This window comes from Tauraco erythrolophus, chromosome 4, assembly GCF_009769465.1.
Source record: "Tauraco erythrolophus isolate bTauEry1 chromosome 4, bTauEry1.pri, whole genome shotgun sequence".
NCBI classification, from domain to species: domain Eukaryota; kingdom Metazoa; phylum Chordata; class Aves; order Musophagiformes; family Musophagidae; genus Tauraco; species Tauraco erythrolophus.
In genome coordinates this window covers 63,437,019-63,509,107 of record NC_141468.1, presented here as the reverse complement: position 1 = coordinate 63,509,107, position 72,089 = coordinate 63,437,019, and the positions used below count along the sequence as shown (strand labels likewise).

The window sequence follows — 72,089 nt, the reverse complement described above, 5'->3', positions numbered from 1 at the left end:
TCTGCATTGCTAGCTTCTTTTCTAAGTAGCCCAGCTTGTCAGATTTATTTATTTATACTAATTTTAAATGCAGAGCTGCGTGTGGGAACTCTACAATTAAATTCTCCATTCTGTTTGTTTGATTTTCCCTGCAGATGTAGGGGTTCCCAGCTCTTTTGGGAAGTGCTGTGCTGCAAAGGATTTAGCACAACACTGAAGCCAGAGCAGGGCTACAAGTCAGGTTCACTGCACGTGACAGAAGCAGATGAGTAAGCTAAGCTCCATTTCAGCCCTCTTAGGCAAGATTTGTGTCTCTAGTTATTTGTCTTTAGCTCTCATCTTGCGAGCCACGTATAAGCAAATAATCTTCATCCACTCAAATATATCCTTGCAGTTGCTGGAAGCTACTGATTCACTGAAAGTTTGCAGGGACTGATCATTGTCTAAGCAAAGAGAAGAGAAAACAGTGCAAACCTGATCAAAAAGAGATCATGTCCATCTGCCACCAAAGTCTGCGGCAATTTACCAGCAGAAGCAGGTTCAGTGCCAGAGGAGGGGCTGGACACTCTGCTGTCTGTGCCATCCATATAAGCAAGTAGAAAGATTGTTTTTCCCAGCGTACTGTGACATGAAATAAATGAGCTCAGGCAATACCATCTACAAATCCTCTTCTCTGCAGTCGCTTTTATAAGGCTGGATAATTATATAGGAATTACTTCTCAGGCTGATTTTTCTCACATAAGACAAAGACAACAGGCAAGATACAGTACAATAAAGCTGACTTTGAATGAACAGTTATTAAGAGTTTCAGCACTCTTCTTAGCACGCAATGTCCTTACAGGCTGGCTCCGTGGGGAAAAAGGTTACATGGAGACAGCAGAGGACGGTGGAGCCGTGGTGGCTTGCTCTGAATCTCAGCGTATATCATGTTCTCGCAGTGCTGGCCGGTGGCTATACGGACTGACTCAGGGCTTTGTTCTCAGTGCCAACCCTACCCCAGCGCTTTCTTCTGGAAAAAAAGAAGTCATAAAATTTCAATTGGCCCAAGTAAAACAGATAATAAAAGAAATGGAAACAGAGAACAGCTGTTATTGCCAAGTTAATACAATGGCACCTGAAAAATACAAGGAAGAAGTTTGGCTCCATCAGAAAACAAGTGTTGTATTGTAAAATTGTAGTGTTACATCTGTGAGAAGAGCCCAGGCTGCACAGCCTACATGTGAAAGTATCTCCCACTAGTCCTTCCCTTTAGTGGAGGAGTCCATCCTAATTTCTCCCCAACAAAAAGACACCGCTTGATTACTAAAGCTGCCGGATGACGTTAGCTGCTGGGAAATCTGGCGGCTGCAATGAAACAGGAGGGATTTTGGCACCGGATCATGCCCCACAGGAGAGCAATTCCACCCTGCAGCTTGGCCAGAGAGAGTTTTAAAGAGGGATCCTTTCTCAGGACATACTGAAGAGAATGGCCATCCTAGAGGAGGTAAAGGCAAGTGGTAAAATTGTACCAGGTTCAATAAACTATGTTGACAGAGTCATTGATCTCAGCATCAAAATGAAAAGAAGATTAATCTAGCTTTGGTGATGCTAATGCACTGGGGAATCAATTAGTACAAAGGGACTGCAGAAAGCCCTAAAAACTCTCACTATACAGAATTCTTGTCAGAAGGTTCTTTTGGAAAAGTCCAAGACACTCAGGTAACCAGCAGCTTTTAAACAGACAGAGGTACACAGAGAGAGGTCAATCAGAGGAAGAGAAACACTATTTTTTCTCTTTGTTTTGAAGGGCTTTACCCTTGAACGGAGCTGATTAGCAATACCAAACAACATCTGTAAGAGGAAGCGTAGCTAAGCACAGGACAGGCATCGAGGACACTTCAATTGTATACAGGTCATCTTAGCTAGAATATCTTAAACCTGATATAATCTCAGGCATCTTGAATAATTTATCTGAAACATCCACATGAAGTGTTTTGTTGCCCTATGCTTCTTCCATAGTAAAAGGAGAGAAGATGATTCAGCTCATCTCTTCTTCATCTGCAGCCTCAGATGACGGCTGAAGGGAGTCCTGTCAGGGAAGGGACTTAAGCCCTGCAAGGTGCATCAAGACTATTTCTTTGTCTTACATTCTTCACAAAGAACAATGATACCTTTTGGTCCCACTCTTCCTTTGATTTTTCTACTTGATTATGGAGTCTCTGATACAGGTAGAGATCTCCCACTATTACATTAATATTTAGTGTAAGTTAGCCAAGTTATTATGTTCACCAGCAAATGTCCCTGCAATATGGTGGCCACAGTTCCAGAGTTCTTAACTAAGTCATATTTGTTCAGAAGCATCTTGATAATATGGAACTGAGATATGTTTAGCTTCACTCCCTTGTTCATATTCCTTATTAGGTATGTGTTTAGGGGTTTTATATTTTTATTTACACTAGATTCTGACTTCACATGTGTGAATTTCCACTGTATATTTGTTATATAGCTGCAAAAAGAAGGCCTAAGACTTTAAATGATGAGAGGAAACAAATACTGAGTTTTCTGCATGCAGAAGGCCGGAAAAACACCAGCTACTATTTTCATGAAAAATGGTGAAAGAATGTGACGACAATTTCTAGAAACTCATATTTTGTGTAGATTTGGTTTATACTTCTCCTTTTTTTTCCCCCTCAGAACATGCTACTTCTCTAGCAGTCAGTGTTGGGTTTTTTTTCAAAAACTCAAATGAACTCAAAAAGCTTCTTTAGGCTCAAAGCAGAGCACCCGCGCCTGGTGTCCAAACTCACAGAATCTAAATTTTCCCCTTGGCCACTTCCACTGGTAGCCTCACCTGCCACAGGTGGTTTTAATTCCTCCTGGTAACCTGAGTAGCAGCTCCAGCCCTGCACGCTTTGGCCCATAAAGACGGAGCAAAAATGCAGCTTAAAATCAGCCACTGGAGTATGGGAGCAGCCTGGGCTGTGATCTCTGTATTTCTGGGCAGTAAATTCAGAACTGTTAGGTGGTTTTTTCCTCTCTGAGACTAGAGAATCAGCGTATTTTAATACTCATGTTTTGGCTGGCAGTGGGGCAGGAGGTAGAAGCCCCCAGGCAGCATTTCCGCAGAGGAGACAAGCCGTCCTCTCCCTGACACCCTTCAAGGGCAGCGGGAGACCCGTGGGAACTGAAACCTGGTTTCCCCTCCATCGTGTCTGTCCCAGCTCTGCCACTGACTCCCTGAGGCACGGAGCCACTTACAGGACCTAAATTTCAGAAATGCCGGACACCCGCGAGTCTCCGGTGGGAGCTGCCGGTGCTCCTCACACCGGCAGATCGAAGGTGTGAGGTCTGCAGCGGAGGTCTGTCTGCTCCAGCCATACGTGGCCGCAGCCCCATTGCGCGGTCCGGCTGATCAGCCTCACGATCCTTTCTGCTACAAAGGGAAGATTTACGTGAAACACAGGTCCCAAGGCAACCCCCAAAAGTGCCTGTGGAGCATCAACCCAGCCCTCCGTGACAGCGGGACACCCTGACGACGGCTCACGCCGACGCGATCAGCGCCTGCGGGCAAGCCGCAGCGGCGCCGCCGCAGTCCCCGGCCTCGCCTCGCCCCGGGAGCGGCCCGTGGGGCCTCGTGCGTCCCGGGCACCTCCACCACGGGCGGCGTGCGCTTCTTCCCGGGATGCCCAGGGCCGTCCACCGCCCTCCCCGCGGCCGCAGGTGCCCCTCGGCCCGCCGGCCGCGGCGTTTCGCACGGCGCAGCCCGGAGCAGCCGGCGGCCGTCGGCGCAGCGGCACGGTACCTTATTTAACCTTGATGAGGGAAACACCGGCGCTTTCCCCTCTCGGCATTTGTTTTCAGTTGCTAATCCAGGAAACACACGTCCTTTGTATTTACTTAGAAAAGAATGAATAATAACCACGTTTCTTCTCGGCTCCTTCCCCCTCGCCGGTCCCCCTCTGGCTCCCCGTCCCACCTCGCCGTTAAAACGGAACCCCCCGTGTTACAGACACCGCCGGGCTGCTACAGCACTTAGGCAGCGCCCCGTGAGCCGCAGCCATTTACTACGTGCGATTGTTTCTGCAAGACCTAATAATTCTACCATTGTTATTATAACGCTGTGCACTAATACAAATGAGCTTGTAAATAGGGGTCCAACTAAAATAAAACCATTATAATCACAGCCCGGGCTGTAAATCACAGACTTAGCGTGTTCTGCTGTGGTTTGACCGAGAGCCAGGCAATAGTCAAATAATCAAACTGCAGATGTTGGGATAGCAAATCTGCTTAAATTTAAACGGTGGCAAAGGTCCAAACAACGGGGGGGGGGCAGAAAAACGCCCTTTGCACAATGTAGGAATTCCCCCTCCCCCTTCTTTCTTGTTAACTGGGTCTATAAAGTAACCAGACATGTTACCGGATAATAGCACTGTTCCTCGGCAGCTCGCGCACACCAGCGCTGCCTCGCTGGCGCGGGCGCCATGCAAAGAATCTGCAGAGTGACTGATAATTAGCATTAGCTGCCAGGCTTGTGGGGATGTCACCCCCCCGCCAGCCCCACGGACACTGCTGATGGCGAGCTCAAGCCCTCCAGGCCTTCCTAGGGGAGAAGCACAGGGGTACCAAATAATGTCCTGAACAAATAATGTACCCTGAACTTCACCAGAGTTACCTCAAAAGTCCATAATACAGGCTCACAACTTGACCCTTTCTGATTTCTTGGTCTTCTTGCTATGACTAACCTCACTCCCTCCTCTGTCTTACTCTTGGAAGACCCTATTTTCCCATGGTGTAGCCCAGGACACAGCTGCGATTCGGAGTCTTTCTCAGGGGGGTTCATGGTGGGCACTTACCACTCCATGCCAGGCCAAGGACTCGTGTCCCTGCCCCAAAGCATCCTCGGTTGGGCACACAGAGAGTCCTGCCTACAAGTGGCGTGCTAAGGGTCGTTTCGCTGAGCGAAGCAGCGTGCGAGGGGCAGTGGGGAAACTGCACTGCAAATGTGGGGCAGCTGAGAATAGGAGCCACGCGAGGCTGTCACGCTCTGCCAGCTGTTTCCACAGCTGTGGGACATGCGGTGCAGTTGCTTCTCCTCCTAGCCAGAAACCAGGATCTATGTTGGTAGTGGTCAAAGACAGGCGGTATGTTTCCATTTGGAGAATACATGAGCCTTGGCTGTTGCCCCATGACATTTGAAATGATGTTATAAGCTTCTTTAGGAAAAGTATAGGGTCATTTGTTTCTCTGACAGCCCAAGGCAAACGAGTTGGATGGGTCCTGTTGCTCACCACGTTGTCACATGTGGTCACAGGAGGGCTGTTAAATGTGAGAACCTCCTTGATGTAACTTTAACTTACCATGGAGGAATTTTTTATGTTATTTTTTTTAATGTAATATTTAAGCGGCTGCCAGGCAACAAGTCATAAGAACAATCAATCACACAAACAGATGCCATGTAAATACTTCTTTTAAGCAAGTAGCTCAAGAAATCTTTGAGGGGATAAAGCAGTGATCTCTCCAGGGAAAAATAAGCGAAATGAGCTTGCCAGCCTTGGATGAAGGCTGGACAGGATACAAAGCAGTCATCCTCCTGAAGCTGCTGCTTCTCTGCGGCACTGACACAGCAGCTGTGAATATTAATGTTATTTTCCTGAAACCTTGTGACTGAATTCCACTAGCAGGACAATTTGCCCTTCCTGCCTCAAGGAAATATTTGCTGTTAAAATGACTCGAAGGCAACATGAACCAAGCACACTCCAGCTCCAAACTGAAGGCACCCCCAGATGGGATTTTGATTATGAAAACCTCATTTACTGATTCAAAATCTTTTCTTTAGAATTTGAGTAACCAACTTGGAAGAACATCTCTTTCCTCCTTTTTTTTCCATTCTTGGTTCTTTTTAAAGGACAGTGTATCTCCTGGAGGCGGAGAACTTTTTTGGCCGCGTCTCTCTTCTGGAGGGAATACAACCTTAGAAGCAGAAAAATGTGTCACTGAGTACATATTGCAAAATTAAACCTTGGCAATGCACTTGCATATCCATTCTTCTGGATCCAAATTTCCACAGCTTTTCCTGCTCTTTTTGTCAAGGGTACCATTTTTTTAAAGTGCTATTCTTTTAGTCTCAGACTTACAGTAAGCCCATTGCTCAGAGGAAGCCTGCAGAGAAAGCCCGGTTTCCTTTGATGCATTCCTAAGTGTCTTGGTGAGAGGAATCGTTCTGGTGTGTGAATCAAGTCTGCTTCCTCTGCTTGTCAGAAAAACAGTGCTACCTTGTATTGCTGATATATGCCACACTGCACGGGATGCGGTTGATCTCGGCGGCGGCGGCTGCTGCTCCACAGAGATCTGTTTCACAATGTGTGCAGTAACCAGATTAAAATCAATGCTGGAGGTTGTTGCAAACGCTAAGCATTAAATAAACTCCAACATTGTACCGTAATTCCTCATGAATGATTAGATCATCCTGCTGGGAGTGCTACCATTATACATAAGGCAAATGTCACTGGGTGCCTCATAAATTTAGCATACAAGTATTAAACATATTAGCTCTGATTCACTGCTGCCTAGCTTCAGTTTATCCTAGTACGAGGCAGAGGAGTTACATTGGCATAAATGTGCAGTGAAACACTGGTTCTCTTCTCATTTTAAGGGATCAGCCATTTCCACTGGCTTTCGTAAAACCGACGCTAAGTAGATTCACAGTCGCTCTACTCCAGCTATGTTAAGTGACAGGTGTGGTAGATCATGAAGGGGAGCCAGCCCCAGGAAAAATATAGGCTGGTGCTTCTGGCACACAGATTGCATCCCCTAAGAGTGAAGGTAGGTCTAGACTGAAAAAAAAATAGTGTGCTCTGGAGATGGGTTGACAAAATCAAATTATCTGATTTAGGTTAAAAACCCCACAGACGGAAGGCAGGTTAGCTTTTGACCCAGGATAGCTGCTCAAGTGCAAGTCTACCACAGAGCTCATATTGAACAGGAGCTACACACATGATCCAAACCCAGACTGTCTCCAATTCCCTGGCATTTCAACCAGAGAACTCCTGTCACCCTCACTGAAACCTTCCTGGGGAAAAGAAGGGTCAGCATGACACCATTTTGGTATGTTGCAGAGCTACAGTCCCAAATATGATGACTTTCCCTTGATGTTTCAGATTTTCAATGAAAAGAGTAATTTCCCTCAAAAAGAGCTTCCCTCTACCATTTATGAAGGTGGAAATAAATGTCTCCTGCCTCAAAAACGTTGTTGGAAAAACGTTTAAAACCATATCCTATCGACAACAGTACTGATACTAGAGTAGAATGTGGCCTCTGAAGCTCCCTGGTCCTTGACTTTCTCTCTGAAGGATTATTCCCCACAACTCCCCCCCAGTGCATGTTGTCCGAGGTATTTTTAATGAGGTGTTGACTAATTCCCTCGGGAAATTTTTCTGCAGTCTGACAGGTCTCATTGTTAACATTCTACCCAGCCTAAATTCTGCTTTACCAGACTTCATCTCAAACTGTTTCCCTCTTTCCTTGGTGTATTTTGCATCTTTCAAATATTTGTAGGCAGTTATCATATCCCCTTTTTAGATTTCTGTCAGCCAAGTTAAACATAATTAGCTTTTTAAATCTTCCTCCGTAAATCCAGCTCATTTTCTTGAAATCCAGTCCCCTTCTCCTATTTGTGTGTCTTTTTGGTATGAAGAAGCTACATATTTTGTGGTTGTTTTTCACACACACCATCACTGATACCAGTAGAAAGAGGCATCAGAAAATCAGATGGTAGATCAGGGAAGGTTTCTATTCTAGGTTAATTTTCTGCTCTTTGTGATATAAACTTATCTTCACTGCCAGCCAAATCATTTAGATTTTCCTTTGAATATTATACAATTAATATTACAGAATACAAACCCTTGTGCAGTATTTTGAAGGTAATTGCTGTAAGAGATTAATTAGGAATTTTGTGCCCATTTTATGCGTAGACTGTGCAACAGTAGAACACTACTGGAAGATTAATTTACCTGTCAAGAAAATTTGCTAACTGCTGAGAAAAGGACTTTTTTTGTATTTCAGAAACAGTTCAAAAATGTATCCAGGACTGTTTTTTTGTTTGCACAATGAGCAAGTGCTCAATGTCCCAGCACTCACTCCCTGACCTTTGTCTACATGAGCCAAAACTCCATTTTTTCAGATCTGCGTAAATGAAGGGAAGCATTTCCCAGCATACGTACACGTGGAAGTAGACAGAAGCTTAACCAGAGAAATGTTTGACACACCAATTGATTCTGGCCCTAGGCCATATCTATTTACCTCAATCAGGTATATACTAAATCATATAGCCAGATCTTTTGGGGAGAAGGTGGCGGGGGGGTTAAGTGCACACGGTGGACGGCATTGAGTATTCATATTCTCCACCAGTTTTAATTTCTCCTTGAGATCAATAGACTTCAGGGACTTAATAACACTTTCCTTTCAGACATGTTCCAGAGGGACACTTTTGAAATGCGAAAGAAATTGCCCATATGGAGATTTTAAAGATAAACTGACTTCAGGATTTGGGCTGCTCAGTTCTCAAGGTGACCCTGAAAATCTCAGTTCATGTATTAGTAATAAATGACTGAAACAATTTCCTAAGGAATGCAATTGATTCTTCATCCACTGGAACGTTTGTACCAAGGTTGGTTATTTTCTAAATGATAAGTTGTAATTTAAAACAGTTGCAAGTCATGTCTGGTAATCTCTATAACTTCTGTTTAGCAAAAGGAGCAGATTAGAAGCTAATCCTTTGTTTGCCCTTAAGCATATGCTAGCAGCTCCTTCTTTCCTTGTATGTGTACAGATTCGTAGATTTTTACTTTGTCTCTCTCAAATACCATAGCTATGGCAAAAAGTGTAAAGAGGATCAGACTAGTCAAAATGCCTCAGGGAAACTACTAAATGAAGCAGGAAATCCGTGCGCAAGAAAATCCCCTGAAGCAGGGGTAAACCAGGCTCAAGTATAGCCGCCTCCAATTTTAATATTCCTTCCTGAGGGCAGAACGTCTTTGTTCTTCAGGCCTGTTATTTACAAATTCCAAGTCTCCTCTAATACAGCTGCAGAATGAGTGATCAGCGTGGCTGCTTGAAGTTTTTGAAATTTTGGAATTTAGACAAAATGCTTTAATTACAATTTTAAGAGAAGCTGAAAAAATGTCTTGTTTTTTTCCAGCAAGCTTATATTATTTTCACAGCCTTTCCTATGAGAATGTCTGTACCCAAAATCACTTAGATAACAGTTGTGCTATGCAGGTCCCCAGTTCTTTGGTTTAGCTCACAATAAGTTCATAAGGAATTTAAGGGTGGAGAAGTTGAGAGAACGATCGAGGTCCAAGCCGATGCAGTTTAAAAGAGAGGGAGATACTTTTGTTATTGCAATAGCTCAAAGTGCCTGAACAGCAGATTTCCACTCACTGACAGAAGCAAAATCCTAGCTGATTTCCATTTCTCTTCCTGATGATGGTACTTCTTCTGCAAGATCTGCCCAACACCACTCCCACTGTCATCATGAAAGTGGAACAAAAGCCCTGAACGCCACCCTGAGACATCTGGTGTGAGGAATCATGACATCAGCCGGAGCTGTGCTCAGCTAAGGACTGTGGTCCTAAATGTGCATAAAAACTGCATAGCTGTGTACATGTCATTGTACCCCCCACAAGGAGTTCACAAACCTGCCATGTGCTCCACAACAGACAGCAATGATCAGAAACTATATGGGAGGTGCACAGAAGACGCAGCCTACAGTTTTATTTCTTAGTTCATCTTTTTTAATAAACATCACATTCTAACATTACTCATTTTTACAAATAGGAAGAAGCTGGACGAGCGGCCAGGAGCAGATGCTTGACTGAAAGAAAGGCGTCTGGATGCAGGCGAGCTGGCCTCACCATTGCTTAGCCAGTGGAGCAGAGGCTGCTAGCTCAGCAAGTTATTGCAGGTCAGAGGCGTCCCGTTGTGACTCTCCGTTCTTGCTTTGCAGCTCAGCAAACAAGATAGCCTTCATTCAGCCCAACAGGGATTCCCAGCACAGAAATCAATTGCTTGGTCCCCCCCAGCCCCTCCTTCCTTCCTGTACTTGGCTATCTACTTTTAAAGTAAATTGCCTGCTCCATCAGAAGGCGTAAATTAGCCCTATCTTTAGGGGAACCAGTGAGAATGAACCAGGGATGTGATGTCCAGCTAAGATTCAGACTCTGCTGTGCCTGTGTAACCTACAAATCAAATTAGCTTGGAAAAAATGGAGGAAAACACATGGTCCTGGTTCCCCGGCCCTTGATTAGCAACAGGCAGCAGTGGGCCAAGGTCCAGAAAAAAAGCCCCAATGGTGGAAGTGGGATACTAAAAAACCCACAAATTGATCCCCAAAGTAATTCAGCTCAAGGTGTGCATGGAGCAGAAGGATATTCAAGAGGGACAATGCAGCAGGGATCTGGGAGGTTTCCTAGGCATGATGACACTTTTGGATCAAGAAGATCTGAGCTTGCGGTGGAGGCTGCTGCTGATGTGCCCGGCGTGCACCTGCGCTGGGACGGGCTACGTGGCCCATGGGGTGTCAAGAAAAGTCAGGATGGAAAGAGCTGAGGAGAGACTGCCTGCAATATCCATTTTGTTTGAGGTCTGGCTTTGCCTCTTTTCTTTCCTTCAAAGACTGTTTACTTTTCTCTGGCACTTAAATCAAGCGGGTTAAAGGTCAGCTTTATTATTTTTCTTGGGTTTTTTAAGAAGTTTAAGCCATAGCCTAAGGAGATTATCTATGCCATTTGGGAAAGAAAAATCTGCACATGAAATCAGTCATTTTAGATGTAGGTGAGGATGACCTGTCCACTACAGCAGGGAAGATTTTATGGGCTACAAAGTTAAAAAATGACAGAGATCCTGGGTGTACTGGAACAACCTTTTCAGCTTTTCCCTCCATCACTAAGCTTGCTGATGGAATTCCTTCTGAATTTGTAATTATATAAAAGAAGACGAGGGGCTGCCATTATAATATTGGCAAAGTGTTCATTCCTTATGCAATAACTCCTATAACAATCCTACTGGAGATTGGAAAACTTTCTTCAACTGCAAAGGCGTAGGATAGGCTTTTGAGGGGCTATCTGCAGAAAAAGAAAAAAAAATCACAGGGGGTTTTGCCAGTAACTTGAAGAAGAACAGAGCTAGGCTTATGCTGAATGTTTTTGAAAATCTCAGCTTTGATTTGTTAACGACCATTTGTATGATGGACTACTGCAGTCATTTATCTGCAGAAATAAATGCTCAAATAGAAGAAAAGAGGACATAGCCAGGCAAGCTGTGGTTTGAACCCAAGCTTCAGATTTGCTGATGACAGATATATAATAGTCCTTATTTTTTTTCAAGAAAACCACTACTGAAGAGTTTTGCCAGCCTTTTTGAGTTCATGTCAAAAAATAATACTGAAAACTGACCTTTGGGGATTTTCCTGGATAGCATTTCACTGTCAGATAGAAAGCCATACCCTCGAGTCAGCAAGGAACAGGCAGGCCTACCTTTAAACATGTGAAAGTTATTTATAGGAGTAATTTACTGAATCAGGCTTCATATGAGAGATAAGGGGGAAGGTTTCATAAAAAGACTAAACTACAGGAAATCCTGGCAGTTATGTTTGAAATGTCACATGTGCCCCCTCCCCTCCTTCCCTTTAAAACGAGTTTATTAGTTGCATCAAAACTTTTTTATAAAAGTGGTGATGGTTTGCTGGACTTAATGTAGTTACTGCCAATCTGGTGGTAGATACATTAAGGTGGAATACAAAATCCAAGCAAAGCCTCCGAATGCCAATACAGAGCAGATTACTGGAAGTCTTTCTTATCCTAATCACAAGTTGGACTCATAATTTCCTGAATACTGACAAGCACCAGTCAAAGAAGAAACCACCAAGATCTGCAGGGGAGAGCGAGTGCCTACGTCTGTTGTTTCCCCATAGGAACCAGTCATTCTCTAAAACACAAACCTTGCTAGGGTGTCTCAAGTGGGACACTCAGGAGCCACAGTGCCTAAAACCACTAGACATTTCATAAAACCCTAGCCTGAACCTACAATGAATTAGTCCAACACAAGAATAGGTATCTCTAACAAAAACTTGCCTGTTCTGCTGAAAGACAATATCTGTAATCACTGGTAAGAAGACCACATTTGGTTATTTTTTTTAATTCTTCCCCACTCCTCGAAGCAAGCAGAAATGACCTTCCAACAATAGTTTATTTCTTCTGAACAAAGGCTTTCTATTCACATGCATGTGAAAGAGAGTGTGGATATCTCTGTGGTGAAAGATCAATCTCTCTTTTGAACTTAGCAGTGGATAGGCTAACTGTAGCATCTCTGAGGCTTTCACTGCTCTTCAGAAAGCAGCCAACTAAATGTTTGTTTGGAATGTTTACCAGAGTTAGTGAGGAGTATACACACCAGGGCAGAGGACTGAATTAATCTAGAGTCTTCTGATGCTTCCAATACTCTTCCTACAGTGAGCAGTTAGTCCGTATGGCTTCACAGTATTTCTGGGGATTTGCCACTGGACATGCAATGTTCGATGCAGGCTGGGTGGACAAGCCATGACTGGTCACAAGTCAAGTAATTTTTGTTTCATTTCTTAGACTGACTTGAGCATCATTTCTATAACTGCAGGACCTTGCTTCAGCTTTTGACCAGGGCTTCTTCAGAAGAAATGGTTTAAGAGCGGAAAGACATATAAATTAGATGGGGGAATTCCTTTCTCAGCAGTACCAGTTTTGCCAAAAGAAAAGCCAAATAACTTATAGTTGAACGGTACAGTTTTAATTAAGGTTTAGTGAGTGTGTCGACAAAATGGCATTTCTGCTGTTTGAAACAATCAGGTTCTCTCACAACATAGGCCTTTTTCAAAGTGTTTTTAGAGGTGGTCTCTGTGGCAAGGGTGATTTTGCACGTGTTGGGGGATGTGCTTATGTCAGAGGGGAAAATATGCAAATCTTCCTTTCTTTGCATGGCAGAACTTCAACAAAAGCTGTCCCTGACAGCCCCATTCAAGCACATTATAAGGGCTCTGATCCCTCTCTCATGCTACAGTTGTCTTTGTACCAGGGCTCCCTGGAGGGACTCTAAGAGCTCTCTCTCTGCCTCTTGTCAAGCAGGATCTTTTCCTCCACCCTACATTGCACTTCTGCTGCAAATAGTGACAAGGTGCAAACTTGCAACTCTTATGAGCAAATCTAACTGCTTATACTTGCCACAGGAAGAGTAACGAGGGAGGCTCCAATAAATCTGCTCCAATTTTAGAATGGAACACCAGAAGGAAATTGATTAATTCACCTATATCTCCAGTGCAAGAAAGACTGTCCCTCTGCTCTTTCACCAGGATGAAATGTAGCCCTTACTTTGCCTCATTTTCTGTAATCGTCAATGGTTTTGTTTTTTCTAGAGTTACCTACTAAGTTACTGCCAGATAAAGGCCTTAATTGGAACTTTTCAGAAAATAGCATTTTGGCTCTGGTAAAAAGGAACTGTGATGGCCACCAGTTATTTCTTCACAGACCTGGTGACTTTGTTCATGTACTCCCTATCTGGACTCTTCGTCCCTTCTCTATTGATGCCAAGGAGGGCAATTTCCATGCCCATTGGACATGGATTGATCTGCATGCTATTGCCCGCTAATCTGTTGAGATACCCTTGGTTAAGATCACATTAGAAACTTGACCAACAGCACCACTTCACTTCCCTTATTAAATGGCAGGTTTATTAAAACATAACACAAGTTTTGGGCTGTTGGGAGCTTTGCAAGTGTCTTGTTTGCAAGGGGCTGAGCTCCCTGTCTTCTAAGTATTATTACAAATCATCCAATCCTGAGAAATTAAAAACATTTTGATTTCCTTAAAAACACCACTAACGACAAATCCCATTTCAGCTGAAGTATTGCACTATTTCCCCAAAATCTTGGAAGCAGGGACTTACTTATACAATGCCTCAGTGTGCCAATGATTTGAAAGATTCTGCCAGCTAAGGCAAGGCTAAAGAATTTCCAAGTTACTTGCTTGGAGTATCTCCTTTTTGAAATGTTCAGCCCGAGGTCCAGTAAGTCTTATCCTTGTAAGGATCAAGTGACCATGGCTCAGGCTGAGGTTATGGGGAGCAAAAGGTTGCCATTGGTTTCAAAAATTCAGGTGTAGACAGCTCAAACTGGCTTCTCAGAAACACATATTTCTAAAAGCACTTTTGAAAATTCAGAACTCTTCATACAGAGAAATCAAGTGGTGAGCATGTGGGAGCTGAAGCCATCCTCACTGAATCCAACCAGAATTTCACAATGATACAAATTTGGTTTTTAAGGCTGGATGCTTGTCTGGGTTGGGTCAACATCAGCTTGCACTATCTGGGGATCTACTACTTGACCATTACCCATTGCCCCCTTCTACTCTGACACAATTTTTTCCTGGGAGCACAAGAGGATTAACTACCTTGGGGTTTCTAAGGGTTGGAGCTGACTGAACATTCCTAACAGCACTGAGTCGTATGGGAATTTAGCAAACCTCTCTTCTCAGGCAGCAGATCTCTTGTCTCAAGAAATTTTCTGATTAAACTGTCAAGCTCTGGGACGTGCAGCTAAAGAGAACAACAGAGTTTGAAGGAACATTTAAAGAAATATCTTTGATAATTCCCAGTTCAGCCAGAATGATGACACACACTCTGGTCCTAGCAAACTCGCCTGGCAGGCAGCTAGGGCTTTATATGTAAATAAAAACATGTATTTACATATTTCCTAACATCTGTTTTGAATTTGTTTTCCTTTTGGTTCTATTTAAAGTATGTCTTGTCCTATTATCTCCAAGGATGAAATTTGGAGGAGTCTGTTAATAAACTCTATGATTGCAGAGCCACAAGACAAACTCTCCCTCCTCCCTGGCTTTTCAGTCTGTTCCTTTACAGCTGTTCCTTGCTTGTGTTTCTAAGTGCAATAGTATCTCCCCAGCCTATGAAAGGAGCACAGTTTCTAAGTGGATTCCTGCTGGGTAGGGTATAATCTCACCACCGACTTCCAGAGATTTATATTCGGTTGGTCTAACCCATTCGTCCTGGTAGCCCAGCTTCTTAATTGTTCCTCGGCATGGTGTCTCTTTCAGAGAGGGCCCTGCTATTAGCTCGAGGTCCCATCCACAGTTTCTGCATCCAGGAAGAAAAGTTACCTGCTGCAAGGCAGAACAAGACTGTGCCTTGGGCCGGCGATCCAAACAGCCTCCGAAGCAGAGGCCATGCCACAGCCAGTGTCAGGGCTGCAAAAGCACCTCATGAGCAAAGTTCAACCCACCATCCTGACAGGGCATTCCGTAGTCTATGGAGCAAAACTAAACAGGACAGCAAACGAGATCTGGACTACATGAGAGAGCGAGGGACATTATTTGTGTTAAACAAATAGGATAAAGTGAAAGGGGAAAGGGCAAAAAGAAAACACTGAGGCTGGTTGATGCCAAGATTTCCAGATCATCTCTGACAGCGAAGGCTACAGCGCTGGGTGCGCATTGTGAGAAAGCTCAGCGTCAAAAAACCCTGAGTTCGCAACAGCAGTAGAGATGCTTTGCTGAATGAAGAAGGTGATGTCCCGACCTGCAAGTGCACCTGTGGCCAACATCCACAGCTGACTTTCTAATTCTGATGGCAGTCATCTACCTAATCCCTTCACGGTCCTGGGCCTGGTGTGCTTCTCAGCGTGAGCTCTAAGCCCAGCACATGAGTTGGGACGAGGAGCCTTCTGGTGATGCATAAAATTGTACTGCAAAACGCTTTTCCAAGGAACAATTAAGCATCAATGCAAATACATATAATGTCCTTGAAAGTGGAGGGTCCTGTATGGCCAGATGATACACAAATCAAAGGGTTTCTGCACTGATGAAATTCCAGGAAATATGGAGCGGGGGTGAGGGCTAGAGAGAGATAGCCAGAAAAAAAAATGCTCAGATAATCTAGCCAAAAAAGTTGCTTCTGTGGCCAAATTACTCAGTCTTTTATAAGAAAGATGTCTTGGTTTGGCAAGAGGAAAAGGCAGCTCCACCAGACAATAATAGCAAAAAAAAAAAGCGCCCTAGTTGGATACTAAATACCATTAAACCAGGGAAACATGACTTGTCCGCTTCTGTGGTAAACTTTCAGTTGAAACCCTGAAACCAGTAACCCTGGAACAGGTACTGGAGAGCCTGGGCTGACACTAGCAAACACTGGAGTTTCTATTGGCTCAATAAAAGCATTCCTGCAGCTTTGTCCTCCAGAAGCATCTCATTAAAATGAGATGTGAATCGCTGAGAAAACGCTGAACTAAACTGATAAGCTTCTCATATACACCAAATTTACATAAGTATTGGACTTCGTCTTTCATTGGGCTGGTTATGACTTACCCTGTAGCTATAACTGAGGCTCTGGTGTTGCAAAGTTCATTACATATGCTTATGGAGTCACTAGCAAGTTTGTCTGTAAATACATTTGCCTGCAATAACTGGAAATGCCATCTCTTCACCTCAATTTAGCACCTCACTTTCACAGTCCCTGAAGTCTCTGAACGGAGACCAGGCGGAGCTGTGAAAAGAGATACAATCACAAATCAGACACAAACGTGTATGGCTAGAAATGGCACTGCATCGCTTTGCTCTGAATTTTGCTTCTCTTGCCAGCACTGTGGGGTGCCTGTGGGCACCACCTCAAAGGCTGTGACAGCACTGGAAGGGAGCTGCCTCCCGCTGCTTCGGCACAAGTCCTCTCCCTCTGCACCAGTGACTTGGGGCTGGTGAGATTTAAGGAGCAGTGTTGAGATCTCCTGCAAGTTTTTGTGCTGGCCTCTAAGTGCCCCACTGCGATACGGCAGCATCAGACAGTGCCACTCACGTGAGCTGACCCTTGGACTTCAGCAAGGCAATGGCAGAAGTGAGAGTGATCCCTGACATCATCACGTTATGCAGATGCACAGGCTTTGCAGAATCAGAAATTGAGATTGTGGAATTTTGGAGGTAAAGAAAGGGCTATAATGGGCAAGATATTTGTGGCTGTATAAAAAAAAAGCCACACTGCTTTTGTCACTCGGCTGCATAGCACTCAAGGCTCCTGCCTTGCCCAATCCATAAAAATTCAACATTTCCTAAGAAACACTGGAATCCCCATGGAGCAAGCATAAAAGAAGACCTAGGCTGGCTACAGACTTGCTGTGTAACTTCAATTAAGGCATATCACTGTACATTTATCTCCTTTAATAAACAGGAAAATTAGACACCCACCTCCCCATCCCAGAAGTGTGTGCTCTCAGAGCTGTACAAACATGTACGTAATTACTTCTCAGTGTTTGCCGCGTACACGCACCATACCCAGCCATCCAGAACTTTCTTTCTAGAAGTCATTATTTTTAAACCAAAACAAACGGTTTGCCTTCACATTCACTTTTTCCTAGTGTGTTAGGGGAAAAAAAAAAAAAGAATTTTCATAATCGCTATTGCAGAAGAGACTTGCATTACATTTTCCACCACCCAGCACCCACACACAGTTAGACCTTATTCACCTCAGGTACAAGAATGCTCGTGCTGCTTTTGAATATATACCTTACAATTTCTGACTCAATTAGCATACAGCAGCTAATCATCCTCTTTGTAATGTATTAACTGCTGTTTGCCTTTCTGCATCGTTGGCTTTTTCCCTTTATTCCCACTGGTTGTTAAGTGGTGGTGATTAATAAATTTAGCACCTACAGCCATGGCTTCTTGCTTTAAAAAGCTCAAGAGAGAGCAAATGAATTAGAAAAATGAAAGTGTTTTTTGCATGATATCCAAACCTTGGGTCCTAATCCAAACCGCCTGTAATTTAAAAAGCAGAATATACACCACAGGTATCTTGGCTGACTGCATCAAGGGTGAAATTTAATTGTGTCTTGCTCAGAGCTGAAGTTAGGACATTGCCAACTGTTTCCCTTATTTTAACAAGTCTCCAGCACACACAGCACACCTAACACCCAGTTTCCCTTATGATCCACCCGTTTTCCAAGAAAAACAATCTAAAGCCCTCTGATTATCAAGGGGACTCAAAAAAAACCGAAAACTGACTCCCTTTTCCCCCCTCAGCAGCTGATTATGCTGGCTGCTCAAAGCCATCTCCCTGAAACCATCCCACATTTGACCACAGCAGATGGCCACCAGTCTTTTTTGCCCAAACAACCTCTAAATTATACCAATAAGAACATTAATGAAATCTTAATAAACTGTCCTTCTGCCCGTAAGAGAGGGGAAAGGACCGTGATCTGTTGTACCATGCCTGGTCAGCCAGCCTGCTCTGTCCCACCTGCAGCACACCTGGCCCACAAACCTCATTCATCTCCAGCAGAGAAACCCCAGTCAGCTATTCTTCTCTACCAAACATTTCTATAGCTGAAAGCTCGGGGTGTTTTGCAGTGCCAAATGCTTCGTAGCACGGGAGGCTCTGTGGCCACCCACATTATATTCAAATGCACAAACGAGCCAAGAAGCTTTGCATAAACAACTTGGTACAATGTGCTGAGATGCTGCTGTATTTCTGCATGACAAGTTCATTACCAGTTGGCCTCGGCTTATGCTGATGTACAATGAAAAAGAAAAGGGGGAGAGAGACTCTTCACAGTTACATTAATTCCATTTTATTTAATAAAAAAACAGTATCAGATTAAAAATACAAACACTTTGGGTGATTATCCAGCGTTTTCCCCTGTGTGCCTCGTAGAGCTCAAACCAACCAAGGATTGGGAGAAAAAAACAAAAAAACCCAAAAAATAACACCAAACAATTTTGGCCGGAGCTGTAAAATAATGTTGCACCAATTAAATTACACCAAATATATTATTATACCTTTGAAATGGCTTTCAGACCAATAAATAAAAAAAAACCCAAACAAAACCCAAAACAAATTCAAATAAAAAAGTCAACTTTGTATTACAAAAAAATTAAATAAAAATCACAACACTAATAATAACAATGTGCAGTCAAGTTTTTTTTTTCTTCTCTTCTAGGAATGATAACATGCCAGTAAACATGTAACATGCCAGTAACATGCCAGTAAATCCCTACGTAACATTTCCAGTTTGGCAGCAAGCAGTCACTCACTCGTTCACATTTGTACACAAGGAAGCAGACCTGGGCAAAAGCCTCGGGAGATACGAGCCTTCGGGCTGCTCCTCACTTCCCTGCCACGGCCAGCTGAATTCCCTTCCCTTCCTCCTGAAACCTCTATAATAATCCATTCAAGGTTTAGCACCAGATCCGCACGGAAGGTGTCAATCAGCGTAACCCCACTGAAGCGATGTTCCATCATGTCAACGGGACAGCGCTGATTTACACCAGCTGAGGATCTGGCTCTTATGCCCCGGGGCACGAGTTAAAAGCCATGGCTGCAAAGCACATCCTTGTTTCAGAAAGGCCATGGAGACTATGTTGAGTTTTTCTAAAATGGACCACAGCAAACTTGTTAACGCACTGCAAAATGGGGTGTTGATCTGGGATGGGCTGAAAGAGCACATGCAGGGCCTGTGAGAAGATGGGGCGTCTGAATATCATGCAGGGAGGTACATATCTGTAGAGAAATGACCTGCAGTTGCCCTTCCTGAGCAAACGGACAGTGAGTCAAATTTCACTCGACCACCCGAGAGCACGTCTCTCATAGATTTCATGGTATTGATGCCGTTGACTCCAGGGCTGAATTTGGTCCAGTGCTTCACGATAAGGAAAGGTTCTCCACAGAGGCAGATTAACTGATTCAGGAAATTCAAGCTCATTCATCTTTATGCTGGGCAGCCCAGCTGATTTTTAGGAGGAACCGGCAGACTTAAGTACCAAGGAATCTGCAAGTGAAATAGCTCCCTGCCCCAGATGCCAAGGATTCATGGGGTTATCCCCGATTCCCAGGGAATCCCCAGAGGAACTCTATTCTGTTCACACATGATCTCTAGGATTTGGGACACAGTGGGCCAAATTCTGCTTTCAGTTCCAGTTACAGGGTAGGAGTGAGAAAACAGAGCTTGCCCCGTGCTCCTCTGCTCTGGGTACACCTGTAGACGTAACGTTTTGCAGCTGTGGATCATTTGAGATCATAGGCTGAAACCTGCCACTTATCTGCACCAGTGCACCTCCAAGAAAGCCAGGGGCTATGTGCTCATGGAAACGAGACTGAAATGAGCCTTCAGATTCCAGTTTGCCCAGGCCTGTCAAACACACAGTGCCTTTCTGACACAGGCTTACATTCAGGTAATCCAGTAGACCCATGTGGTACCTTTACGGGGAGTTGAAGCCGTCAGTCTGGACAGTTAGATATGATATGTCTGAGAACACAAACAAAATCCTTCTCATTTTTTCTTCAAACTGGTATCATTGCACACGCAGTACCAGCTACACTCTATAAAGAGAGGCTCGCAACTTTATGCTAACTCTGTTATCGAATCTACCATTATCATTTCATCGCTCAATTCTTTCTGCTCCATTACTACCTACCTAGAAACATTTTTATTTGGAGAAAGTCATCTTCCCACTAACTTCCTGACCTCTATCCACTTCCTACATGCTACAACCTTTTCCTTACCTCAAAAACTACCTGTCACCCTCAAATACTACAAGCTAACAGCAAGGTGGCACCATTTGCTGACAGTGACCAAACTCTAGATTGGAGGGTCAGTTAACCCTTGGGACCCTTTGTTAGAGCCATCTTTGTCTGGGCATTCATCTGGCTGGCCATTTTGAAAGAGTTATGAATTGAACACATGGGTTGAAATGCCTTAAAAGGTCATTTAGCTGCTGATAACATCCATCCCTTCCAGTTCCCTTTACCATTTCTGTGACACTGTTTTTGCTGGCATGAGCAGCAGCTGGAAACAATTTTAGGGCCTTCTGCTCACTGAAGAGCAATGGCTGTGGGAGGGGCCAGATCTAAATACCTGCTCCACCACTTGTCCACATACACTATGTGAGGTTATTCTGGGGTGAGTCTCTCAAATTATCTGTCCCAGAATGTGTTCAGAACCTCTCAGGTGACCCGAGTGGAAGGGACCATGGTGATCACCTAACCTGGCCTCCTGCATAATGCAAGCTAAAGAATTCCCATGTGCAATACCTGTATCCAGATGAATAACTTCAGGGGAAAATAAAGGTTCTCTTTCCAAAAGACATCCAAAACTGACTTGAAGAATTCAGCTCATAGAATCATAGAATGGTTTGGAAGAAACCTTAAAGATCATCTAGTTCCCACCCCTCTGCCATGGGCAGGGACACCTTCCACTGGATCAGGTTGCTCAAAGCCTCATCCAACCTGGCCTTGAACACCAGGTTGTGGTGGCTTTATCATCTCTTGATAAAGCTAATCTAATGTGAATTACAAAACTCTCAAAATATGTGTCCCTCACTTCCAGTTTTAATTCTGTCTAGCTTTGACTCTGACCCATTAAATCTTGATGCTTGTGTCTGACAGATCCTGATGTGCTTTCATCATGTATACAAAGACCAAAGATTTTTCTCTGGTCAGGTAGGTAATATTTTGAGGACACAAAATTAGAGAAGTGTGAGATGGCTTTGGGGCTACTTTACTAGGAGTTCAGCTAAGTATGTGTAGTTGGGTCCTTTGAAGCAAAACCTACCATTGTCAGCAAATCAGTGACCTGGCTTACTCCATCATAAAGGTACACAGAAAAACTCCCTTCCCTCCCTTTCTGTCTTCCCTCTGTTAGTTGAGTTTGTTGCAGATCTCTAGAGCTTTCTTGTAGACCTGAGTCACATCATCCATGTCTGTGAGAAGGGAAAAACTGCTGTCCCCCAGACGGTTGCGATAACGTTTTAGATACTGTGGCCGCGGACGATTCTGAAGTCCTTCGAAGTCTTGGATCTGGAGGAAATTTTCAGCAGAGACACAGCTCCGTATCCTCTGTCTGTTTGGCCTGTTCTCTTGCAAATCCAGCAAATCAAAGGAGTCACTGGACAAAATACTGTCGTCACTAATCACGCTGGAAGGGCGACTGTAACTTCGAGGTAATGCATCCCCAGGCAGGACCACTTCTTCCATGGCCTCCAGCGTTGGTGTGTCAGGGCTAATCAAAGCAGATTCAGTGCTGCTGGTAGAATACTTGCTGTTATGTTTCAAGATGCCCTTACGCCTGCAGGAATGGCTGTAAGACCCATTTCTGGATGGCTCTGTGACCCCTGGAGAAGTGTCACTGCTTACTGTCTCATCATTATTGTCCAAGAGTTCAGAAGATTCGCTTCGTTCTGGAGAGGAGTAATAGCCGGACTCCCTCTGCTGAGTCTTCTTTAAGATTCCTTTTTTTGGCATTAGTGAAGACTGCTTAGTGCCATATTTGCCCGCTACCTCTCCCTCCACAACACTTTTAATGGCTACACCAGTCCTGCACAACTCTTGCTCCAGCTTAAAAGCAGAGGGTAACACTGGGCTGACCACTCCTTCAATGAAACCTGCACTGTGAGATCGATGTTCACTGTTGCTTCTTTTCTTCAAGATGCCTTTGGGTCTCTTGGAAGTGGGTTTGGATGCATTTTCAGCTCCTCCTTCCTGGATGGATTGTGCAATGTCATTTTCCTTTTTTGATTTTTTCAGAGACCTTTGTCTCTCTAGTGTGACTTCAGGACCTTTGGGCTTAGAAAGGCACTTCATCTTGGTATCAGTCTCTGGCTGGAGGCCAGTAGATCGGTGATGCCAATCAATGAACCTCGCCAGCAACGGGGACTCGGAGTCCCTCATGGCATCACAGTCACAAACGCTACTCTTGTATCCCCAGTTAACCCACCAGTGGTTGGCAATGTCTTCAATGGTTGCTCGGCGTTCAGGGTTCACCATAAGCATCCATCTGATAAGACCACGAGCATCTATGGACAAAGAATGGAATAGAAAATATTTAGAATATGGGCATTTCTCAGTTTAAAATGGAAGTATGAAGCTAATCAAAATAAGCAAAAATAATGCTTCTTACTACAGAAGAAGTGAAAGGAAGCAGTGCTTTGGCCATCAGTCAATGTTGGAAAATGCACTTGAGAACTACTTACCAGAAAAATATGATTCACCCTGGGAAATGTACTCTGGGTTATCAAATAAATTAATATTTGTATTGTATTAGTCAGTGAATAGTTCCGTATTACTGAAGGAAGTTACCAACGTATCAACTCTAATAATTACAAGATTTAGAGGAAAAAAAAAGGGGAATTGGGATATTTTAAATGATCTACATATTACTGATTTTGCATTTACTTTTTCCATAAACAGTGTCATCTTCTGTATATTTTAAAGGTATATTTTCATAAAGAGAGCAAGAAGGCAGAAAATTTAAAGGGATGGCAAACAAATGATATGAGATAAATACGCATTTAAATATAATATACACATAGATGTTTAAGGCTGGAAGGATTCATTTTAATCAATGATCTGGACTTAGTTGACACTTTTCTGTCAGGTGACTCCATAATGTGTTCTCCTCTAAGTGGAAGTAAAGGCGAACATAGTGGCATTAATTCAGATTTTGGCCTGCCTTCTTGGGTAAGAGAGGACTGATCTGTACCAGTATGTTGTATCGGTTTACAGCTTGTCTGAACAATTCCACTTGCAATAGCTAACAGACCTTCCACTGTCATACATCTAGTTAAAAGAGCCCGTTACAGCTTCCCCAAGGCAATAAAATCTATCTGCTATAAAACTTTCATTTCAAAAGGGCTTTCGGTAAATGCTGTATGCAGATGGGAATTGATAGCAGATGAAGTCAGTAGGAGGATGAGATATTTTTTTTTCCTTTGTCATTCTAATATGACACCAAAACACGCTGGAAGGGGCCCGGCAAACTATCCGTTCTGAAATCCCATCAGCTCAATACATTGCCCTCACTCCTTTTTTATACCTGAGGTCTGTGTTGGCTCACGATATTCTCCACTGCTGATCTGCCTGATGAGATTTTTGTGATCAAAGCCATCAAAGGGCATTGTTCCATAAACCAGAGTGTAAAGCAATACACCAAGGGCCCAGCTGTCAACCTGAAATACAGAGACAACACATGTGAAGCCCAGGAAAGCTGATTCCCACCCTTCTCCGCGCCATTAGCACCACAAAAGCAGCATCACGTCCAGCTGCGCCTACTGATGGGCAAACTGGTATCTAACATCTGACTAAGCACAGGCAGAGCAAATGAAAGCAAACGAAGGCAGCTTAAGATCTTTCAGTATGGGAGAGACCCAAGGGAACCCACAGGTGCAAAACCACTACCATTAAGACTAACCCTCAAGAACTTTTCATCAAAGACATCTCCATACCACCACAGAAAAGCTGACCCTTCTTACCTCTGGGCCTCTGTAAGGTCGTCCATTAACTATTTCAGGGGAAGCATACAGTGGGCTTCCGCAGAAGGTCTGCAGAAACTTGTCTTTGTGATAAAGGTTGGAGAGTCCAAAATCAGCAATCTGCAAATAGAATTGCACAAGGCATCTGTGGCATTAACAATATCTTAATGCAAAAGAAAATCTTTTATCAGGAAAGACTTAGTTATATGTGACCCTGCAGTAGGGCAGTGATCTCGATGCGGATTATATTTTGAGTTCCCTTGCCAACCCATTATTCTATGATTTTTGACTTTTCTTTCTAAAGACCCTCCAGTGAAGGAAAAGCTTAAATCCTCCAGATTAGGAACAAGGATGCTTTGGTTCCATTCATAGACAGGTCACTGACTGACTGCACAATCATCAGTCAGTAATTTTATCCTGGATTAATTGCATATGTTTGCAAAGACAATGACTTACTGGGAGGCACTGGGTCTGCTGTCCACTGACTGCACTTCATCTTGTATAATCATTAATGCCAAAGGAAAGCAAGCAGAAAATACTACCATTCTTATTGTGTACAGGCAAGCCGAAGGCCAAGACCTTTAAATCCAACAGGAGGAGTAAGGCAGGAGTGCCATAGGAAACTAAGCATTACAGAAGAAACTGGTTTTTGAAATCATCTGGAACTTAGTTACGCTTGACGGAGAGGGGAAGTGAGGCACTCGCTAACTCTTCCAGATTCAGGGACTCCGGCTGAGGAGCATGAGCTGTTAAGCACATGAGATGTCTATCACGAGATAATAAACACAAGCGTGGTTCCTAACTGGAAACAATGGGCCCAAATCCAGGTTTCCCAACACAAACAAAACTTCCCTTCAGACTGTTGGGAATTTTGCCCATGTAGGAATTGCAGGATCAGGTCCAAATATTTTGTTTACTTCAATTCTCTGTTCTTGTTGTTTCAAAACAAAGGCTGAGGATAGCAACACTAAATACTCCCATAACCTTTGCATTTCCTTCGTTTCTCTAGCACAAGGCAACACATCTCATTTTTTATCTTGTTTAAAACCCAAATGTTTCTGGTTCTTAGAGATATTTTTATTACTGCCCACTATTGACATAAGGCATACATAAAATACATTAAGCACAGGCATAAAAAAAGTATTATCGACTTATAGCTATAAGAGACAGGCGTTTTCTCTGGGTTTTCTTCACCTTATTCAGGTCTTTTCTAACAGAAAGAAATTAATCCTAGGAATTTTCACAACAGAAAATTCAAGAAAACACAAAGTGAATGGAAAAGAAAAGGATTCACCAGCAGCATCATTCACTCCTGGCTTTCTAAATTGTATATCACCCATGCTGCTAATAACTGTTTAATTGCAATGTCTACTGAACTCTTGGGAAACATAAAATGTTTGTCGCTTCTACCCAAACTCCTACAGCTACACCTAAAAATGTCACAGTTGAGACCAAAAGTTGATGAAGTACGGACAGAAGTTCCCAATTTTCTTTCTCTGCCCCAAAATAGAAGTATATATACACACACTTTATCTATAAATAGATATAGATATGGATATTTTGTGTTAAAAATATAAATTTATTTTTCAAAATATAATTTTCACAAAATTTTTAAAGTCACAGAGAAAGTATGAGATTTCACCCTCTCCTGTTTTGATGTTCTACTTCTGCAGCTGTTCCACTGAAAATATGGTCTTACAATATCCTGCTCAAAGAGCAGCTGATTCCTGTTCATTAATGTTAATTCATCTCGCCATGTCCATTCATCGTTTGAATTCACTCAGTCCCCCCAAACAGCATATTATCAACTCAGAGCACAAAATTCAACCTTTAAATAAATGTGGTTTGTAAAATCTTCATTGTATGGCTGGAATGTCATTGAAAACAGCTGGTGTAAAATTGCAGTCTGCAAACATATTCTCATGGCTCAGATTGCACTTAATTGCCCTAAATTCCACTTTCTTATCAAGTCACCCTGCTTGGCTTGCAGGAAGTTGGTTTTAAGTCTTATGAAGTGTGTCCTGTCAATCAGGGGAAGAATGGTATCATTTCAGTGTTAAAACTTCATGCTGGTCATTGAGTTTTATTTTAGTCCAGGATGCAGCTAAGACAAGGACAAACACTGCACAGTATGATTCCTTAAGAAAATACATTCCCTTAACACCATGGAATGTATAAAATGCATGTGGATGTGCATGAATATATATATAGGGATACACATACCATTGTTCACACTAAGAACTCTCAGACTTGGGCATTCATGTTTTCATTTTGACCATTCAGGAAAAGAGTATTTATGTTACAGTCCACTCCCATACTCACAGACTGATGTTTATCAGCTTTTCCCATTAAAACTGTCATGCCCCCCAAAACAAGATTAATAGAAGCCAACATTACTTCATGTTCTTGGCACTTAAATGGAACTAAGGCATCAAGTCAAAAAAACTTCCTAAATTGGGAGGAGCAGGGAAGTGGACTTTTATTCCCCTTGTTTCAGGAGGTGTATGTTTCATATTTACTGTTAGCTACGATAAACCAGATGTAATTTAATGTTTAAGTGTGAACTATAAATTCCATGAAGTTCACACTCATGGAAATTGTATCCCACTTAAGGAACTGTCTCTTTGTACTGTACATAGAGAAATAATTTGGTCTCTTAAAGCAAATGAAACGTATGTGCAGCGGGTGAGACTTCCAGCAAGGTAAATCCCAATTACATATACTTACTCTGTATATATGAAACCCTCATGGGTTTTTAGTGGTTAGGCTGATTGGTGTCCCCTTACCAGCCCAAGAGAAAGCGCAGTTAGTAGGATTATGTTACTATTATACTTGCATTTTTCTCTCCTTCTATCACTTTGGGGTTGATCATATGGTTTACGTCAACCTCTGCTAAACATCTCTTTTAGGTGCGATTCCCAGCCCAGGAGCCGCCACAGCCCTACTGCAAACAAGGAGGTCCCCTCTGTCGCCTCTTGTGTCAGGCTGCAGGACACAGGTGTCCCTGGGCGTAGGTTGTGGCAGGCGGCAGGGACGCAGTATTTGGATAGACCAGCAAGAGGCACTAATTCTCTGGCTGCCATGCTGGGTAGTGGTTTCTCTTCACTCCCTTGCATGCAGTTTTGGGGATTTAGGGACTAGGGGAGAGCTGCAGTGCTGCACCGGGGACACGTGGCCCTCATCAGACCAAACTGCAGGAGCTACAGGCAAAGGGAGGCAGCGACATCCTCACCCTGCTGCTATTTCTCCTACTTAATTCACACCTAAAATGAACCAAAAACTATCATCCTCAGTTCTTTCAAAACTAACAAGGACAAGACAACATCACCAGATGGCTTTTTTTGAACACCACCAAAGGCAGATGCCTAAATCCGGTGTGAATCTCTTCCCACCAAGAGCTTTCTAACTCACCAACTCAGGGAAGCTCTTTTGGCGCTTCGGGGCTGCCTTAGCCCTGCTGCCTGTCTGACCCTGCCCACCTCCAGCTGTGCTAGGGTTAGGACCAATATGATATCCTCTCGATGGGATGAAAACGCCAGCGAGAGGCTGCTCTGCCACTGTGCAGCGGGGGCAGCAGCTGTACCCACCCCTGGGAAGCCAGGGCAAGCAGAGGGGGCAGCTCCGAGTTACCCAGAGCTGGAGGGTAGAAGGCGGCAACCGTGGGCAGCTGAAAGGAGAACGGAGTAAATGTTAAGGTGAACTGTGCTGTTAGCAGCTGGCACATGGATGCGAGTAAGGAGAGGCTTGTACACGCTACAGAAACCCTCATTTCATCACTGCATCGTTCCTTTGAAGAGTATGGCACCATGAACAAGGTAAGAAAGCAAATAACATTCTTCTACCCCGGGAGGCTGCCGTGCCTTGGTGAGGTCTAGCTCTAGGATTGTGCTCCACTGTTGAGCCCCGCAGACAGGCCAGCCCCCAGCACAGACGTTCTCATCAGGGTTTCTGCGAGATAGCTGGGTGTGCATCTGGGGAGCAAGGCAAGGTACTGTTTGATTAATTGGCTGGCTGAACTCCTTGTACCCCAGAGATCTGCATGCACGTTCAGTCTCATAAGTGTTTAAAACTCATTTTATTCACTTGTGTTTGTGGCCTTTAGGGGTTTTAACTAATAGTTTGCGGGAAATATTACCACCTACACCAAGTCCCTCAAAAACATAATTACACACCACAGATCAGACCACTTTCTTTCCCTCATCACCCTCCACCTCTGGCCTGTGGACCTGCAGAACTCTTCAAAACACATGTAACTTTTTGTCAGCTTTCAGACACTGGTGTTTCCTAGTTGCTGTACTCCAACGCATGACTCCATTTCCAAAGACTTTTACTCACTATCGTTAACTCTTAAAAAAAAAGCTGATTATGTCTCCACACACTGCTTCATGACCTTCATTTAATTAGCTAAAATTTAAGAATAGTTTCCAAGTTAGTATAGTATCATGTAAAATGGCTTGGGGCCCTTTTAGGTCAGATAATAATTCTAATGGATTACTTGTCCTCTTTATTTCCTGTTCTAAAAGTATTGCTTAAGTTGCTATACATGGGTCTATTTTTACAACATCTTATTTTTTCTTCACATTACTATGACATGTTTGTGTATATCATAATGTATAGATCACTGGCTTCTTCAGAAACATGTATTTAATTGCACATTGCACCCAAGAACAAAGGGATTCCTTTCATTTTCTTATTCTTAAAATCAAACTGCCAATTTTGTAAGTGCTTTGTAATCCACTGAATGAAATATAAATACTGGGAAAGTACAGATAAGACTATCACTCCATTTCTAGAAAATGCCTTCCGCTGAGTATTTGAAGCCATTGGTCGATACTGAACCCCAAACTGCATATTTCCTTTTTTCTGCCTGAACAAACCATATGTTTTCTGCCTGAACAAACCAACTCTCAGAATGAGGACCTGATAAATTTACTCCTAATACATAATTTACAGCTCCATATGTGTTTCCTTGCCAACGGTTACTGTTTAGTGAAACAAAGAAAAAGGGGAAGTACGATTTTGTGCAAGTAACATAGAAACCACAGTAACATACTCCAAGCTTCAGCATCAGGGAAATAGTGGCAGTGTGCTTAACATCAAGTATTCAAAGCTCGCCTTAGTCACGAGGTGTAAAAAAAGAGACCGGGGAGAAAATATATAGGCTGCTCAGGGAGGTGGTTGAGTCCCCATCTCTGGATGTGTTTAAGAAAAGGGTGGATGAACTACTTAGGGATATGGTTTAATGGGGGATTAGGGACGGTTGGGCTGGATGATCTCTAAGGTCTTTTCCAACCTAGAAACCTATGAAATCTATGAAATCTATGAAAAAGGAAAACAATACAAAAAGTCACCTCTTGAAGTAACTCGAATTCAAACACCACTGACAGTAAGATGCGCGAAATTCCAACCGCTTCCTAAGTTCGGTCTGTTTTTTAGCTTCATGAGACCCTCTGCAGAAATAGTTACCAGGGGACAGCGAGGGAGCTGGCAGCCACCTACCCACGCCAAGGCAGCCCTTACAGTTTGCAGAGAAGTAACTGAGGAAAGGCTGGAAATATGCAAAATACCTACATGGCAGCTTAAACACAACACGGTTCAGAAAAAGGAAGCCTTCAAGAAGAAGATGTCCAAATGATTGGAAGGGATGTGGGGAGTGTGGGAAGTTGCGGCTACCTGAATTTCTCCCCCAGCAGTGCCACTCGCTATGGCAGCTGAAACGCATCCGTGGTTCTGAAGCCCCAGGGTCACCTCCACAGTCTGGACGCAAACACAAAGCTACCCGTCCCTGCCCCGTCCTCCTGCTCTCCCCATCCTCCTGCTCTCCCCGCCGGACTATCAGACTCCCATAAAGGAGCAAGGGGAGGGAGTGGAGCCTTCTGACAAAGCACAGCTCCCTGGAGCCTTGGGGAAGTGATTGGTTTTGCATATGAGGACCACAGTGTGGAGATCCAGGCAACCCAACCGCAGCTAGCAAATTCCACAAATTCCTCTTTTCTCTCAAGAATTCTCTGATTAGCTGGGAAGATAGTTTGGCGTGTAATGCGGAAAGAAAGGTCATCCTGCCTGCGGAAGCCTGTTTCATATACAATGTCCTAGAAAGGCTACTTTTTGTTCTCAGCACTGCTGAGAACAGCTTGGGCTGCTGCAGCCGGCATCCCTGTAGGAACAGGAGTAGGGAGGTTCGCTCTAACACTGGATGTTAACAGCAAAACGTCCAAGTATTGCATTGGATGGGCCTTCTGTAAAAGACTATTTTTAGAAACCACATATTTATGTGCCTTTAATCCACTAGTTGATCCAAGTTAGCTTCTGTCATCAACGTTACACAGATGGCAGCTACCATATGTTACTTTCCATTTCCATTGCACATCAACTTAAAATGAAGACAATCTCTCCAGCGTGAAGCGCAGAAGGCAGTGTCTGCAGCTCCGTGGCTTTCAGCAGAGACAAAATGAAGAACCAGGATATTTAAATATTTGGCTACGCAGGGAGCTCCTCGATTACTTTGTTAATTAAGCAAGGATGCCCAAGCGTCAGCAGAAACTCTTCAGCGTCCCTCCCTCCGTTTGTTTGCCTGTAGATGAGCGCACGCAGCCACCCTCGCATCCAGCAACCCAGAGAGGAAAAAAGTGGAAAGTGAAACAGGTTCAGCCACCTGGAAACTACACTCACCTCTGTGTTATTTGTCTTTGTGCTACAGCTATTGGGAAAAAAAGAAGAAGAAGGGAAAAAAGGTCGTTCCCATGCTTTCACTGGGGAGAAATGACATCACTGACATCACTATCCAAAGCAGACGTTTGTGTCTGGAGTTTCAAGGCCATTTCCTAATGAAGCACATGTGCTTTACTAGGTTTATTTTGAAACTCTATTTGCTTATTTTCCAGCCATGATCAAAAGGACATTCAGAGTGTTCTGTAGGAGGCACTTGAACCCTGTAGACCAGGAGAGTTTTTTCCTAGCGACAGCAGCAGCCAGTAATAATATCATTCATACAATAAACCTGACTACACAAAATGCTCTGCTCTTTCCTACCAATAAATAGATACTGCTTTGGAAATTGTCACCCTTGGGTGGCAGGACAGGGCCTGCTCCTCCAGATTATGCAAAGCTTCTTTTAGCGTGTATGACTCGTCATCAGTGGTGCTCTTTCCCCAACCTCCAAACCCCTGAACCTCTCACCAGATGCTGTTGCTTAGTAGCTGTTGCCATAACACTGGCTCATCTGATAGCTTGGATAAAAATTTTACAAAACATGCAAACCCATTCTGAGACACTGAGAAAAAGAATCCTACCTTAATATTAAAATTGTCATCAAGAAGGATGTTTTCCAATTTTAGATCCCTGTGGACAACACCGTTCTGAAACAAGGAAGAAAAAAAACATGGGGAAGAACATGAGAAAATATTGGGAAAATTAAAGGTGAGCTGGCAGGGTGGTCTTTGCATCTACGTTTCAGGGCTGATTTCACTGTCATAACACTCATGGCCCAGTGACTAGTGACAGGCGATGTATTAGTCACTTGGTGTGTGGTTAAGGGAAGAATGACTGGAATCTGTCCTCCCACAAAGCCTCTAAAACAGCAGGGGGTGTGGGGAGCTGGGGGGTGTCTTTTCGGAACTTAATTCCAGCCGGGATCCTGTCCCCACTGCGTGAAAGCAATATATTCTTCCCAGGCACCAGAAAACAAATCTGTCAATGACGTTAGTCCTTACAAAAGCCCTCATTCCTCCAGTGTGCAGCCACGTGGATTGGGGCAGTTATAATCCTAAAGGACTGTAAATGTTACAGATGGAAGCGAACAAGCTGGGTTTAGGTCAGAGCCTCTTCAAAGAAATTCGGGAAAAATTAACTGCACAGGGAAGGGCACTGCAGCTTTTCAGTGCTGCGCAGCGAGGACTTTGAAAACCATCGTTGTTTATCAGAATTCAAGTGGAGATTAAAGTGTTTAAGAATTCAAATAAAAAATTATGCCAGCTGCTCATTGCCTTTAGCCTCATGCAAGTTTTGGCTCTATGCAGTTCGTCCATAAGCAGGGACGAAAGGTCCATGACGACAGCCAGTCAGCTACCTTGGGTTTAATTGCTGAAATTGTCATTCTAGAGAGTACCATGATGGATAAAGGCACTAGCAAAAGGTATCTTCCCAGTGCTTCTGCTACATCTGGAAAAGTTACTTTTGCTTATCCAGAGCATGTGCTAAAGCTCACACATGAACACTCATATCTTTTGCTTGGCTTTTTTGTTTCATATATTTTATCTTCTATTCTAAAGTTGTTCACTTGCATGTTCAAATTGCAAATTATGATTTGTTTGAATGTATTAATATTAATGTTGTAGAAGTTCTACAGGATACCTTTTCTAGTTTATGTTGTTAATTATTTTTTTTTAATGTCAGAAGAATTATTTCCAAGGCAACGTAGGACTAAGGTAAGGGAGTGGCTGGCATCTGCCATAATACAGGAAAACAGTCTTTAAAAACAGGCAGTGAACTACTGCAGCACTTTTAATGAAGATCTCCTGTTGTACTGATATAATCACATGCTGTCGTACTTAATAACGAATGCCATTGCCTCAGACATGCTTTGAAATATAGAAGACACTATTCAGCCTTCAAATAGCATTTTTAATATCAAATCCGCTCACCTTGTGGCAGTAATGTACAGCAGAGACTATTTGTCGAAAGAAGTGTCTTGTCTCTCTTTCGCTCAATCGCCGCCTCTCACTGATGTAATCATACAACTCTCCTTTACTTGCATACTCCATGATGATCACAATCTTATCTTTATTTTCAAACACTGCACAGGATAAAAGAAAAAAAATTCCACAGTTGATTCAATACATTTGAAAATGGACTCTTTAAAGGATGAAGACGACTTAGGATGACTGAACACATCCTATATCATCACTGCAGTCTGGAGAGATGCACTGCCAACCCCACTGCAAAAATCAAGCTCCAAAGCTAAATTTTTCCAGAGGAAGATTACAACATTTCAGACCAAGAGAAGGAAGTTGAGGCTATATTTGCTTTCATATGGCTACATGAAAGAAGGTCTTTGCCTCTATAATGTGGGGTCACAGGGTGGCACAGTCAACTTGATCCTAATGAGGTGAGGTGGACACTTGTGCCAGCAACATCTGAATATTAAAACATCTCCAACAGGGATTGCCTCTTACAAGTAGTCCTCTTGAGGCCAGAGGACAAAAGGAAACAGGACCTTCCACATCATGTGGAAAGGGTTAATAGAAGGCATAATAAACCCTGTCTTCAATGACTGGCTGATACAGGATTGCCATTTGGCTTACAATGACTGTCGGTTGGCTTTCACCTACCATCAAAATCCAACAAGTCAATTGATGCAGGCATCCTCTCCCAGCCCAACTTTGTGCAACAGTATGGTGGGCACAGACACCTGAGCTAGCAGTGGCTGCAATGTCTCCAGAGCTGTACGCTCTTGCCAGTACGGCTCTGCACCTTGTCTCATGCACCCATCCCATCCTCGAATTTACTTATCTCCCACCTCCGCTGCATGTTCCATTGCATGCTGTAGATACATCCTTTGCCACTTGCAAAGAGCCGGCAGCAATGCCCAACTCCCACGTAAGCAGTGCAAGGAACATTCATCTAATACACGTCACAACTTGACTGTTCTTTGGGGCTGAGGGTACTGTGTGCCACATGTTGCCAAGGGCTTCACCGGGAGTTGCAGATAACTAAACACTTAATCTAGTAAAGCAGGCTGTGAGTAGTCTCAAATTGCCATAAATGCCCTGGCTGCTAAATGGTTTTTCCCTTCTGACACCGAAAATCCATTGCAACCCACTGGAAACTGACTGCACCTGCCATAAATAACCACTACCCATATAAAAACATGGTGGTTTTCCTTCTCTTTTTATCTGTGGCAACAGCCTGCTGGGGCCAAGTCATGCTGACAGCAAAACATCTGCAAATTAATGAGGTTACAGGGGTTATTACAAACGGATGCTAGTTTTGACCAGCCCTACTGGAATGATGCCTTCCTGTATCTCTTTAGCAAAGCTCAGCCAGTAGACCTTAGTGTTTTTTTTTTAAAAAAAAAAAAACACCAAAAAAACCCAAACACAAAAAAAAACCAACAAAAAACTTCAGCTTTTGCAGTGAAATGCGAAGCTGCCTCTCTCAACACGCAGATGTTTGCTGCTCTTAGGCTTTGTCTCATGTCCTCTCACACCTTGTCACTCAACTCTACAAGCCAAAGCCTCTGCAGTTCCCTCTTACACCCCTGAACTCCAGCCAAACAGCTCTGATAAAAGGGAGAGCAAACAGCCAGATAAAATTGGCCGCGTACTTGTCTACTGGCCTCACTGTACCCCGAAGCAGACGCTCTTGCCAGTGATTACATCCTATGTGCATCCTCATTAGCAATAAACTTTGGAAACTGGAAGAGCCGTCTCTGGATGGATTATACTTACAGTATCCTCTCCAAGAATGACAGACTGATACAGTCTGGGAAAAAACGAACACGCCCTGTGTCATATAGGGAAGCGTTGTGATGTGTTACCAATAAAGCCGTAATGCATACACACGTTTCTCTAAGCTTGGAAACGGCTGTTAGACACAGGGGTGTTCAGGAAGGCAGAAAGAAATAGTTTCAGTAAGCTGAGACAAACCACTAAAAATGCTCTTATTTAAGAGATTTGGTTTAAAAAAAAAAAAAAACAAACCCAAAACAAACAAAAAAACAACACAACAATCCCCCCGCAAAAAACAGCAACAAAACAACAAACAGCTGATTCAATGAGTTGGGGGGGTTGTTATATCATGCACATATAGATGATGTCGCCACATGGCACCACTGATCTCAGTGGACTCTCACGGGAGCGCACACTCCAAGCAGCACCAGCTGAGAACCACCCTGAGCTCATGGGGACATTGCCTCACCAAAGGGCACAGATGAGGTGGAAGGGGCCCTTGGCTCTTCCCAGCCCGCTTCCCCAGCCACTGGTGCCCTACCAGGTGTTCAGTGCTGATGGCAATAACAGCAATAACAGCCCTGCTACAACAAAGCATTCTTCCAGACGGTGTTTTATTAAAGCTTTTCCTTCATCAGTCAGTTGTGAGAGTTTTCTCAAATTGTCCGTGATGTTCTGAAGTTTTGAATTCCAAAATCTAATTTTTCTGGACTAAAATTTGCCATATTAATACAAGTCCTCATCCAGACATATTTTCTTGCATTTCTACAGAAATGAACTGGAAAGCACTTGGTTTGGAGGAATGTGCATTTAAAGGTACTTTCCATTTCCAATTTTCTCTTATGCCCTCTAGGAAGCTGAGATAATACTTTAAAATTGAATTTAGCAAAGTATAAATCACTCTTTTTTAATTTTGAATTTTGGTCACAAAACCACACCAGAATCAATGAGCATAGAAGAGTCCCAGTAACTCATATTAGAGTTTCAGTTTACCAGCACGCTCTGGACCAACTTCTTCACAGGTAGCATTATGAGAAGGACACTACCCTTGGACTTAGATGACACTACAGAGGCCTCCTCAACGTCATTGTAGCTGAACGACTGCAGAATTGAACAGCAATTTATCTCTTCACTAAGGAATAGAGGTGAATGGAGAAACTTCTATTTTCAGGGGAGCAGGAGGTATATTTTTACAACTGCATCACTTCAGTTCAGAGCACCTCCATTGTATCAGCTCAGTCTCATGAGAGGGCACGCTGCTACTTTCCTGTGGAGAGGGAACTGAACAGCAAACAAAAACATCTTAAACAAGAGCTATCACTGAAGGAGTATGGAGTGGAAAGGCAGTAGGATTTATGTCTACACACACACACAATCTTAAAGAGGAATTTAGCGGTCAAAACAATCAGGCATGTGACAAGGTGGTATTCTGGCAAGTCTCAGACCATCAGCCATGTACACTACAACTTTTCACAGCAGCAGTTAGGATGCCAGGCAGGCTTCATACAGACGGTTCTGAATTTCCCTTCTGCGCGCAGTTATGTAGTTTTATAAACATATGCTCCATGAAAGCATTGTAGCCAACAGCGGGGGGAAGGGAGAAGGGCATTAATTAAAGGCTGGATTGACTTACTGCAAATAATAATGAGGTAATAAATATACTGCCCTGTTAACACCTGGGCTGTAACCTGCGGGCTGATGACGGACGGATTGCCTCCATATAGCTTCTGGGACTGCTTGGTTCACTCTTTGTTTTCGTTGCAGATGATTTATTACCTGCCATCCTACTGCATATTCATTCCGAAATTCACCCCCGCCTAGTAGCGTGCCTGAACCCCGGCTGCAGCTACTGCCAACAGAGAAGCATGGCTTCGGCAGGATGCTGCGCTCCAGGAACACTTGCTACTGATGGGATGGCTGTGTCGTACAAGCCTGCTCCTCAACTCCGACCAAGGTCAAGGGAAGGAGGGAGGTCATGTATAAGAAAGGTAGGGCTGCTTTTGTGTCTTTCAAACCATTGATACCCTGCAAACAGAGCTGGCCAAGTAAGATAAGTGGAGAACTGTCAGCATCAACACTCAGACGTGGCAGCAGAAGAGACGGTCTGTCAATCACAAATCAAGATATGGGGGTTGCTTAGATACGAGGCATCAGCGCCACGTATTAGAGGAGACAGCAGCAAGAGAAATGCTTGCTACAAGCTGTGTGTAATTTATTTCTGAGCCACTGTGCTTATTTCCACCACTCTGCAAGCTGAGTTACGTTGAGGGAGCTGCAGCACCAGCCTGTGGTGGGAGGGCTGCTGCACCATCTCAGCCACAGTGGTCACGTGGTGTGGGGTACTGACTGCAAAATGGTAGCACTCCTTTGCAGACAGAGCCTGCAGGATGAAGGACTGTCTTCTGAGATGGCTACGCTTCTACCTGGCCACGGGGGAGGATGGAGGGACAGGACTGTGACAGTACATTAGGAACCAGGGAGCAGGAACGGGATATACCATGAGGTGCGAGGAACAACGTGATTGAATCCCCAGGAGAAAAGCAAGAGTATTGTGTTAATGTACTAAGACATGAGTCACAGCAACGTGGAGAAACAGTATTTTCCAGTGGGCTGTAAGCTTGCTTGGGCTTGCTTTGTCCACCCCAAGAGCCTTAGCAGAGGCGAAGAGCAGTGTCCTGCCCAAGCAGCAAAGGGTGCTCAAGTTGCAGTGGTCAAGGAAAGATTTTTTATAGCATTTCTTTAACCTCCTCCTTAACTCTAACATGTTTATTTGTTTATTTAAAAAAATAATGACAGAAAGAAGGTTCTGTACTTCTAGGCTGATAATTGAAACCAAATCTGCTGGCTTCAGAGCTCATTGAAGAATATAAATGTGAAACTGGGAAAGAACTTCACTTCTCACTACTAAAGACATATCTGAGACAAAGTACATTTTGTAACATCAACAATCTGTCTCTTTCACAGCCTGTTCTACTATAGCAATAATTCTTGGATATAATCTCTCTGCTTATTTATATTTAGAGGCAGTGAAATGATGAATTCGGCTTCTATCTACAGCTTTCCATTTTCCAAATGGCACTGGTTGCGTAGGGAGCTCTTGCTGATCAGCACTCTTCTTTTCAATCCTACTGCTAAATTCTTCCCTTTAGCTACACCAGAGTCACCTCTGCTGAAACTCCATGGGACAAATTTGACACTGGATGAACATACTCACTACCCATCTTAAATGCTCTTGAAGGCAGACTTCACCCTAGAAGTGCTGAAAGCCTGCACAGGCATGGTTTTGCAAACATCAGTCAGAAAGATTTTATAGCACACTGTACACCTCTCCATTAAGACAGTTCATTTTGGACTTATTTACTACCGAATTTAAAAAGCAAACCAAGGCAGAACGCTTTTGCCCTTCCTCCAAGCTTACAGGATGCTAAAGTCAGAGCGAATGCCGTGGGGGTTGGATTTCCGCCCCCCCCTCCCCCCCTTAATGGACTACCTCCTTGTGGGCTGATTCCATTTGGTTTACATGTAACCCTGGGGTAAGGATTTTAGTTTGTTAGTTTAAGAGGGGCGGCCAATCTCTTCGCACTGGAACCATTTGAATTCTCCTCATGCCTTTGCTCTCTATCAGAGCAATCTCCTAAATTAGTTCCAGTATGTTGACATTCCTTCCATCTGGTGTCTTTCCATTCAGCGGTATTTTTATTACTCTCCTAACAGCCGCAGACAGAAGTACCTTTCCACTGCTACAAAATGCTCTTTTATTAAAGGTCAGCCAAATCAAAAGAACAAGCAAGTTTGTTTTTAATTTTGGAGATGCAGACTAGAATAACCTTTTCATTCAGAAAAGTCATGTATGACCCAATTACCTCACTTGTGTAATAAGGCTCGAATTATTCTTCAAAAAGACATGTGAGTACTGAAAAGTGGTTTTTGCCTTAGAAATTCAGCCTGATGCATCCTCTGTGTTCTTGACCACTTTGAAAGCTTTACAGCCCCTTGGCATATTATTTATTTATTAATTATTATTTTACTACTGTTTTTTTAATAGAGCATACAGCAGACACAAAAACATCCATGGTCCAATGTAGAAAACCACTTGTATGCACAGCATAAATTTACGTATATGCTTAATTATAATTGAAGATAGCAAGATATAAAGTATGTGTTTTAAAGCTAAGCTTGTGTTAAATTTGTTTCCTGAATTATGGCCTTATTCAGCAGAATTGCATCTCTTCTTAAATTAAAGGAATGTAGTTAAGATCCTGCAAAAATCATTTTAAATCAGACAGCATGCTAGAATTTACTCCCCAGTGAGGAGATTAAATCAGAACGAGAACCATTATCCTTGCTGAGGTTGTTTCTCAGGGAATGAAACTGAGGATATGCAGATTTTGATGGTCTACTCTAAAAAGAAAGGAAAAATGAGAGTTGCTAATTTGGCCACATTAACATGTTACACTAATTGTCTTTGGTTTCAGCAAAGAATGCAAGAGCTAATTCCTCTTTTTTTTTTTCATTCTGATTACAAACTACTGAGGAACTTCAGACAAGCAAACATTTACATTGCACTGGGAGGACTGTGTAAATGGAAAGATAGAAATAGATGTCATTGTTGCTTGCAATCATTTTGACACCTCAATCGGACCTGCCAGTGATCTCACACATTTGAGTTCATGTCATGTCCAACGAAGTGTTGTTTAGGCAATCACCCTGAATGACAGGAAATTCATAAAGGTGGGGTATGGTAACTAAAGAGTTAAGTTTGTTTATACTTGTTTCATTACTGTCGCCAGACTCTCGAAACATTACTTTTTGTTCTTGGATGTTATCAACTGAAAACAATGGGAATAAAGCACTCAAAGGTCAAAAGTCTACATAATTAGAGGAAACCAATTAGAAATGTGGCTAAATAGTGTCACTGCTGAAGTAATTTTTCATGGCTAAATTAAAAAAAAAAAAAAAAATCATTTCAGCTTTCCAACTTTCATCACTCTTGTTTAAAGCCCGGTTGTCCACCTGCTGTTTTAAGAAACTTTTGACTTTTTCAGGTGTTTTGCACACGGAATGGATGAAGTCATTAGGCACCAAAGTTTGTTTTGATTACAATTGAAAACCAGGAGATAGCAAAGGTTGGGCCAGAGGCTGCACTGCCTTCCCAGCACTGTCAGCCTGAGCCACATAACCGGTCTGCTCATACACAAACCAACCGACAGCGTGAGCTGCCACCTCGGTCCCCGGCTGCCTGCCCCATCCAAGGGTGTGCACCGCAGCCGACAGTGGGGATACTTGCTGGAGCTGGCGCTGCGGGGGCGACGCAGATTGTCAGCAATGGCTCGCGTCCATGCACTTTGCCAGCTGTCGCCCCGGCAGATTTTTGGCAAGGCAGCTGCTTTCGCCACTGACATGGTGACTGGACTGACACAACTCAACGTGTGTCTGAAACACCAAGCATGCCTTTGCTTTTTGTTGCATGAAGTCTGGCACGAAGTGTGAGATTGAATACGTATTTGGCAAGTAAGATGAGTATCGTGAAATCCTATGCCACCACTGTTACGCAGTCAGATCTTCTTCCATTGCCTTTGGGATCTGAAAGTACAAAAGAGCTGAACCAGTTTCCTGATTAACCAGAGGATGCAACCGAGCTCAGGTCGTTGTGGACTGGTAGATGTATGACGCAGAATCTCTGTGCTTTTTCTTAAGAGTACCAAAAATGCAACCTACAAAAAAAGTAAGAAGTCCCTCTTACATGGGAAATCCACTTTTTGTGCCTTGTTGCGGTGAAGGGTCCAGCACTGTTCTAAGCATCCTGGGCCCAATCCAGCAAAGCACTTCAGCACGTACTTTCCTTCAGTTACTCGTTCACATTAATGCCATTGTGTTCCACGGGCACCAAATTGTGATCCTGATATTTATTCATTCTCCAGAGAATATCTTCATTAAACTATTTCTACAAACATGTTAGCCAATAATCTGTTCATTTTTAAGTGCATTTTGCAAACGGGCAGACTTTTCTGTATGGCTATGCTGACCAAGGACAATCCTCCCAGCACAGAAACACTTACGTAGGCACTGCATTTCACACTACAAAGACTCAAGAGCTCACTCCTGAATGTACCAAGCATAACTTCACTCTCATGATTGGTCCAACACATGTTTAAATGTTTGCAGAATCAGGTCTGATGGTCTTTCCCTAGTTTAACTTTTATAAAGTATTGCCAGATGGGATAGATTTTGCACTCAGGCTACCCCTGGAAAAATATGTTAGCTCTCAAAGGCTTTATTATCAAATCCTGGAGTTTTCAAGGCAAAAAAGAAATAAGGCAGGGGAAGGTGGGGTGGGGGGAGACAGACAGATGAATGGACAGAGGCATTATTCTATAAATTAAAATTTATGTGCTGAAATCAGAACACTGCTAGCAAAACCAGCTTCATTTATCCAGTCCTTTTCAAGGAGTTTAAAGTCACTTGAAAGAGCACTTCCCTCGCAGCCGCGCTCGACAGATTGCCAATTACAGCCCTGCTGAGAGGATGGAATTTCCCTGGAGTCACAACTGTACGTCTGCCCTCGCAGTAACGGGCAAGGTACGTGCCTGTTGATTAGGTTACAAAAAAAATCTCAAAACTGAAAAGCTTTGTTTCCACACATCTGAATCTGCTCGGTATCAAAAAAAAAGATAAGCTTGTGTTTACATCAAGTTGACAAATTCAGAGGTTAATTGCTTTTAAGCAGGCAGGTCAAAAGGATACCTAAACAAGGATCCTACTTACGGAAAACACATGTTTGTAAATGCTATACAAAGAGCTTTCAAAGATATTACAGAGACATACAGCATTGTCCATGCTAGGTAGATCTGTGCAACCTGGCACCTACAGAAAGCGCTGTCAGATGTGCACTGGCAGTCTGAAAACCTACAGCAAAAACTAGTGAGAGAGGAGAAAAATATCTGTAGAGTGGCTTCAGTTTAAAAGTTAAGCATCCGATGTAAGTTAGTCAGCTAGACTCCATCTATAGCCAACAGGAGCCTCCAGTACGTCATTCATTCCACCTATCTGAAAAAAAAAACTCCCAGGAGGGAGCAAACTACTCTGTGTAGATGCTGATCTCTCTTGAGTAGAGAGGGAAACTAGACTTCTAGTGTACACCTACTGCCTAAATGTTGGATGGCTTAAATTTGGTGAGCTTAAGCCTGTCCCTGAGGACTGAATAACTTGAACATTTTGTGTCAGAGGACAGCAACATTATCACTCTATGCATCACTCCAGAGGAATAGCCATGTATTTAAAATTCGCCTTCAAGAGGATCAAATACTTCAGTCCTAGGTGTAGTCCCTTAACTTCACTACAAGTACTCTTCAGCTTAAAATGAAGCACACACTTAAGGATCTCTGAGCTCACATCCTGATCTCTGGGCAGTATGTAACTGCTCCTCTGGATTCAGCTGCACAACCTCATGTCTTCCCAGTGCTACAATATCTCAGTTACAGCATTGGCTGCTAAAGGCCAAATACTGACTCTGCCTGCTTGGAAAGGTTGGATGAGCTGTATAGCTGCTATAGCTCTGCTCTGTGTAACTCCTTCCAATGGACTACAGTCCAACCAAGAAGCTGATTTCGATTGCCCATCCCTTCAGGCCAGGAATTAAACATAAGAAGCCATGAAAGGCTGCTTTGCTTTCTAGAAAACTAAAAGGAAACGAATCAGTAACAGACTGGAAAACTTCCCAGAAACGAGAGAAAAAACTGCCTCCAGATTTGTCGCTACAAAGCCTTGCTGCTGGCTGATGGTCCACAAGAGGACCACAACATCACCTGCCATAGTCACTTGCCCTCCTGCCTACGGGATGAACCCTCCATCATGGAGCCTGACCGGCTCTGCTGCAGAAGCACTACTCCTCCCACCGCAGGGCCAGAGGGGAAAGTTTTGCTCCCACGGGACTTTATTGTCTGCTTCTTAAAAATGCTGTAATCTTTCTAACTTTTACAAATGTTTTAACTCAGTAAAAACTATTTAAAGTAAGGACGAGAAGGGCAAATGGTCAAAGGACTGCAGCATGCTTCATCCTTCTTCTTTCTGAGTTCCCGTGCACATTTGAAATAACTTTTGTTCCATTTGCAACCCACATGCTGACACAGCATCCCTCCCCTTTTCTGTTCCCAGATCCTGTTATGAGTTTATTCAATAAAAAGACAGATATTCATCTCTTTTCAAGTACAAGAACATGCTTTTGAATAACTCAATATGCGATACTGTAACAGTACTCCAAGCCAGCTCGTTTTAATCAGTCATATCAACTCTCAGAGCAGAGCTGCCATATACATATCATCACCTTGCGTGTTTACCTCATGGGTATGTACATACGAAGGGCTAAATTCGGGCTGCCTGTTCTGCACATAGGGGAAGAGGTGATCCCCAGGGACGAGGCTGCCCGACCCAGGTTCCTCCGAACCTCTGGAACTCACACCCTGGGTCTGCCACACGGCTGCCCTCCTCGCAGCAGCAGTCCTCTTGGCCCGTGGCTTTTAGCACATACCTGGCTGGAACATCCCAGCTAGAGTTGGGATGTTACTGGAGGAAGGAAGGAAGGAGGAGGAGATTTCACTACAGAGTGACACTCTATAAATATATAAACAAACAAACAGGCAAATAAGGGAGGAATGTCCCTGGCTTCCTGCTCCTTGCTGTAGGACCAGGGAGCAGCTCCCAGAGGCAGGAATTCACAGGCTTCCAGCTGTGTCCCAGGAAGAAAAGAGTTAGAGAGGGAAGACAGGATGAGGAAACAGGAATGATAAGCCAGCGACCAGACTGACAGGAAATTGGGCAGAGGTGAATAGGAAGCGGATGCTGGGATTCAGGGGAAAAAAGCAGTGATGACAGAACCAAGCAAGACTAACCAGTAGGTAAGGGAGGACCAAAGGCTTAGAGCAGACGAGACTGGTCTTGCGTAGTTCAGGGTAAATGAAGTATACAAGGACTGGTTTAGAAGTTGGGGACACAAGCAGACATCGGGCTGGTGCATGAGTGAGCATGAAATTAAACTGAACTGTCCAACAGGAGCAAGCAGATGAAGTGATACATGCAACAATTTCCCACCTGCCACAGACACAGTGCGTAAGTCACACATGAAGAAGCTCCTCCAGGCAAAGGGTTAGGCATCTACGACAAACTGGCGGTTCAGAGGGAAGGTAGTGTTCAAAGCAGTCCCTTTGGTAAGGGATGGGTTACACTAGGAGTAAGAGTTTGCTGCATGATCTCAAGAAACATCAGGTCTGCAAGAACGTAACAGAGCAGTCAGGGAGGAGAATCGCATTCACTAACCTTCATATATGGTGATGATATGAGGGTGGCTGAGGGATGACATGATCTCAATCTCCCGTCTGATGTGAACCATATCTTGTTCATCCTTAATTTTGTCCTTACGAATGGATTTTATTGCAACCTATAAATTCAGGAAATCAAGCATTATTCTTGGAACTGAACAGATGCATATAATCCATTAAGGAGAGTTCAAAAAATAAATACAGATGTTAGATGCTGGCAGAGTGTGGAATGACCAAAACAAAGCTTTAAAATACAAACTTCCATGCCCCAGCTCCTTCATTTTATAGCAATAAATACACTCTAATTACAGTAATGGGTGACACGAAGTTTTAGGGTCTTCAGGTCTTAGGACTTCCCTGAGGGGGAACGCAGCATCTTGTGGAAGGATCTCTGTGTTAGCCTACGTACTCTCCATCTGAGACAAATGGCAAAATTCCCAAAAGATTTTGATGGGAAGTACGTTTGCTTAGACGTGATTGCATCTGACAATTTCAGACAGAAGCTTTGGAGACAATTTCTCTGAAATAAGTTTGAGAACTCTGATGGAACAGAGGCAGGGAATCCAGGGTGACGACGACCAATTTGTATCTGTTCATGTTAATACATAGAGGATCACATTAACACGGGTTGCTCCACAGTTCTCTAAAGCAGGCAAACTGCTCAGGAGTTATGACTTACTTAAAAATCAGAAGAAACAAATCTTTGAAATTCACATCTAAACTCGTCCTCATATAAACCCAAGGCTTTCAGATCCTACACAGCACTTATGCAATCACTGCAAAACCATATCCTTCCTGCATCCTTCCTCAATCAGCAACCTTTTTTCAAGCACATCATGTGACTGGGTATCTTTCCAAAAGGCAGGGTGGGAACAGAGGAAGTGATAGCTGAACTTGCAAATTATAACAGCCCTTGTGAGTGTGCGTATGTGTGTTGCCTGTGAAAAAGGGGCTTATCTGAACAACGCCATAAATAATTGCCGAGGTCAGCTCATGCCCTGCGAGAAATGCAGAAGCCAACAATGGAGAGAAGCTGGTGGGAGAGGGAAGGTGAGGGCATTGTGCATACTGAATGGCAACACGGCCTTTATTATACTCAATATTTACCCTGCTTTATTTTTGTAAGGCAGAGTTCAAGGAATAAATTACCAGCTACTTTAAAATCAACAATAAGTCTTTGAAAAACATCACTGACCTGCTGAGATGACCACTCTTTTATGGGTAAACAATACTTTTGTCATTCTATGCAGCCAACTACTGCGGACCTCTCCTGGGAAAACATTTGTAAATCTGTGATTTATGTGATTTCCCTAGTTCCTTCAGAAAAAAAATAATTTCACTGCCTACTTCAGTAATTGCAAGTGGCATGGCTGGTATTGTTTTCATTATGTGATGTAACATCGAGGATTTCGAAGAAAGAAGGGAAAAACTTACAATATTATAAAATTGAAACGTACATAAACAGGAACTACTTTAAAGGATCAGGTTTCCTACAAAGCCTTCAACTCTGAAAAGCAACATTGTTCAAAAAAGCATTAAGCACATGCCCCATCCCCTTGAATTCTGAAAGATTTCAGCACATGCTTGACATTGAGCGCATGCTCAAGTTCTACCCCACTTTGGGACAGCAGAGGAAGAACCAGAACTCAAGGGACAAACCCATATGCATGTCAAAAACGAAACAATTATTTTCTTGCGCTTGACCCAAATATTTGGTATAGAGATGTAAAAAGTAACAACATAACTACGGTCTTATCTACATGGCACATATTTCTAGAAAAGGTACTACAACAGATTTTAATTGAATGAGTGATCAAGATAATCTCAAAGTAATTCTAGAGATGGAGAAGGCAACTAACACTAAAGATAAGGCTATTTTTTTTCGCTTCCCATGTTTGCACTGGGACAGGCTACAAATGCAAATACACCCTGTATACAAGAAGGATGTGGGTGGCTCTTGGAGCAACATGTGCATTCCTGCAAGAAACAAATATAGACATGGGTAAAAACACATTTTTTATTAAAAGACAGCCTTGTACTTGGCTCTGAGGAAGAATTTAAGAAGGGTTTCATTGTCAAATATACATCGGGGAGAAAATTCTTCACCATTCATGGCTGGTAAAGTAATAACGGCACCCCGGAGGGCATGCCAATCTCCTACTAACTTGCCTCTGTGCTTCACAAACAGGACTTTTGTAAGTCTACACATAATTACTGCAAATGGCCTCCGTGGAATAATTGCACATGCGAAGACATATATTTTTAGATACAAAAATGTAAATGCGATTGAAAAGCGTGGTGGCACTCTGTAAATATACGTTTGGATTAATCTTCAAATGCAAACAGATGTGTTGGCTGGGAACATTTTTTTCAACAGGACTAGAGAGTTTACAGTCCCACTATCCATGCTGAAAAGCGGTTAAGGCACTTAGGAGCCCTAATTTATAAAGGCTATTCCTAAAAGTTTAACTGAATTTTGAAGACGGTACTTAAGCTCTCCTGAAAACATCACTTCCCAGTTGCAGAGGTAGAATTCAGCAGCCCAGCCAAAGTACTTGGGAGTTCGTCAGTGTCATCCAGGCTGCAAGATCTCATCCCCGCATAAGGAGAGAACACATCTCTCAGCTTTTTAACATTCAAGACCTTCTCTTCCCTCCCTCAGCTATTTCAGCTCACAGTGATCAGCATTTAGAAACAGGGAAAGCCACTCGGCAGGTGTGAACCTTCTTAACTCCAGTGGTGCCAATGGATCCTGCGAAGCATCCGCCTGCCCACACTCTAGACTGTATCCTGCAATCCTGACAAGCAGCAAGAGCGCTGCGGAGGAGGCAACGTCCCCTGGCCGCAGCACGTTACCAGTACGAGCGCTCTGTATCAAAGCAAGGCTTCAGACACCCGCACGTACTAACGCAGTAGTACCACTGTCTCCTTGCATAGCAAACGAGCACGCTGCAGCTGTTTATTAATTAAAACTTTGGAGGCAAGTAGTGAAACGGCACTATTCAGCTGCTTTTAGGAGAGGAGGAAATCGAAACGGAAAGCCGACATGACTCCTAAAGGAAAAGAGGACAGCAGCATCTCAGAAATTGCTGCCTACCTCTCCCTCCCAAACTGTGCAACACATGACAGGAGCACCTTGCTTAACAAACCGTCCCATTACTAATGGCTGAATTCTGATACTCTTCCTCAAAAAGAGCCTCAGGGAAGTGAAAGGTTCAAACGCATCTCAATAACTACTTTTCCCCCCGCACATTCTGCCTGGTGGCCTGCACGATCCCCAAGTGGACAGGCTATCGAGGGTGCACAGTCTTGCTGGTGGCCTGGTCCAAAAGGCCAAGCAGTGAGCAATTGTTGTCAGCAGAGTCACTGTTAGAGGTGGCATCCCAAAGCAGGATTAGGGGAGCAGCAGGACAGCATTTGCTCCAGCTCTTCCTGTCTAAGTAAAGGATTTCTGCCAGCCAAGCATCTTTCACCTGCATCAGTCTGCTCAGACCGTGCCAGCAAGGGTACTTGGGCTTAAGTCTACTGATGTACTGATGTGAAAAAATCAACACGAACAAGAAAGCAGCCCTTTTTTTTTTTTTTTTTTTTTTTTTAGTATTTCATGGAAACGTTATGAGTCATGACCACGTTTTAGGTATTTATTACATATTTCACTGTTTTCATCTCTCTGAGCAAAATAAGATCCTGAGTTGTATGTTACGGCGTCAGGCTGTAAAACAAGTCTCTCTTCCAGGTATTCTAAAATATCGATAATGGACTTTCTTTCATTAAACGTATTTAACTCAGAAATATATTCCAGAAAATAGATTTTCAAAGTCACGCTTTTAACACCAGACAGAGCTGGCTCCATTTTTCAAAACTCTGCTTACAGGACTGCTGCCAGATATGGTACCTGATGAACCTGAACAACTTAAGCCTAATAAGAAATAATTTCAATTGAGAAATACCTTATGAAAGAACTTGTTTGTTCATTCTTTAGGTCCTTTTCTTTCTTGCCTGCCTGCTTACTTTCCTTGCTTTCTCTGAAAGCAACAGGTCCACTGTATGCAACATCAAAATTTATTAAGGGTCACAGCCTATGAATCAAGAGCAGGGCAAACGCAACATGCTTTTTTGTATCAGCTATATTAACTACTCCAAACACTCCCGCTCAAGATTTGCAAAGAAAGTGCTGTTGGTCCCTCTGGTACTCTCAGAACACCGTACTCATACTTTTACCACACTTTCTCAATATATTTTACTGGTTTTAAGACTTAGATAATTTAATTACAGTATTTTTAGAAACTTTACTACAGGAGGAATTTGTATTTTTCCTAGCTTCTTGTCTTAATGAGAATTTCAGATAACTCCAAGACCTTGTACTCAGACAGAGTAACATATCAGATTCTTAATAATGAAATCTAAAGCCTCTCACCCCAACAAAACAGGTTCAAGTTCACCCAAAGCCCCTGTAGACACAGTATCCAATCTGGCAAAACACTTTAGCACATGCCTAACTTCACACATGTGAGCAGACCATTGGCTTTCATGGGATAGCTCACACATGTAAAGTTAAACACATGCATAAGCACCAAGGTCACAGCTCAAACATAGGGCACGTGATGGTCCCTCCAGGGATTGCTACTGGCTGTAGGCACCAGTAACATCCTCAGTATCTCTTCTGCAGCTGCGATGGCAACACAGTCCCACACATGGGGTTAGAGGGGGAGAAGCTAGTGGTTAGAGCCCACCAGAGATGGACTGAAACGACCTCCACCTGCGCTGTCAGTTCTGGTACCAGCCTCTGCTCAGAAGGAGGTAGAGAGAATATCCTCTCCAAAATGTATGGCACAGGGGAGAGAAAGCAGGGGGTTGTGAACCTCTAATGTTGTCAGGCATTTCAAAAAGGCTCTGCACGACCGCAGCCCCCACTCCACCGCCACTCTGCCTTCCAGAAGCGGACAGGAAAGAAGGAGCACAGCTTTTGGCCTCCCATCCCTCCATGAGTCAGCTTGCAGAGTGTGCTGGGCAGGAAGCATGGAGAAATAAGCTGCTCTTTTCAAGGCTGCAATAAATTACCTGTCTCCATTGGCTGGAAAGAGGATTTATACTCACTCTCTGAACTGGTGTAAGAGAGATTACGCAGTATTTTCCAACACACTTCATGCTTCTTTCCTTTTGTTTGGTACAAATAACTTGAATTAAACCATAAATACTTCAAAATACTTCATAAATACTTTGATGGTTGCAAAGGTTTCTGTACATTCAGTCCTATCAGTAAGAGAAATGTGTCTCCTCCTTTATGAGCTTCTCTGCTGCTGGGCAGAGCAAAACGGGTCGAATTTTCTTTTTACAGTGGCAGATTAAGACCATTGTGCACAGAAAAATATCTCAAAGACTAAATATCTGGCAAAGGGCATGACAGGCAGTAGGTGCTCATTTCCATCTCAAATCTCTGTGTCTGCTGAGTCACTGTTGGCATCATCATTTATGGAATGAGCAACGAAGCTATATTTTTGTCAAAGCATAGAGCTGTTTCTCTTGATTTCAGTAAAGTGGTTTGTGTGTTTGTTTTAATCTAAAAAATCTACGTTTGCCTCATTTCCAGCTCAGATGTGTGAACATAAACAAAGGTAGAATTAGCTACAGTGCAGAAAGACACGGATTTTTAAGTCGGCTAGTGCTGCAACTGAGGCTGACCACCTGAATGCCACAAACCACTGAACCTTCCCCAGCAACTTCTGCATGCAGTACATTCAGTCCCATTGAAAACAATCTTCCACTCTTCATTATCTATCAAGGCTATTTTTAGGACTGTGGTGAGATATGAACAAACTGCTTTTTTCCACTGTGGGGGCTGTGACTTTTAAGCTGGTTCCAGCGCTTGTGCATACCACCCGTGCTTGAGCGAATTCCAACGGGCTTTTGCAATACTATTGTGGAGAGTCAGAAAAATGACATCAGGACAGAGAGTGCAGTCCTCCAAGAAAGGGAAGCCAGCTTGCTGCCATCCAGAGATATGTCAGAAACGCAGCTTAAAGAAAACTATTAAAAACCATTTTCTTTGGATGAAGAGGGAGGGGAGGGTTAAATACACATAAACCTCTCCTTTCCGAAAGCTGTGAACTGAGGCTATCCCCACCCAGCAATGGGAAGCGGGTCAGCCCAGCTGGTTTCACAGCTCTGCTTCCTTTCTTTGAGACTTCGAGGTGGGAAGTGCAATGCGCCAAGTGCCAACAGGGGTGGGGAGGTAAAGAATAGGTGGATCAACCAGAAGGGAAGAGAAAGGGAGAGCAGAGGATGTTTGGGGGTGGGGAGAGAAAAGGCACATTGTTCTTTCTCCAACTCCACGGAGCTGAGCAAGAAAGAAGAAAGTCTGGCACCGTACTATGTTTTTTCCAGGGGAGTCTCTGCCTATGGCTCTTGGCCCAGACATCACCAACATAAGAGGAAGAGAAACAAAGCTATGAAATTGGGTGGTCCCTGAGGTTGCTGCAATCAAATGATAAGGAGGGTGATGCTGATAATTCAGTTGCATTGAAATGGCACTTCCAGAGGTTGCACAAAGGAGAGAAAGGAAAGGCAGGGGATGGGCTGAAAAACTGTCTATCTGGCCTCTGGACCTTCCAGGTGGGATGAAGGAGCCATGGACAGATATCCCTACAAGGAAGCTGAGCATCCAGAGGGTTCTGCAAAGGTATCCTCATGCAGACAACTTCTTGTAAGCCTCTTCCCACATGATTGCTTCTTTGCTGTGTCCACTTGCTGGAAAAATGCTATCTTGAGACTCTAATTGCAGGCCAAATGCAGTAATAAACAGCATCATGCAGGACATGCAATTCTAAGAATAAGCTTCTGCACGGTCACAGAAAACACTTCATGCACTCACTGAAAACTTGGACAAAAGGCCACTGTGTGTTGAAGCAAAATTAGTACCTGGCGCTGTGCATTTTGGTAACACATCTCTGAGAGCTAACACGTTTCTTTCTGAGAAAGGGTAAGGTTGACAGAATGTCATTGTTTTGGAGACTGTTAACTTTTCGGATCCTAAAAGCCAGATCATCTCCATGGTGATAATGCTTGAGAGACAAGCATGCAACAAAATCCTTATTAATTATTTATCAACAGCCTAACTCTATTGTTTGATATGTTGGCAAACCATGCAGTAATCAAGGGAGATGTTTGAAGCCATACCCGGTGCCATCTGCACCCAGTGAGACTCCGCTGATTTAAACCTCAGGGCTTCTGCCCATTACTCTGTCCCATTGTACATTTGTTCGTGTCATGGATCTTACCAAAGACAAAACACTGTTATTGTTGCTGCGAGTCAGCAGCTGCACACATAAAGGGCGAGGACGCACGTGCCACGATGCACCTTTCAAGCTCATTTACTTTTAAGAGGCATGGGTATTTTTTACAGCTGCCTCACTCTATATGGTAAAAGCATATAGCGAACATCTGCGCCTCTCTGCTTCATTCCCCTCTTCCCAACGTATCACATAAAAAAGATTACTTTTCTAAAAACCAAAGCTGACTTACTGCTATTCTATCACTCACTACCTGTAGAGAAACTCTCTTGCACCAAGGCACTAGAAGTCCCAAGTCAGTGTGATAAATGTTAAATCAAAATTTTATTTGCATAAGCTGAGGCATAATGTGCTGGTGCCTCTTGGAGAACCCGGGTACAACTACCTCGGGTTTAATCTTCCTTTTCTGGCTCTGCTGGACATCGTTGCTGTTATCATATCATGATTCATCAAGTGAAGAGGAATTAACTAATCACAAATACTAGGCAAGGGGGTTCTATCTTCTTTCTAGTTCTCCCTTTATTCACAAACGCCTGTGGAACCAAGTTTTAATAAGCAGTAGAAGGTACCAGATGAACACATTTGTGCTGTACATACACGAAGTGGGTGCCAGGAGGAACACGTACAACACCCTTCCTCTACTTCTTTCTTCACCCTTGCATACGGTGCTTGCTAACAGGATTTGTGAGCGCATTTCCTGAGTAACTACTGCCCAGCTGGAATATTTACATCCCTTCATTGTTTGGTGCCTGCTATCCTCAGCTATGTATATGAAGCCTGGCATATTTACACCATGCATCCTCTGACAAATTTACTTGGCAGACTTTTTTCGTTTAACGCTGAGAATCCTGGCCTCGAGTCATCCTTACTACCAGACGGATCTTACAGCTCTGTATTAATCATTTCAGGGCTGATTCACCGCTAGGAATAAAAAAAATAATAATAAAAAAAAAAGCGCGTTCATCTGGTTTACATCTGCCATAGATCTGATATCCAATAGCATTTAAAAACACAAGTTAGCAAACTAATTATTGAATCTTCACTGTGAAGCAGTGAATCTTGAAAACAGGGAGAAGGGAGGGCTGCAGAATTCGGGAAGGGACAGTCCACTGGTATATGTCAGAAATCTACCAAAAAAAACTTCTCCCTTCCCAAAATAGAAGTTTTTCACACAGCATTACTGCAGTCCCAAGTCGTAGGATCATTCAGTTTTAGAAGAAAGATCCTACAAGTAATCACCACCCGTAGCAATAACGAAGTGTTTCCCATAGCAATGCCTCAAGTTGTCCCTTCTCATCAGCCCACCCCATCATCCCAACAGCACGCTGACGCAAAGCGGCACCCATTTCAATCCTCCCTGATCCACAGTGAATTTGCCCTGGTAGCAGCAGAGGTTGCAAACAATTTGCTGAAAAGCAGAGATCTGACAAGACGAGGTTATTAAAGACGTTTGCAGCCGTGGCCTGCCAGGACTGGCGCCCAAGGCTGGCATCCTGGGAGAGTCCCCGTTGTGTGCGGGCTTCACCTTCCTGGAGAAAAGAGTGGGAATGCTTACATTTTTCCTAATTCACTTCTAAATGTAACTCCACAGCCTTCTGAATATCCAAAGCTGCGATGTCTAATACTTCAAAATGTTTGTAAGCCAGGCTTATGATCTAATTCTGAAGGACTAAAGAAAAGAGAAAAAAAAACAGCCAAGTTGAAGTTTTGGGGTTGTCATCCACAGATTGATGGAAGACCATCTCTTTTCCAAAGTCTAATAACTCACGAGTATCCCATCCAACTACCTTCAAGCTTTCAAGGGAGGTTCATGTTTTGGCAAAAAATAAATTATATCTGGAAAGAAACTGGGGTAGGGGATTTCCCGAGGCAATGGAGGTTCATAACTGTAATTAAAAGAAAAAAATGCTTTACAACCTCAACTATGGATCGTTCCTCCTTAATAGACGTTAACCAGCACTGAATGCCACATTCACTGAAAAGATGAAAACTGCATTTACAGTTAACTTCTGGTGAAGTTGCCAAGCAGATGTTTATTTTTGGCTTCCACATTTACTAAAGCCAAATGCTACACTGAATTGGGATTTCACAAAGTCTAACTGCTTTTCTTCCAGGTTACAATTTTGTTGGAACCAAAAAGAAAAAAAAAAAAAAAAAAAAAAAAGGAGGAAAAAAAGGCAGGGGAAAAAAAAAGCTGACTTCACTTTTAAGTAGGAAAAAACCTGGTAGCATCCGTTTCTATCATGTCTGTTTATATCATAGTTTAAATAAGGTTAGAATTGTGCAATCATTACTGATCAACTTCCAAACACAGCACAGCTCCATCCAGCACATGTGCAAAAGAGGAAAAGTCATTGGAAGCGAATCCTGTGTCAGTTTTTTAACTTCAGCAAGCCTGTGTGCACACTGTTTAGCACTAATTAAATTACTGGCAAGTCAGGTTAAAAAGGAGTGAAAGAATTCACAAGCCCCAAGTTTACAGTTCTCAGTGTTACATGGGTATTACAGATTCCCCTCCAAAACTGGAAGATAGATTTCACATTAATTTTGAGGCTTGATCTCACAGCTACCACAGCTGCTGATGTAATGCAAAATGCTAACCTGGGGCAGCAGAGAGGGGCTTTAATGCAATGTTGTTTTTCCATTGTGAATAAGCAGTGAACCACACTGAAGCAATCCTCCAAAGTAGGACTGCACACTGTTCAAGGCACTGATCTGGGGATGAAATGCAAAACCAAGATTCTGGCTACTTCATTAGAAAAAGCCCTTTATGACTTTCTTAAGAAGAGAGGTATAAAGCCCTGGTGCCTGGATCTAGTTCCAGTTTGAAAATGAGAGTCTCCTGTAATTCCTCCCAATAATTTAAACTGAAAATGGGATTATTCACACCCCCTAAGCAACTGCTGCAAACTATTGCAATGTGCTGCTAAATAATTGCTAAATAATGGTAACCTCAGCAGTTACCAGAGTCTCCAAAGTGACTTTGCACATGTTTAGGTGAAAGGTGCTAAATCAGTGCAAGGCTGTAATTCACATTATACAAGGAAGAGAGTTAGACATGGTTTGAACTTTCTCAGAACTAGTTTTTTCCAAGAAGCCACCTGACAGTATATTTCCATTCACTGGTATGTTCTGCTTGAGGAAGTTGTGGGTAAATAAACGTAACTTGGCTTATTCTCTCTCCTTCACTAACGTTTCTGTGAATTCAGAGAAGCCTCAGAACCAGAGAGCTCTGCACATCTTTACAATGCCTCTTCTGCCACAAATGCAAAGTCATCTAGTGTTGTGTGCATCTTCTAATTTTGCTCTCCTGGTTCTGTAGTCCTTCAAACAAATAAAGAAGTGCTATTTCACCATGAGATCTACAATAGTACAAGGAAACCCTGGGAAGAATTTGTCTTCTTTTGAAGAAATGTCTGTACCTTCAGGCACCAAAATTCTCATTAAAACCCAACACCATACTGCTTGACCAACTCAAACTCCTAGTTAACCCAGTGGAATTTTGAAGGGTGGAGAGATTTTAAAATTGAATATACAGAGTTTAGGCTTTTGGATTAACATTGATGAGCAAGTATTCATTGCACAGTGATGGTGGGCCACAGAGATTATATCATGGAAGGTACACAGATGTGTGTAAATAGCACAGTTGGAAGGGTTAATGACACAGAACTATCAGAAGCACCTATATCTAGTATATTTTTCTAAATAGATCTAAGGTGGATCAAAATATAAACGCCACTTCCTGGTGAGAATCTAGTGAACCATAAACCCACATCCTATCTGGAAAAATACTCTTGGAAAACAAAAAGATTGGCAATCGTGTATCAAAGCCTCACCCAGGTTATTTTGCTCCAGGGCTTGCAGATCACTTTGCAATATTAAATTTGTTTTTGTAAAAGCACTGCTTCAGTATTACAATGTTCTGCCCGGATGTTACCTACTTAATGGTCCCTTTTTGGAAGAGACCATCCTAGAATTTATGACAGAACATGGTGGAATTGCTACAGAGGGAGGAAAGAAGTTTGCTAACATTTCTTCCCCATCCGTCTCTGATTTCTGAGAAATATTTCTAACCATGAAGGTAAAGGAACCTCCTGTTGTTCCCTTCCATTTACTGAAAGTAAATTACCAGGGCCACCCTAATGGCTCAGTGAAGCGAGTAACACAGGAACATTCTTGCTCCCCATGGCCAGTTGGGCTTGGAATAGATGTGAGAGGGTGAAGAACGAATTACGCTTTCCTACAATTAAGTGGCTAGCGCTCAAGCAATTTTGCAGACTTAAATGCATAATTCCAGCTTTCCCTGCTAGAAAAGGAGTTCACAACCACAGGCAGTTGTCCTAAGTAGTTATGGGGAGGGTTAACTTTGGAGGGGAGAAACAGCAAAGCAATTTTTTTTCTAGATGGAAAGCTTTTGGCTAAGAACTCCCCCAGACTCTGTGATCTCCAGGACTGTTGCCCCCTTCTTCAACACGCACGGACACCTTTTTTGGCACGTGTTTTGGCCGGAGTCAGCTGAAGAAGGGAGAGTTAGCACTCGGATTTCTGGGATCCCCTTGCCAAAAGCTAAGCCGTTAGGTAGTGCAACAGCAGCAGCACAGGCTTCCCACTTCACCCTGCCAGTGACCTTCACACAGACTTGGACATACCACCTTCCTCAGAGCAAGAAGCAATTCCCTCTCACGCCGCTCGGTCCAGAAATTCATCTCAGCGAATACCACAAATCATGTCAGACCGAGCAGGACTATTAAAGCAGTGCTGCGCAACGCGAATTGCTGTCCACAAGGGACTGGAGGGAGAGACTGCCTAACCCACTTTGTTTAACTTTTTACTTAAACAATCCTGAAAGAGGAAGCTACATTGCTACTCTGGAAATTACAACTTTAATCTCATTTGAACCACACGTTCCTCAGTTAAACTGCAAAAATAATTTAAGAACTGACTCCCAAATAAGACATTTTTTGACATTTCCTACATTTCCTGGAAATACATTACCTCGATGCTGCGAAGTAAAAGCAGGCTTATTAATTTAACCAGGTTAAAGTTCTTCCAGTAGCCCCAATAAACTCTGATGTCAGGCTAATTACATGTATTGCACTGGTTTTGTCTTTTCACGTTCCTCAAAGCAACAACACGCAACACCACTGCACCATCGATCATTTCCAACTCAACCCCACAAACCATTTGCACATATTGCTGCATTGCCTGTGGCAGGAGTCAGCAGTGCTTCGCTGAAAACACAGCTAGCTTCCTTTCCCCTTAGCAGTAACAGCTTCCTCAAGTTTGCATTAATGCACATGCCACAGCTCAGAGGTGCAAATGTTTACTGGGTTGTTTAAACATCGTTTAGAGTTTTGCTGGGCAAATAAGAAGAATAACTTGAGCGTGCAGTAAAACACAGATAGAGCTATTTGTGCCAAACATTCAGTTTATGGCAATACTTCACAGGAATTATTCTCCATAACAACCGAACTGTCATATCCTACAACTAGATCCCAGGCAACCTCCCAGCTGAGCTCACTACGGCTGCTGTCTGATGTGCTCGACATACAAACACCCAGATCTACCCAGATGTTCTCTATGTAAAACATTCGGTTTAAAACACGCAGCGCTTCTTTCCAAAAAGCCATTACATTTGCTTAATGGACTCACACAGTTCAACTAAAATATCCTGGAGCAGACATTTGACTGCAACTCTACTCTACAAGCCCCATCTGTAAAAAGAAAAAAGAAAGAAAAAGTAAAAGAGAATGCTTTACATGATTTATGCTGTCTTTATGATCAGCCAGTTCATAAAATACAAGCTCTGCTCTACAGACAATAACACAAATCGCTTTCAAGTGTATTGTTTAGTCCTTGCCTGTGTTAAACAAATATTTCAATTGAAACAAAGGGCCAAACTCTACTCCTCGGTTTACAACAGTGTTAATGTAACTGAGAGCAGCATTTTACCCACGGACATCACAGGGGATGCGATTTTTTGTTTTATGCTTGGAGTGAGTGAGTAATGACATTCAGTAATGATAACCAGTTCCATTCACGGCTGCAGTTTTCCTTTCATCCGAGAAAGGGTGGAAGGAGGTTAAAGTACAACATGAAATCCTTCTCCCCAATGAATTCCTCGCAAGCAACGTGCAACTCACAACAAGGCGTTTCACAGGTCCCATTAGATGACGTTTTCATCATGAAACACTGGACAGGATGGGAGAATACATTTGTTTCACCAAAACAGAGAGGCAGGTAGAAAACTTTCAAACCGAACACAGAAAAATACCCTGTAGTTGAAAAAGAAGGCTAGTCCATGGCCTGGATGTAAATGCACTGCACAGTCCAGATGAAGGCCCTTCTTCGTCCCAGGCTGTGAGGACACAATGGTGATCAAGTGATACTAATTGGTGATCAACAGTGGCATGCAGTAGTGACCAGGCTCCAAGACACAACAGCTGGCGGGCTGTGGAAAAATTGGCACCATCCATTCAAAGTGTGACTACAGCCATGATAGAGGACATTCCCTTTATGAGCAACCTTCCTGAGATGGTTACACCCATACAAGGAATGGCTCGGCTGGAGCTGTGGTCGACCTTGGCTCTCCCCATGGCTCCGCCACAGACTTTCCAGATGAACCTCAGTGAAACCATTTACCCCCTGGGTGCCCAAAGCCCGGCTGTGACAACGGGTTCCTACGGGTGACAGATTTTAAACCCACAGGTGACTTTCATTATTTCACCTCATTTTGGCACCTCAAAGAGAAAAAACATGACAAAGAGAGGAGCGTGAAGGACATTTGCTTCATGTATGGGCCTGGTTAAAAATCATATTATCATATAACGGTTTGGGTTGGAAGGGAACTCAAAGATCATCTAGTTCCAACCCCCACACCACGGGCAGGGACACCTTCCACTAGACTAGGTTTCTCAAAGCCTCATCCAACTCAGCCTTGAACACCTCCAGGGATGGAGCATCCACAACTTCGCCAATGTGGATGCCTCTCACTCGTATCCCTGTGCAGATCACCTAAGCCCCCTATTGACTCCAGCAGGTACTTTTACAGGTGTTCTCATCTTGTGCTGGAGCGCAGCTGTCCCACGCTCCAGGCTGTGTGGCATTAGAGCATGCACCAGCTGAGAAGGTTGTGCTCTTCTTTCTTCTCCTCCCAAAGCCATTTTTTTCCCCCAGGCCAAAACAACAACCCACAGCACGGTGCTGCCGAAACCACTGCCAAGTTCAGCCCCGCACTGGGCGTCCCTGGACACCCGAGGGACTGGATGGCCTTCGCTCCTCCTTCCCCAGCCGAGCTCCACTGGGGAAGCTACGAGATGCAGTTTGTTCAGAGCGTCATGGCAAAAATACACAAATAAATGACAGCTCCAAACATGTGCCTCAGGAGCTGGTTTTTTAACTAATGCTTCGCCATCTTCCCCTGTCAAACTTGTGTGCAAAAAGATATAATCTTTTTTGTGTCAACGACGACAAAACATCGTTTAACAAAAGGGAACATTTGTTTAGTTACCACATGGCTCGAACAGGTATTTTTATCCAATCCTCATCACTACCTTTTGTGATCAAAAAAATATTCACGTTCAGTTTTAAAATAACATTTGCACCTCAAATAAAGGGAGATATCGTTCACCATCAGGGGTTTCACAGAGATTAGAAATTGTAGCAGAGATGAAATGCCTTTTTGTGTACAAGAAACATGATACGTAGGCCTTGAGATCTCCATCGACAGCAGGACTCAAATCTTTCTGAATGGCTAAATTTAGACTCCAAACCTGGCATGGTATCTTTCCACAGGAACAATGAATTTCTCTTTTTTTTTTTTGCCTCTTTTTCAAGCTAATATCCCTTAACTAGCGTCTTTATTCCAAGGCACTAGTACTCAAGCCCAAATACACTGACTCAGCTTCACAGCACAGCAAGACATTAAGATAACTGCAAGTCCCTCAAGCTGTTGGACCTCAGAAGACAGACACTTGGTTCCTCCAGCCTCTCTGCTTAAGCCATCCCCCATGCCAGCCGCCAGGCCAGGGTAGCTGAGAGGCTCTGGGATTACCACAAGCTGACAATCCCCAGGAAGGTGAGGCAAGAGGGACGGAGAGGCCACCAAGCACTGATGCTTTATCACGGAGGCAGCCAGCCCCACGCAAGGTTTAGGAGACCCTCCTCTTCGATAGCTGGGCATCCCAAGTGACCCAACAGCAAAAGGCCTCGGGTGCCATGCCAGAGGTATGGCTGAGTTGAGGTGGGAAACGCCAGCAGGGAGAGCAGAAGGCAGAGGAGGCATCCAGAAATTAAGTTATGTTGGTCGCGCGTTAACATGAGCAACCTCAGCTGTCTTCTTAATACTTACAAACCACAAGACCTGCATTTATTTTGTGATTTTGCACTGGCCAGGATGGTTCTGAACATGGCCAGCCATGCCAATCCCTTTTCCAACACATAACTGCTGTGTGGCTGGATTTTTTTTAAATGAAAGGAGCCACTCATTAAAGTATTTTATTGTTTTCTTCCATTGGTAAGAACAGAGCCTTAAAAAGTTCACACTTGAGCAAGACCCAGGACTCGCATCCCATCTTGGGCCAGTAGTAGCTTTTAGGACTGATGTCTTGTAAATCACCAGAGCTAGAAGCAAATCCCATCTGTCTTCGGAGAGTTAAGGAATACTAAGCATTTATACCATGCAATAGTTTAATAGACTGAATTGAGGGTTGGTTCATGGTCTTCAGTACAAAATATAAAAAATACTGAGCTCAAACGAGAGTACTAAAACAGCGCAAGAGGAAGGGATGGCTACAACCTCCTCTTCTCCACCCTCCCCGCTTCACGCCACACAGCAAAGGTTATGGGAGGGCCTCCACATCTATTGAACATCTGGCATTTTTGGTGTGGGTCCAGCATGTTTGATGGGTATGGCCAGACACTGTACGCTCACATAGTATCTCACCCAGCCCCCTGGTGTTCAAAGGTCTAGGATCCCCTAATTTATACAACGTACAATGTTGCCTGTGAAGACACAGTGATAAATATGTTCTGTTTAAAAGCAGATACTTCTCAAATCATAACTTGCAGATGCTCAAAGTCTTTCATGTGGGTAAGACAAATGAGAGCCATAGAGACTGATTTTGTAGCCAGGGAGTACAGGAAGCAACAGCAGGAGAACACTATTGAAAGCCTGGATACACTTATGGCTTTAATGAATTGGTCATCAAATATAACAACACACATATGCAGTTTTTACCTTGCTTTGTAGTTCACTCCCCACCCGCCGCCCAGATATTCCTCATATATCTAGCAAAGTGGAAATTATTTTGAGTTTAGTTTATTAAATGGACACACATGGTACCCACATCTGCTGGAAGATATTTGAGGGAAACGCTGACAAATATCATTTGCGTATTTAGTCAGAGACCTTTTCATCTGTGACATTTCCTTTGACATACCAACTATCCCAAGTACATCAACCCATCAGGGCTAATGATTTTTTTTCTATGAAGCGTCAGGTGCATGCCTGGGAGATTTAGGGACAAATCCTTACTTACGTAGGAGGCAAGAAAGAGACAAGATCAATACTCTCCACAGGACAGAGGTTCACACACCAATGCGCCCATTACTGGTGGTATGCAAACCATCAAAACCATACACCAGAGCTGGGCACCAGCCCTGCCCCGGTCAGGAGCTGCTGAGGCTCTGGCCACGACGTGCAGAGGAGGAGTTGACAGCTGCCACTGCCATTTCTTGCCATCCATGCTGTGAGCTCCTATTCCACCCCAAGCCCAGAGGCAAGCCTGCGCTTCTGGCTTTGGAGCATCATCCGGGGTTGCAGCAGAAACCATATGGTTTGGTCCCACTTTAGACTAGAAGAGCATACAAGATGACAATGAGGAGAACAACAGTGTCCTACTGAGAAGAGCATGGTCATACAGTAAGAGGAGATGCCTTGGCATCAGCATCCTGGTTCATATAGATACAGGGTACGTAAGTGTGGTATGGGAGGTGGAGACCCGAGCCAGGGAGATGCCTATATCCAAGCAAAGATCAACAGCCAATTTCCGAATCCCTGGTATGTGGGCTTTGGAAACATGTCTCATACACTCTGCATTTGGATTACCATGGCTGCACACACGCTGACCTGCCACCGTTCAAGGCTGATAAACCTGGAACTAGTTTTCACCCCACATTCAGCATTCTTCCTTGGCACTGTCGCAACCACCACATGCCTCTTCCCAATTCCTCACTCCAGCAAAGACTCTCTAGTTATTTATTTACCAGACAAAACACAGACTAACTACGATTACAGTTCTGTAAAGAATAAACAATTGCTCTCAAGAACTTCACATTCCACAGAGTTTTATTCAACATGTATGACCCCGAACTACAATATATACAATAATTGTCTCCACATGGCAAATTCACATTGCGGTTCTTAAAAAATAATAATAATTTTCAGAACACATGCCACCAAAAAATGCAGTATATTGTAGCCACATCTAATGAAAGACTTTGTACAAGCAGTTTCCATTCTGTTGGGTCCTCCAGCACATGGTGCTGTGAAACCATTTGTAATAACGTTTACACATTTATAATGTTTTTAGCTAAAGGCTGCATTATAAACATTGGCTCAAATTCTGTTGTGAATTTCACATTTAAAGGGATCACAGTAGGTATGTATCAGGCCAAAATATGTCCCGTTAATTAGTCTAACTTCCCTATATTAAGCAGTATCCCTTCAAAAAGGGATACACAGACACAGGGAAGTTAACTGAGCTACTCAAAATTCTTCAATCCAATGGGGAGGGGAAAAAAAAAAAAAAAAAACAAAGCAGCAACAACAGCCTCTCAGAAACTTTTAATTTCTTCACCTGTAAGAGAGTCCAACATCATTGAAGGACTATCACTTGGTGTCCACTCAAAGCTCAGAAAGAACATGCTGTTCTTCAATTTGTTAAAAGATGTGACAAGCTAACATATTCAGATGACCCCTTAGTGGCTAGTCAGTAATTCAGACTTTTGTACCACTGAACTATACCCCCCTGAACAAATCTGCTTCTCCAACAAGAATTCCCAGTGCAGAAAAGTATTTTGTACCAGTGCCTTTCCTCTAATGACTTGCATGCTGTAAACAGTTATTTCTGTCTGCAGCCCTTGATGTTCAGGTCTTCTTTGGCAGTTCAGTTATACAAGTGTTTATGTGAAGACTATAGTAATTTTATACAAGCAGGTAGTAACTCCTATTGTAATAAGCCCACAATATTCACTGTGAATTATGTGAGATTAAATCCGGTGGAATTTTTTTCTTTTCCCCCTTTTTTTTTTCCTTTTTTAAAATCAGAGTCTCAGAACACATCTAATAATTAAGGGTGGAACAACAATAAATTAACAGCAAAACTATTTTCAAGCCCATATACTCCTTCGAACTTCTATTCACTCCGTATCTAGAATTTCCATGCATGCTTTGGTACAATTTATACAGAGGATGACCCAAGTTTCACTAACATGCCTTCAGCACCATGAAAACATCGTGCAGATTTAGTCACGAGTCAGTTTGCACATATTAAAGAAATAAAGAAATAAGGTTTTGGCAATACATTTTGCAAGAATCCCTCTTCCGCTGAGGAACCTCTGGCCCTAGATGGGTGTTGCATGACAGGAGAGGTGTATGCAGCACCCAGCATGGGCTGCACAGATTCTGCTGGCATCTATCAGCTTGGAAGCAGGGAGCAAAGCAGTGCTCTCTGCACGGGTCACAGCGCTGGCACGCAGAACAAAGCAAGAGGCAGCAGCGCAAGTGGAGTACAAAAGGGTCGGGAACAGAGATCGAAGCTGAACGTCACACAGGGACAAAAGCCCAGGGTAAAGAGAGATCGGGCTCTGCAGGAGGAGGCTGTCATCCGTAGGACCCTGATGTTACGTACACTACATGCCCGGAAAAATCAGGTATTAGGTTGTGCACTCAAAACCAGCTGATACTTCTGATGATTTTGGCTTTAATTGGCAAGTTTTTCTTTCTCATGTATAAAATGGGGTAGTGATACGAGCCATTGTTACTATTATTCAAGTGTATTATCATAGCTGTGGAAGCCACATTCACGAATCGGGATCCTGCTGTGCAAAGTACTGTACAAGCACTTCACATCACAGCAGTGTTGTGTAGATACTTCCACTGGTGTCTGCAATAAAGGAAGGTATCTTAATAAGAACAACAAAGAACCTCAAAAAAAATAAACAGTTCTACATCAGATTTGGACATTATCCTGCAGAAGATGCACACTGAGTGATCAAGATAAAAATCAGTATGAAATAGTGACCCAGGTGCTAGCTGAAGCAGAAATTCTCAGGAAAAAAAAAAAAAAAAGGAAATATATATGGAAATGTCACTAAAGATGACAAAATGTTATTAAAGATAAGAGAATTCACGTGCATAAGAGCGAAGAGAGGAACACCAACATTTTCTACGATATCAGCAAAGCAGACAAGAGAATTGGGACAAACGTCCCACCTGGCTTTCACTGTCCTCCCACAAGCATGCTTTTATCCTGTTATTTGGAACCCTTAAAAATCACACTGCAAACAAACAAATGGTTCCATGGTCAACAAGGCCTTAATTACTGACATGACAGAGCTGTCATAGCTGGTATTCATGTTTTGGTTTTGTCATGATATGGAGAAATACAATCAGCAAAGCAAAGGTCCTTCTTTCATGTCATCTGTTGCTGTTTCAGGGTTTCAAAAATCCTGTGCGATTCTCCAAAAGCATCACAAAGCAGAGCCGCTTCAAAGAGAAGATTTTCATTGGAGTTGCAACTAAATATATTTCTGTTGCTCTCAAGTTTGGGTGTTGGGTTTTTTGTTTGCTTTTGTTTTGGGTTTTTTTACAAGACTTTAATTCCAATACCAATTTCATTTGGCAACGTCCTTCTACCTGCATTTCTACGCAAAAGAGATAAATAACATGCACCGCACGCCTGTTTGTCATGTTGAGCTGCAGCTTGTCATCAATTCTCCAAAATAATTAACTTTCTGGAGGAATGGCTGGAGGAGAATAGTGCTTCCTCCACCTGCTGGTGAGGAGGCAGAAGAGATGTCCCGGCTCTCGGGCAGAGAGAGGGAGGTGAAGGCAGAGGGGAGTGCCCCAAGTGCAGCCTAAGGAGAGAAGGGGAGAAAAGTTCCTGGCTTTTGCAAACCGCAAAATCTCTCCTGAGGACGGACAGTAATCAAAAAGGAAGCGCAAGTAATACAGGGTGTTTCATGAGAGGTTGTAACAAACAACCAGCAACGTTAGCAAGCTCCAGGTCCAGGCGGTGGCAGGGAGAGCAAATGACTCCCAGCAGAACATCTCACAAGAGGGTACCCACAGGGAGCTGTAAACCAGACGGGGTATCAAAACCCTGGGTTAAACTCTGCAGGGAGTTCTCCAGGCAGCCTAGCAAGGTTTACTATCTGTCTTCCATGTTTTGGAGAGCTACATGCTCCTTTACTGACATTAATTTAAGTAATATTAATGCATTTTTGTATCCAGGCATTGCTTTCTGTACAACGTTAAGAAAAGACAGATAACAAATCTGAAAACACCTATAATGCAACTTTAAGTTGCATTATAAGTAGTATTTACTCCAGTGGAATCATTTACTCAAAGAAGAGCCCAGCAGCAGCTACCGTCTCCATGCATCATGCATGGGATTGGCCAGAGGTGGTCAATATACAGCTTATCCATATACACTTATACACATAAGCGTAACTGTGGATTTTTTGGCTAACAAACATTGAATACAGGACATGAACAAAAGCTCAGTTCTTCAGTTTAACATGTGCAAGATGACAAGTGGAGAAAACACCCACAGAAACGTCAACATGAAGTGTTACTTCACAGGCTTGTGATATCATCTCTTCATCCTTACACTTACTAACAGGTGCCTTAATTTAAAATATCGTAAGTTACACAGTGTATACTGAGCCAGTACTAATGAAGGAAATCTTGCTGGCAAAATTAGGCACCTCATACATCACGTACTGGGCAATATTTTAACTGCTTCGTGCAGCATGCAGTACTGTCTGTAGTCACTGTGGTAACTAATACACAAATCCACATAAGTTGTTTCCAATAACAAACTAAATGTATCATACAAATCTACCCTGGAGCTTTATGGCAGGAAGCTTTAGGATACATTCCACTGAGTTAAGAGGAAAGACAAAAAACTGTAACAATTTGAATAAACCTGCAACCTGTTAATAAGTGCCAAATACTACTTTCATTCAAGTCAACAGAAATCCTGCTATTCATTTCCAATGGCACAGGACTAAAGCACGTCGGTATCTCAGATCAAACCGCCTTCTCACCTTGGTTTTACTTCATTAATTCAAATCTACCAATCTCTTACTTCACTCCTGAGCTCTCTGTTTATACAGATGATGACAAATCCAAAGTTTGTGCTTCATATTAAAAGCCCAGCTAATCATGCAAATATCTTTATGACACATCATACAGCTAAAAAGACTGTTAATGGACAAGAGAAGCAGAAAGGCGAAACAGGAGAATCGCTTGGACAAGGCTGATGACTGGGAACACAATGCCGCTGCCAAGGTCCAGCTTCGCAATCCGTTACCATACAGCTTCAAATACCTGCTTACCACTAAGTAAAGAAAAAGATGATTAGCTAAACCAGTAGCAGACTAGGAAGCAAACAGACCAGGCTAGAGCGACCTTGGGACTCTCACTACCTAGCTGCTGGTTGTGAGATGATTTGCATTGGACTTGGTGCAAGAGATGGTGCTGCTGCCTCGCTCGCCCTGTGCATCCCCTGCTGCACGCATGGCAGCAGCCACTCCAGCCTGCTCAGGAGCCCTGCCCGCTAATAACAACAGAGGAGAGAAAAAGGAAGGGGAGAGGAAGCAGGGGGGAACTGAAGGAAAACTCTGCCCCTCTCTGCCCAGTCATCCCATCAATGCTCTCGTCTCACCCATGGAAAGCAATCGGTGTCCACTGCAACAGCCAGACAAGGGAACTGTCAGAAAACAAGAAGCGCTTTCCATTCACTTAGGTCTGGCTGGATTGCTGACAACTAGTTTTTATTCTGTAAACAGACAAAACGTGGGTATTTTACATACGCTCACAGTTGTTAAAGTTCAAACAGACACGTTACACCAGAACTGGCCTGCTGACTACTTAATGATCATGAAGCGCCACACGCCAAGGCTTGTATTACTACAGTGTAAAACTCACACCCCGGTAAGGATTTGCTTAGCTTCTACGTATCAGCTGATAGAGTGAGCGTAACATTTTTATTGCATTTAAGATTGCATGGGTATTCTGATTTTCACTCTCTCCAATTCAAGATGGCATTAGCTGTGCAAGTTCAGTTCAGACCGTATCATCTGAGTACTCTTAGCTGTGTATCTGAAGCGTTTGACAGCAAAATACGGAAAGACCTGGTGTGTTGTTAACCTAGAGGAGATGCACATCGACGCTACATCCAATTCTCTGTGACAGCCCTTCCCAAAACCATATCTCATTTACAATACGGTCACCTTTTTCCTAATTTATCAAGTTTTTTTAAAAAGTGGTTTCGATGTACTTGCTTATTTACTACATTCCGTAGTGCAACTCAAAAATAATCTACTTACAAGATAATAGTTAGTATATAACATAGCCCTGGAGCTTTTGTTAGCTTGAAACTGTAAAACAGCCAAGACAGCAAACTTTAAAAACCATGGACTGGGAGTGAGCATATGCAGAGATGTCCATCTCTGGTTTCTCTTTAGCCTGCCTCCAAGTGAGCTAATAAACTGAAAGCATACATGATATGACTCTACAACTTGGCTGAAACTCTCATTATCACTGTCGACACAAAAATATTTAGTTGCAAAGTAACCGCCTCTTATTAGAGCCATGGCATCTGCAATTTCATTTTCTGTTTTACAGTTGCTTCTGCCTCTGGGGGCGTGTTGAGCTTCCAGGCAACCGAAAGGGAAAGATAAATGAGACAAAACCGGTAAGGTCACTAGGGAAATGTCTTGCTTTTGGATGAAGTCTAGTGAAAACTCAATTAGTCTACTTCATATGAAAAGCAGCGTTAAGACCTCTTTAGAAAAGCATCTATTTCTCTGGGCAGTCTTCAATGCAATGCCTGCCTCCCATTTGCCTGCCCTCTGTGAATAGTCACATATTTCAGGGAAGGAAAAATGACAATAACTCTGACTAATGTGTAAATTTCTTCAATTGCATTTCTGCACCCTGCCGGAGCGCTGTACCAGTGAGGAAATGCTGAAGCTGAGTTATTGCTGGACAACCTCCGGGCTGCTTGAAGTCTCGAGCCAGCCGGCACCGCTGAGCGGTGAAATGGATCGTAAAAGCCAATAGGGCTGGGTTGCAGTCCTTGCAGTTTTTTTAGGTGTCAGCAAAGTTCAGGTCACCAAAGTATGACTGAATCACAGCATTTTTAACCAGAGAACGAACGTTTGTCATTCTGACAGTACTTTGTGAGCGGCTTTGGTTAGCTGGGGGATGTGACAGGTTTCACTAAAGCATGAATTTCCAGTGGGGAAAGAATAACTGTTCACAGTGGACCCATGTGCAAAAACAAAACAGAAACAATAAGCCACCCTATTTTTCCAATAATAACACATCCTTTTAAAACGTACTGATGTGTTACTACGATACCACCACCCGCAAAAAAAAAAAAAAGTTTCCGTATAGGATTTGCACTCCAAACAAAGCCCTGGATCCAAGCGACGGCGGGCGTGGGTGGGATGCTGACCCGCTCCCCGGTGCGGGAGCGGACCCGGACCCGGACCCAGGCTCCCGCGGGCTGCCAGCCACGTCGGGCTCCAGCCTCACCGAGACACGCCAACCCGGCGCACGGATGGGTGTCCCTCCTAACGGGTCCCTGAGGGGATGCACCCAGCCGGCTCCGTTCTGAAGGAGGGGTTGGAAAGAAAAATGATATATGCATATATATTTATGTATATATACACACACAATAAAAAGGCAAAGATAAGCTCCTCCGCCTGCCTTACCACTCTGCCAGAAAACCTCTCGATGGCCCGTTTGACTTTGCCATAGGTGCCTTTGCCCAAGGTCTCCTGCAGCTCGTAGCGATGCTTCAGGTTGTGCTTGTGGTGATGCCGCTTCACCCCCTGCTGCTTCCTCGCTGTCGCCGCCGTTACCTCCGGGGACGGAGCCTCCCCGAGCGGCTCCTCCATGGCCGCTGCTACCGCTGCTTCGCCGACGACGACCGGCCCGGAGCCGCAGGAGGAGCAGCGGGGCTGCACGGGGCTGCTGCTGCTGCTACCGCGGGCGGCCGCCTCAGCGCCCTCCATGCCCGGCGGCGGCGGGCGCGCGGTGTGAGCGCCCCGCCGGCCTCACAGCCTCTGGCTCGGCCCCGCGCCCGCGCCGGCACCATGGGGCGCGGCGGGGCGGGGCGCGGCGCGGCGGGGCGGGGGGCGGCGGCGCCCCGCGCTCTCCTCCCCTTCGCCGCCGCCCGCCCTGGCGGCGGCACAGGCGTGGGGCGGCCCCTCCGCCCCGCCTCCGCCGCGGCGGGATCGGCCCAGCGCCGCGAGTGGCGCGGGGCGGGCTGCGCCGGGGACGGCGGTGGCGGCGCGGACCGCTACGCCGGCACTGCCGGCGGCCGGGCCGGGCCGGACCGGACCGTCCTTTGTGCGCGGAGGAGGCGGCGCGCCACGGCCGCTCTCCCGGCCCGCTGGAAGGCGCCCCAGCGGGGCTGAGCCCCGGCGCAGAGGGGAGGGCGGCGTGTCAGCTGCGCTGGCCTCGCCCCGGGGCTCAGCCCCCCCGGCCCCGCGCCTCGTCCGTGCGCACCTGCAGAGCCCGGGCGTGGGCGTGCGGGCAGCGGGCGGGGGCCCGGGTGAGCCTGCACCAAATTTAGGTCTGGAAAGTTTTTCCGGAAAACGCTGAATTTTCCCCGTTCACCAAGCGGCCGAGGGTTTCCTCTAGGGTTTCCGTGTAACTGGAACTGGCTGGAAAACAGGGGCGCGCCCAGGCCCTGCCTGCCCCTGGCATGGGCAGGCGCTGTTGGCCAGCTCCAGCAGGGTTTCGCTCGTAAAAAGCCTTCCTGCGCCCGTGTCCTGCGGTGGCTGACGTTCATGCAAATCAGCACCCAGATCTGGATGATGACAGAGCCCTCACCTCTGCTTTCGGGAACTTTGAAATGCAAATGAATGCATCGGTTTTATTCTTCATTTTAAAGTAATGTGGTTATTTCTTTCACAAAGCTGTCTTGAAAACTTAAACCAATGCAGACGTATAAATTATTGCCAGGGTTAAGATGAATCAGATGTTTCTAAAAGAAAAGAAGCCATCCCTGAACCCATGGCCAGAGAAGGTGGATGGTCTCTGTTGCAGCAGAAATGGGAAATTTGTGAGAGGTGAAATCATTTCAGTGTGGTCCGGTACGGTCAATTTGCTCAACTGACATAAAGGCCTTCATGTGAGAGTGCTGGCTCAGTGTCTTCTCCCCACTCTTCTCCCCACTGACTGTCCTTAAGGTGTGGCTTACAGCTGGGATTGTCTTCTCTGCAAGGATAATGCACAGGCTTTTTGAAATCAGGGGTTTAGCTTTGCGGTCACAGCAGTGTCAAGGCACAGAATTTAGGGAGTCATTAGCTCCATCTCTCTGTCTCGCTGGAGGAGCGTTAACGCAGAGGTTGGTCCATGTGCTCAGACAATTTGAATGACTGCCTCCTGTGAAGGCTCAGGTTTGTCAGAGACAACTAACTCAGGACTGTCAAGGTGATGGGGTGATACCCAGGCACTGGCTTCAGTGAGGACTCTCATTCGGTTCTTCTAGCTTGCCATGATGGTTCCTCAAGGTTTCTTCTTAAGATAGTGAACACACCACTCTGAGGTTGCAGCTTTAGCTATTCTGACTTGATAAACTTGGGGGGAAAAAAATATTTCTGTTATTACCGTCTCTGCACCTTCATTTTAGGATCAGCAGAAGTGCCCAACTGGCTCAACGCAAGTCTGTCTAGTGCACTACCCTCTTCCTGGCAGGAGCCAGCACCACGCTGCACATGTTGAAGAAGACACAAAGAATCCCGCAGTGGCCAGAGAGAGGTAACGCTTCCCACATTAGGTGCTTGACCTTTGGGAGCCAGGTACTGGCTTAAACCCTGGAGCATAAAATTTAATCTCTATTTCACAGAGTACACCACAAACTGGCTATTTCAAAGTAGAAAGGGTAAGGGAAGCCTCACTTTCTTACTGTACAGAAAAAAAGAGCACCCTGTGTCCTCTTGTAACCCCTTCGTTTATTTTAATTATTGAATAAACAAAAATGCTGTCGCCTTCTCTTTGTATGATATAAGACTACATCAGTAGCTTCCATTTTTTGTTGTTGTTGTTTTATTTTAATTCTCTGAAGCTCCCCTGCCTTCCTGCCAGCTGGCACAGAATAGAGTGGAGCCTGAGCTACCTGCGTGTACCGGAGAGGGAGATTTGCTATTGCACTGGCTGACTTCTGTGCCTCCAGTTTGAAACCCAGTTATGTAGCTCTTCTCAAACTTGGGGGATACCCCAAGGAATGGCCACGTGGAGCAGAGACATGTGACAAATAAGGATTGGCATGGGAATGGAATGGGCATGGAGCAGCACCAAGAGGCGAGAGAGAGGTAGGAGAGGGGCTGGCAACACAGAGAACAGGAGAGGTGCCCTTGACTGCCAGGAGAAGTGAAAAATTGACCTGGCATGTGTTTACCTCAGTGCAACTTCACTTAAATAGATTAAATCAGAATCTCAATCTTGCTGAGTGCCAAGGGTGCGGCAGTCTATCAAGATGACAGTAACAACTGCCTGGTGGTTTTGCATGTCCCACCAGAGATGAGAGCAGCCTGGGTCCTGCTCTGATCTGTGCCAGCTGACTGCGTGCTGGACTGCATGAGCAGCTCAGAAATGGCTCCATCCCCGCAGAAGCAGCAGGGCAGAGTGTCAAGCTACGGTTGTCAGTCTGGAAGCTCCCTTCAGGCTGGAACTCAGTATAGCCCATATCCAGGTACTTTATACCTCTTGGATAGCCAAAAAGCATGAATGCCAGTGATTAAAATAGGTTTCATTATGTTATACGCACGAGCGTTCTTAATATTCTCAAGAGTATTCTCTTCTAGCTGCTTGGAAGCATACATCCCCAGTTCCATGAGGAAGTATGTCATGAATCATTGCTATATATTGTGATTTGAGAGATACAAGGCATAAAAAAATACCAGAAGCTCCAAAATGAAAAATGCCAATTTTGTAATGGAATAAGCACAGGTACTATGTAGAATTAGAAATACCAGTTTTCCTTTTAAATTTCCACACTCTTAAATGTGAAGCCAGAGGGCATTAAGCAAATTAAATATGTAAATTAAAACTAGACTCAAGAAACTTTCTCTGCTCATATTTAATGGCAATGGGAATTGAAAATAATGAGAAATATAGAAGTACACATATGATTGAGAATATCACCCACATATAGAGATATTTCCTTTTAATTTTTAGCATATTGTCAGCTTTTCAATCAGTGCTATACATGTTACTACAGGAATAAAAATCGCTAGAGCAAACAGTAAACCAGTGTCCTTCACAACAGGTTTAGAAATACCAAGAAGTGAAAATGACAGAGGGAAGGCAAAACAATGTTAGAATGGACACAGAAAATCTGAAATAATGACTTTCGTAAGCAATTTGCAGCATTCATGTCATTCTTTCTGAAATAAACATTTGGTGAGAATTTCAGCTCTCTGAGTTTATAGGCAGCACTAGGGAAT

At 43.8% G+C, this 72,089-nt stretch overlaps 1 protein-coding gene across 1 annotated transcript; it reads right to left on the bottom strand.

Moving 5' to 3' along the window:
• Window positions 1-21,465: 21,465 nt before the first annotated feature.
• NUAK1 (NUAK family kinase 1) lies at window positions 21,466-68,648 on the bottom strand. The gene is made up of 7 exons (XM_009981168.2): window positions 68,346-68,648; window positions 44,045-44,165; window positions 32,927-33,078; window positions 31,577-31,642; window positions 24,285-24,404; window positions 23,849-23,981; window positions 21,466-22,829 (listed from the first exon to the last, which is right to left on the bottom strand). The coding sequence occupies exons 1-7, from the start codon at window positions 68,646-68,648 to the stop codon at window positions 21,676-21,678; spliced, it is 2,049 nt and encodes a 682-aa protein (XP_009979470.2). The 3' UTR covers window positions 21,466-21,675.
• Window positions 68,649-72,089: the final 3,441 nt, after the last annotated feature.

Bases quoted from the DNA above. Each gene is read 5' to 3' on its own strand.
- NUAK1 (XM_009981168.2), bottom strand. From the start codon at position 68,648: ATGGAGGGCGCTGAGGCGGCCGCCCGCGGTAGCAGCAGCAGCAGCCCC. The intron at 31,643-32,926 runs GTGAGCGGATTT...TCCTTGTTTCAG, and splicing joins CTGTACATTACTGCCACAAG to AACGGTGTTGTCCACAGGGA. The intron at 24,405-31,576 runs GTAGGATTCTTT...TTCTATTTGCAG, and splicing joins ATGACAATTTTAATATTAAG to ATTGCTGATTTTGGACTCTC.